At 44.3% G+C, this 72,089-nt stretch overlaps 1 pseudogene; it reads right to left on the bottom strand.

Moving 5' to 3' along the window:
* Window positions 1-40,352: 40,352 nt before the first annotated feature.
* On the bottom strand, window positions 40,353-71,665 carry LOC112630163 (annotated as a pseudogene).
* Between the last annotated feature and the right edge of the window lie 424 nt (window positions 71,666-72,089).

The following is a 72,089-nucleotide window of genomic DNA, read 5'->3' as shown; positions in this document are numbered from 1 at the left end:
CTCACCTCCAAAATGATGATGGCAAGCCCCCTCTCTAGACTGTTGAAGTTGGCATGGCAGGCAAGGCTTCCTGGTGCGTTACCTCAGCCCAACCTTCCCACACCCTCCCACTCCCCACCCCACTGGAACTGCCCCCTATGCCTCTGCCTTGCTTCAGTCACTTCCTTTCTTGTTTGCATTTCTCTCTGCTTTTCCTGCCTTCTGTCCTTTCGGTTTCACTTCCCTGGGAAGTTTCCAACACTCTGGATTTCCTGAGTGCCATTTCCCTGTGCTATGTGGCCACCCTGCCTACCTATCTCATAGTCCTTACTCTGATGCTTCAAAATTATTTCCACGCCTCCCTGCCTGCCTCGCGAGGTCCTCCAACGTGGGAAATTTGATTCCTTGTTTGCCATTTCCAAACTCACTGCCCGGCACATTGGACTCTAATGAAGGCGGAGGGGAATAGGATAGGAAGTGTTCAAGTCACAGGATTCTTGAGTTCTGGAAATCGAGACAATTTGTCCTTTTCATTGCCTATAACTCTGCAAAATCTGACCTCATTGAACTGAAAACTGCCCTTAAGGGCCCTGTGACACAAGCCATGGCAACTCGGCAGGAAGCCTTGTGTGCGCCCCACCTGCGGGCACCAGCTCTGCAGCTCCAGGTTTCAAAGGCTGAAAATCTGGGGGCTGTCTGTCCTACAGCCCCTGTCACGTGTGTGCACAATCGGCGGCCTCTCCAATACAAACAACCCAGGAAAGACAATACCAGTCTGTTCCAAAGACAGAGGAATTCTAAGCAGTTGCTACTTCCTGGATGACTGAGTCTTCTCTACCCTGACAGCATGGACAGTCTGAACAGAATTTATTCAAAACAGCTTTTCCCCCTAGTTTCAAATTAAGAGGCGCAATGTTACCTCTAACCAGTTTGCAATAGTGGTATCGGAAACAGGGAGGTTTGCAGCGGATATTTCAGTATTGCCACCTCCATGAAGTATGCAAATTCAAGGGTAAAAACCAGAAATGAGAGTGCAGGGAAGAATGCCAACTGCCTGCTCACTGTTTTCTGGGAGACCTGTAGGTATAATTTCTACCTCTGATCAGTGTCATTGTGCAAATGATTTTGCATGTACCATACAGACATTTATTTTTTTTAGCTTGACTATCAGGCGAAGGAGGAAAACACTATGGCCTTTTATAAGGGAAACTGTCTCCCTAAGGAAATAATTGAAGGCCTCAATTGCTCGAGTCTTTCAAAAGACAATGTACAAAGCACCCCTGAAAACACTGCGGGGAATAATTCTGTGTTCACTGGGGAACTGGCTAGATGATCTAATAGGTCTTTGCCCTCACTCTAATTTTGATGATTCATGTGTGACTTATTTAATTGTTATCTATTGCAGATATATAAAAGAATGCTTTTATTCTTTTTTTGAGAATCTAAATTCAAATCATCTTTAATATCACCAAGTTTCTACTCCCATCACCCTTCAGAACATTGACATATTAACTTTTTGACCTACCCCAAACCCTCCTGCTACTTCCCAGGATACAAAAAGCACATCTGCCGCACAGCTGGGTGCAACGAGGAGCCCCCACGCAATAGTGCATTGAAAACAGGTTTGGGAGAACTAAGGGTTAAGTGAAGTCCCCCAGGAATTCCAATCTGTTGCAGGCTGCTAATTCAGAAGCTGCCTGGGGCCTAGGTGTAACCACAGCTAGGAAAACAATGCCGAGCTGCCTTATCCTGAGCAGCATTTAGCATTTATCATGGTCAGAAAACCACCTGTTACTTGGGAGAGATTCAAAAGAATCCTGAGCCATAATTAAAGCAATAATGAATAAAAACATATTGCGAATTGCTACCCAAACCCCAGGCAGATGTGTTATTTAACTGTGGGCTTGATCTGCACTATTAATTTAGAATAAAAATAACAGACAACAAAACATATACAGAATCAAGACCCTGCCTGTGCCGGAGTTTTGTTTCTTTTCAAGTCCTTGGCAGTTGTGGTTAGCAACCCAAATGCAAGCAGAGCTGACTTTCTTGCAAACTGGTGTGGTGTCTGACAATACATTAGAACAGAGCTGGCAGCCAATCAGAGTCAAATGAATCACTGGATCCCTGTGCAGATCCATAAATGACAGTTGAAGGAGATGGGCTAGTGGCATGTGCCAGTTGGGTTTTCATTCTCCCACTTCTGAGGCCTTTTGACCCGGCTGAAGCCAAGAGCAGATTTTCTTCCCCAGGGGAATGCACACCTGAGTACTGGGATCCGGCCAGGAGATACTTCTGGTTGTTCCACTGGGAAACATCTGAAAACACAGTTCTCTGACTATCTGTAGAACTGCAGTTAAACACAGAAACTCGACCAGGCATGGTGGCTCACCCCTGTAATCCTAGCATTTTGGGAGGCTGAGGCCAGCAGAACACTTGAGCCCAGGAGTTCGAGACCAGCCTGAGCAATATGGCCAAACCCTGTGTCTACAAAAAAATATAAAACTTAGCCAGGCATGTTGGCACATGCCTGTAGTACCAGCTACCTGGGAGTCTAAGGTGGGAGGATGGCTTGAGCCCAGGAGGTCAAGGCTGCAGTGAGCCAAAATCCCACCACTGCATTCCAGTCTGGGCCAGCGAGACCCTATCTCAGAAACAAAACAAAACAAAACAACTCACAGGCAAGGAACAGTGGCAGGGAGAGGTCATCTTCTACTTAAATGTTCTGTTCTGTTTGGCAGTGAATAGTTTGTTACTAAGGCTCTGACTCCATCTCATTAAGCTCTTTCCAAATCTTCTGAGAGGAACATGCTCTTGAGAGGGTGAGGGGAAGGGCATGGGGCTGTGAACTGAAGAAGAGAGGGGCAAAGCAATTTTGTGGTACGCGGGTGTTCATAACTTTGTACTACACATTACCCTTAAAAGAATTCAGATTCAGTTGACAGATCTATGCAAATGTATGAGAAGTGGAAAAAGACAAGCTAGCATTTGTTTCAGAGGTTGAAAGCATCACTTTGATTTGCAATGATTTCCAATCTACCTCTTTTTCCACAAGGAAAAATTGCAAAGACAAGATCCCTAAATGTCACAAAAGAAAGCCTGCCAATGTTCTGTTGGCATATAGTTTAATTCTTGAACAATTACCCTGCCATATACATTTATTCTTAAATTTTATATATTGACACATTAAATTTTGAAACTGAAAGAAAAAATGACACATGTAAATACCCTCAAACTCAGAACTGACTTTAAAATTTGATCTATTACTATGTATGCATGAGTGTGTGTGTACTAAACCTATGACAAGTGCAAGTTGCTGGTTTATTGCAATTGACTTAATATCACTCTCAAAGACTGACTGTACATTCTCATTTCCTGAAAAAGTTTTGAGTAGATCTCTTCTGGGACAGGCTATCATGTATATTTAAGACATGATCTCTACAATAGTAAAAATACGTTGCGCTAATATGAATTCCTAGTTGAGAGTGGCCTTTGTGGCTGCAGGCATACTACCGCCCTGTAGTAGCTCCCCATTGCCATTCACATTCACTGCAGACTGTCCTTCAAGACTGCCCAAGTATGACCTCAAACACCTTTTCTGGATTCACCTTCCATTACTCAACAAACTTCAGATCAGCAATAGTGGACTCCTGGATGCTTTATAAAGCTTGCTTATCTTTTTCCTCTTTATGTTTTTGCTCACCCAATTTCCTCATCTTGAAATGACCTTCCAAACTATCCCCATCCCAGCTGAAGCCTGATCCCAAAGATCATTTTCTGAGTGCCATGACTATGCCTTATTCGTGGCTATATTCCCAGCAGCCAGCACAATATCTGGCAAGGGGTAAATACTCAATATGCATTGAATGAATGAATTTTCACAGCCTTTTCCAAAATTAGTTGTTTCAATTAAGTCTTTTCTGATCCTTTCCTCTACAGGACTCCAGAGCATGGTGCTGGAATTCTTTGGTGGGACCTTCCGTGTTCAATGTGGTATTACGATTACTTGTCTACTCCTCCTCCCAGCTCCTCTCCCATCCTGCCCATCCTAGCCTCCTCAACTTGCTATCTGCTAAAGCTATTAATTCATCCACCTTATACATGTACCTTACATGCATAAAAACAATAATATCATCATTTGAATAATGCAGAAACATTTACAAAGTACTTCACATTCATCATCTTATATCATTCCTACCAAATCAAATAGGAAGGCCACCATTTAATAGATAATAACAATAGGTAACATTTATGGAGGGCTTACTACCTGCATTAAATACACAGCCTTGTTTAACCCTCACAGTCCCATGAGGATAGCTGTTTTTTTCCTCCTTTTACAGAAGAAGAATCTGAGCTCAATGGGCTAAGTAAAAGATCAAAGGCACCCTGTTGGTAAGGGCCAGGGCTGTGGCAGGTGGGCTAGCTGGGTCTGGCTCCAGAGTCTATGCACCTAGTCATTGCACCCCACTGAAACTTAGAAAGCCTGTCTCAAAATCTCAGTGCTAGGGACAGCAGAATCAAGGCAGGAAGTCAGTTCTTTCTACTACATGCTACTCTTCTTCCTCTCTGGAAAGACTACTGAACAAAGAACTGGATTTAGTTTGAGAGCTGAATCTCAGTGCGTAGTATAGCAAAGTGGGAAGAGCACTGATTCTGGACCCAGATTTCCCAGCTTCAAAGTCCAGCTCTACCACTTACTAGCAGAGGGGCATTGTGCAAGCTGGTTAATTTCTCCAGCCCATAGCTTCCCCTGTGGAGGCAATAATAGTATCTACCACATAAGGATTTTGTGAGCACTAACTGACAATATATGAAAAGCTCACAGTGGTCAGGCACAGTGGCTAACGCCTACAATCCCAGCACTTTGGGAGGCCAAGACGGCAGATCACTTGAGGTCAGGAGTTCGAGATCAGCCTGGCCAACATGTCAAAATCCCCCCTCTAATGAAAATACAAAAATTAGTTGGGTATGGTGGCACACACCTGTAATCCCAGCTACTTGGGAGGCTGAGGCAGGAGAATTGTTTGAACCCTGGAAGCAGAGGTTGCAGTGAACCAATTCCACACCACTGCACTCCAGCCTATATGACACAGCAAGACTCTGTCTCAAAAAAAGAAAAAAAAAATGAAAAGTGCACAGAATAGTGCATGCTTTATGCACACTTGGAGCCTTGCCTCACTTAGAGAGGGTTCTGAAGCCAATGAACTGTCAAAAAAAACCCTTGTCTTTGCCTGTTTGGGTATCCAGACTCTGTATGCTAGCATCACCCCTAAACATTCCAGAGAATGATTTCACTCCATGCAGAACTGGGTCTCACATCTGAGGCCATCCTGGCCCCAGTATGATGACTTGGTGGTCTCACCTACTCAGCCTCACACGTGCGCACGAGAGCTGACCGGGATGGAGGGTAATGTTTCCTGCCATGGACACACATCTCCCAGTCTAATCCCACCCCAGGCCAACTCCCTCTCAGAATTCACTCTTGGCCCATTAGGAATACACTAACGACCATATAGATGCTCATTTTGTCATTATTTCACACATGGTCCTCCAGATGGGACTGACATTCTACACTATCTCATTTTCCATTTGTGTGCACTTAACCCAACTAAAAGGCCACCAGCGGTGCCTGTCTGTACCAGCTCCAAAGCCCCCTTATCTGTCTATCTCTCTACTCCCAGCTCTCTGCTTCTCTCTTTGTTTCCTTCTGTTTCTCTACCTCCGCCTTTCTCTCTGAGTGTCTCACTCCATCTCTCTTTCTCTGTTTTTCTGCATCTGAGGTTTTTCTCTCCCTTTTTTCTCTCTCTCCCTTTCTGTCTCTCTTTCACACACACACACAGACACACACACACACATACACTCATTCCCCAACATGACATGCTAACTGGGCTCCCAAGTGAGTTTGCCTCACCCCTACAGGCAGAAGTAAGTCGAGATGGGTTAGAGAGGACACACTTCACACCTGTCAATTAAGCTCAATTGCTTGTTGCGTGAAACTAGACCCGAAGCCCAGGGCAGGCCGACCTGGCTGGATGAGGCCAAGCCTCAGCTGTCCCTCCAAAGTGGGCTGAGGAAACAAATGCTCCCTCTGTTCTCAGTGGATGAGAGCATCTCTTGGAATGTCCGGGGAGCAGCTGTGGGCCCCTCCATAGGGTGGACAGAGGGGACTGTTCCCAGCAAGTTTATAGAACTATATGTACTGCAGTTGGTCAGCTATTTTTACAAAATTCCAATTACACAGAAGAAGGACAAACGCTGCATAAGGAGGAAATAGATGATGTCCCTGCTCTGATGTCGCTGGAGTATATCAGTAGCAAGTAAAGGTCTTGAACCTGGACTGGCCATAATAGGAAGGAAATATTACCCAAAACAAAGGTGCCTCTATTAATATATTACTTTCTACTTAAAAAGATCTGCCAATTGGAACAGAGCCCATCAAGAGTGAACCCTGGATGTTGCTGCAAGGCAAGGGTGGAAATATTTTTAAGAGTGGGCTGAGATCCAAGGCTTCATCTGTCATTTTCTTCACTTGACAATTATTTGCAGACTTACAGTGTTGAAAGCATGGGACTAGCCACAGGGGATGTCCCCCAGCCTCACAAAGCTTATGGTTTAGAGGAGAATAAGGACAAGTGAACAAGAGGTGATCCACTGCGTGCTGAGTGTGGGGAACATGGAAGTCCAGGGTGTTGAGCATGGGGGCCGGGGGTGGGTAATGTAGGTGTGCAGTCAGGAAGGGCCTCCTGAAGGAAGCAGCACAGAAGCTGAGGCCTGACTCATGGGTGCGGGCAGCTCAAAGAACTCAGGGAAACACAAGGAAAGGGAAGCAAACAACAAGCAAAGGGAGGGAAAGAGTGTTCCAGGCAGAAGGGACAGAACATGTAAAGGCCAGCGTGAGAGAGGCTGGCGAGGAGAGGGAAACCCCACGACAAACGATCTCATGGGCCACGTTAAGGAATTTGAGTCACATCCCAAGATCAATGGAAAGTTATTAGAGAACTTTAAGTAGAATGCAAGGGTACGATGTACTCAGAATTGCATTTCAGCAAGATGTCCCCGGCTGCTGTCGGAAGAAAAGAATGAAGGCAAGTGGGTGGCTGCTGTAGTAACCACAGTGGAGAGAATGAAGGAATCAAGAAGCATTTAGGAGGCAAATCATTAGGGTTTGGTGGTTAATTGTATGAAGGGCTGGCTAGAAGAAGGAATTGGAAGCTGGGCACAATGGCTCACACCTATAATCCCAGCATTTTAGGAGGCCAAGGCGGGTGGATCACCTGAGGTCAGTAGTTTGAGACCAGCCAGGCCAACATGGTGAAACCCCATCTACACTAAAAATACAAAAATTAGTGGGGCATGGTGGCACATGCCTGTAATCCCAGCTACTTGGGAGGCTGAGGCAGGAGAATCACTTGAACCCAGGAGACGGAGGTTGCAGTGAGCCGAGATCACAGCCTGGATGACAGAGTAAGACAGTCTTAAAAAGAAAAAAAAAAGAAAGGAAAAGAAAAAAAGAGGAATCAGGGTTTGGTTTGAATGGTGATGCCATTCCCTCCTGCAGGAACTTATGGAAGAAGAGCAGAGTGGTCAGGAGGTGATGAGTGCCACTTGGGGGGTATTGATGATGGACATCTATGTCACTCAGACTCTTGGGTTGCCCCATGGTCCATCCTCCTGGTGTTTACCTCCTTGGATAATCCCTTTTCCTTGAGTGTAGGCAGGACTTATGATTTCTTTATAATCAATAGAATGTAACTCCTATAATTATATTAAGTTATGTAAGACTTTTTCTTAGCCTGCTGAAACTAGAGGCTCTACTGAGAACTTTATGAAGCAAAAGCTGTATTGGAAAAGGCCACGGGGCAAGGGGCTGTGAGTACCCTCCAGAACCCGAAGATGGCCCCAGCTGACAGTCAGCAAAAGTCTGGGATCCTTGGTCATATAGGCACAAGGAAATTAATTCTACCAACAATCTGAGTGAGCTTGGAAGCAGATTCTTCCCTAGTCAAGCCTTCAGATGAGCACACAGCCCAACTGACACCTCAACTGCAGCCTCGTGAGAAGGGGCAGAGGATCCAGTCAAGCCATGTCTGGACTCCTGGCCCATGGACACCAGAAGATAATAGATATGTGCTGGTCTAAAATAATACAGCATCTAATTGGAGAGAGCCAACAAGCAATTGGATATTAGGTCTGGACCTCAAGACAGAGGTCAATCTTGGAGTTTATTGGCAATTATTAGCACAAGGATAGTAGCCAAAGTCATGGGAGAGCATGCAGTGACAAGGAGAAGGTCTAGGACAGAAACTAGAGGGCTCATCAACATGAGTAGATAAGAAGCCTCAAAAGATTCTGAGAAAGAATGCCCAGAGAAACAGGAGGAAAACTAGAAATACAGTCATATTCATAATAGCCAACATTTACTTAAAATGTTCCATGTGCCAAGTACTGTTCTAAATGGACAAGAGTTGTTAACTCATTTAATCATTACAGCCCCCCTCTGAGGTAAGTACTATTATGTTAGTACCCTTCCATTACAGATAAGGCAACTGAGGTACAGGGAGGATAAGTAACTTACCCGAGGTCAGGCAGCTAGTAAATGGCAACTCAGGTGGCTGCCTTAAAGCCCACATTCTTACCCACTTAAGCAAACTTGACTCCTTCTGTTATAGGAGCAGAAGCCCAGTGCAAACTGACTTAACCATAAGAGGGAATTTACTGGTTCACCATAACTAAAAAGATGAGGGGTGGAACGTACAACATATAATGTTTCAGGTACACTTGGGGAAATTGGTGCAATGCCATCCTTTCCTCTGCCCTTGCCATCTTCACCCTTGCCTCTCTCCATTTCTCAGATCAGCTTTCCTAGTGTTGCCTTTATTCTCAGACAAGCTCTATTGACAAAGACAACTCCTGGCACATCCAGCCTGACTTTATCTTCAAGGAAGAAGCCTTGCCTGTTGCTTACTTGCCTTACACCAATCGTAGGGGCCAGGGAGATGAGTTCCTTTTGTGTGTCCTCCAAATTCATATGTTGAAATGTAATATCTAATATGATGGTATTGGGAGGTAGGGCCTTTGGGAGGTGATTAGGTCACAAGGGTGGAGCCCTTATGAATGAGATTAGTGCCCTTATAAAAGAGACTCCAAAGAGCCACATTGGCCCTTCTTCCATATGAGAACACAGAAATACTGTTTATGAACCAGGAAGTGGGCCATTGCCAGATGCCAAATCTGCCAGCACCTTGGTCTTGATCGTCCCAGCCTCCAGAACTGTGTGAAATAAATTTATATTGTTTGTAAGTCACCCAATCTATAGTACTCTGTTATAGCAGCCTGAAAACTCTGGGACAACTCTCTCCCACCCCAATTTTAGACTCAGTTGAGAGATAAGTGTAAGAGGCAGGCAGAGTCCACAGAGTCCACATGTCAGATTTAAAGGTGATGGGGAGGGGAGCTATAGTGGAGACATGACTTACATGTTAAGAATAAAAGTTACCCAAGTCATAGGCCACACGGGACAACTGCCAGCAGGGGCACAGCCTGGGAACACAGGCTACCCAGCTAAGCTGGCCACGTGGCATCCTAATGTATTTTCTCATCATAATGCACCTTCTCTTCAGGCAGAAGAGTGGGAGAATGAAGCTGAGCCACACGTGCCTCCTCCTGAATTTACCTACCTCTTTACCCTCCTTCCCACACACTCCCCACCATCCCCTAGGGAATAATGGAGGCGGGGGGAATCCCAGATACGCTCTGATTAGAATGGCTTAAATTTTAAAACCTGACAATACCAAGCGCTGATGAGGACATGGAGCAACTGGAAGTCTTATCCATTGCTGATAAGAACACAAAATAGTAAAGTCACATTGAAAGACTCTTCTTATGAAGTTAAATGTACTTTACCATATAACCCAGCAATCCCATTCCTAAGTATTTACCCAAAAGCAATGAAAATCTATGTCCACACAAAGATCTGTAAGTGAACATTTATAAAAGTTGTATTCATAGTCACCAAAAACTGAAAACCATCCAATATCCCATCAACAGGTGAATGATTAAACAAACTCTAGTATCCACACAATGGAATACTACTCGGCAATAAAAAGAAAACATTACAGATACACACAACAATGTAGATGAATCTCAAAAGTATGGTGATAAGTGAAAGAAGCTAGTCTCAAAGGGCTATATGCTGGATGATGGCATCTGTATGACATTCTGGAAACGGCAAAATTATAGGAACAAAACTCAGATCACTCTTTGCCAGGGGCTGACAGTAGACGGAAAGATTAAATACAAGGGGGGATGAAGGGACCTTCCTGGGTGATAGAAGTATTAGATGGCTCATTAATAATAGCAATTACATGACTGTATGCATTTGTTAAAATTTATAGAATTGTCTATCTTAAAAGGATGAATATTATAATTTATAAGTTAAACTTTAATAAACCTAAAACAAAACAAAAACAAAATAGGAGTGTTATGGTAGTGCATTGGTTCTCAAACTTTAATGTGCATCAGAGTCACCTGAAGAGCTTGATAAAACAGATTGCTGAGCCTGTTTGGGAATCATTCTCATCAGTGAGTTTGGGTGAGGCCTGAGAACATTCATTTCTAGCACATTCCCAAGGAATGCTGACACCACTGGTGCAGGGGCCATGCTTTGGAAACCAGTGCTCTAGTGAAATCCCTCCACATGGAAACAATTAGCAAGAAACAAAGAGCAAGAAACAAGCATTCCTCCCTAACCAGGCATTTGAGCCAGTCCAGGGCAAGTGGTGGATTGGTGAGGGAGATCAGTGCTTTCATGGACGGTCCCACCAGTAAGGCAGGGGAAGTTTCCAAAAGGAAAAGGGGCTCATTTTCTAAAGGAGGAAGATCAGAAGATAAGTAGCTGTATTAGACTGGGTTCTCAGAGAAATAGTAACAATAGGATAGATACAGATGTAGATATAGATATATAGATATATAGAGAAAGAGAGGTTTACTGTAAGGAATGGGGTCATGTGATTATGGAAGCTGAAAAGTCCACGATCTGTAGTCGGCAAGCTGGAGACCCAACAGAGCCAATGTTGTAATTCCAGACAACGTCTGAGTCTGAAGGCAGAAGACAGATGTCCCAGCTTGAAGACAGGCACAGAAAGTGAATTCTCCCTTACTCGGCCTTTTATTCTGTGAAGGCCCTCAATGGATTGGAGGAGCCTCACCCACACTGGGGAGGACGACCTGCTTTACTCAGTGCACTGATTCCAAGGCTACTCTCACCCGGAAACACCCTCACAGACACACCCAGAAATAATGTTTAACCAAATGTCTGGGCACCCCATGGCCCAGTCAGGCTGACACATAAAATTAACCATCACCGTAGTGTACTGGAAAGAGGTCCTAATCCAGACCCCAAGAGAGGGTTCTTGGATCTCATGCGAGAAGGAATTCAAGGCAAGTCCATAGAGCAAAGTGAAAGCAAGTTTATTAAGAAAGTAAAGGAATGAAAAAGAATGGCTACTTCATAGGCAAAGCAGTGGCCTGGGCTGCTCAACTGAGCATACTTATAGTTATTTCCTGGTTATGTGCTAAACCAGGGGTGCATTATTCATGAGTTTTCTTGAAAAGGCATGGGCAACTCCCACAACTGAGGGTTCCTGCCCTTTTTAGACCACATAGGGTAACTTCCTGATGTCGCCATGGCATTTGTAAACTGTCATGGCACTGGTGGAAGTGTTTTTTGGCATGTTAATGTATTGTAACTAGCATATAATGAGCAATGAGGACAAACACAGGTCACTTTTTTCACCATCTTGGTTTTGATGGCTTTTGGCTGGCTTTTTACCACAATCTATTTTATCAGCAAGGTGTTTGTGACCTGTATCTTGTGCTAAGCTCGTGGCTCATCCTTTGACTTAGAATGCCTAACCTCCTGGGAATGCAGCCCAGTAGTCTCAGCCTCATTTTACCCAGCCCCTGTTCAAGATGGAGTCACTCTGGTTCAAATGCCTCTGACAGTAGCCCAAAACAATGCTGTCTTTGGAGAAGCATCAGAGAAGCCAAAAGAAGTTTTCTACAAGAAAGGAGTGGGAATGCTGTCAGATGCTCAGTTAGACCAAGGAGATAAGGACTCAGGTGCATTCACTACATCTAGCAGCAAGGAGGCAACTGTGACCTTGGAAAGACAAGATTTTAAAGGGTAACAGTGGTGGAGCCAGATTGCTGAGGAGTGGTGATGCAAGGTGGGAAGACAAATGCAGGAACTGACACAACCCATTCAGTAAGCATAGAAGACACATATGGGGAGGTAGGCACAAGGGTTTTGGTGGGGCATTGCATTTCCTTCTCAATATGAGAGACACTTAACTTAGGAAAGCAGTTAGTAGATAACAAAAGGTTGAAATTATAGGAGAAAAAGTATGGTCATGGAGTGAGGTCCCTGAGAAGGCAGGCAAGGAGTGCAAAGAAAGAAGATGGGGTGCAGATGTAGGTAGGTTTGTAAGTTTAGTGGAGGGAAATTGAGTGTGTTCTCATCTGCAGGCTTCTGTTTGTTCTGGGGAGGAAGTCCTAGGTCAATCAAGGGAGGCACTGAAACTCTGGATTGCAAAGTTAGTCTCTGGAGTCAGAGCTCAAATTTGCTGCATAATAGTGGACAAGTTTCTCCAGTGCTTGATCAATGTCTATGAAATGGGAATGTTATAGGGCCTTTTCAAATATAAAAGTTTTTCCAGCTGTGCCTGAAACATAGCAAATGCTCAGTGTTTGCTCACTGCCAGTGAAGAGTTTGAGGAGTGAAGAGAATATCTGAAGTACAGACTGTTAACAATAGAACTTCGAATAGGTCGCAGCTATCAGAGACAAACTCTACTAAAGGAAGGAGAACCTTTGTTAATCTAGTCAGCTGAGAGTCCAAGCAATCTGGGGAATATTACTAGCAACCCTCTTCAAATTCTCACAAGATAGTTAACCTCATTTGTAAAATTATGGGAGACAATGTGCATGCTGGGGAGGGATTAGAAAGTCCTAGATTCTACTACCCCCTGAGCTACCACCAGCTAGCAGAAGGTGAGTGATTTGTAGGCAAGGCCATTATTAAGGTCACCTGTAAAGTTGCATCAAAACCCAACAAGTCGGTGTTTCAGAGGTTCAGAAATTAGTCACCTTTTTACAATTGACACCATCAGATGGATTGATCGTGTAAAATACTCTGGATTAAAAGAGTGGGGGTAGTGGGACTTTAGCTAACCTGGAGAGACTGAAGGGGACTCCCCCACCCCCCAGCTCAGTTCATCAGCCACCGGCTAAGACTGCTGGGAGAATGACACTGCTTGCATTCTGCAAGGTAAGCAAAAAGATAACAGAGCTTTTTTTTTCCCCAAAAACATTCCATCTTCCTTTCTGTGTGCCAGGCTGAGTTTGCATTTCCAAGAGTTTTTCCCCCTTGAATTCTTTGGATAGGAGTACATAAAAGTGCTAACCCAGATGTGGTCCCAATTTAATCACAGGAAAAGCAGAACTGCTCCAGTTCTTTTGCTCCTTTTCCAAAAGGTGAGGCAGTTTCCAAGCTTCTGTTTTTCCCTGTATGGCCTTTTCCTTAGGAAGTCACCAAATGGTAGTTACCATGTTTCATCAGTTCTAAGGCACATGTATTCTTCACCTTTTAACATCTCGGATATGGAGATGCATTTTACAGTCCACGGCGCCTCAGCCTCGTGTAATAACAAGTTGGCCCATCTTACAATTAATGTCTTTGTTTTGATGGACTATGGAAATTGTCCTTCAGCAAATGCTTTGGTACAGGGACTTTTTGTTTTGCCTAACTTCACTCACAGCTCCATGCATTTGATACGATATCCTCTATTATGGCAGAACACAAGGATTAGACAGATGTAGTGACCCGCTGAAGGCCACATGGTTAGTAAGTAGCAAGTGGGATAGTGCAAAGTCATGCTGCCTCCTGAAATATTTTAGCTGGATCAGTATCATCAACCAACTATTGAACTACCAACCACCATGAAAAGCAGAGAGGAGATGAACAAGATTCACAGGGGGATTAGACCTTAAACTATATATCGCGGTAATGTATATCAAAATTTCAAAACCAGCTATGGGATGAAGCAACCATAGAATTGTTATACTTTCTGGGCCTCGGCATCCTCACCTACAAATGTGGTCACAAAAACAACAATGGCTACCACTTATTGAGGATCTCCCTGTAACGGGAACTGTGTCAAACATTTTGCCACATTTTCTTATTTAATTATCGTGATAGCTTTTAAAAGTAGATGTCATTGTTCTTGTTGGAAATGGTTGCTTAGAGTGTTTAGGTAACTCACCCAAGATTACAGATTAGAAGCAAGGGAGCTGGAATTCAGCCCTGCCTTTCTGGCACCAAGGAGTACCCAACCCTTGTCCTATTCAACCCCATCGGGAGAGGTAACTGAACCTGATGACCTCTGATGTCCTATCTCTAACAGGAAATGGTCCTGCTTTCACAAATAAGTACACAATGCCCCTATGGCTGGTGACTATGCACTATGATGAGGTGTTTAATTCTAATCTGGTTTTGTAAAGACTTCAAAAAGTTAAACATGGAATTACCATATGATCCAGCATTTCAACCTCTAAGTATATACCCCAAAGAATTAAATGCAAGGACTCAAACAGATACTTGTATACTAATGTTAATGGCAGCATTGTACATAGCCAAAAGATAGAAACAATATCATTGATAGAAATGTCCATAAACAGATGAACGCATAAATGTATAGAAATACAATGGAATGTTATTCAACCTTAAAAAGCAATGAAGTTCTGACACATGATATAATATGAACAAACCTTAAAAGCATTATGCTAAGTGAAATAAGCCAGTCACAAAAGGACAAATGTTTATGATTCCATTTATATAAGCCAACTAGACTAAGCAAAGTCATACATACAGATAGTAGAATAGAAGCTCCTAAGGACTGGGGATGGGAGAATGAGGAGTTCATGTCTAACATGCAGAGTTTCCATTTGGGATGATGGAAAATGTGTGGAAATGGATGGTGATGATAGTTGCACAACACTGTGAAAGTCCCTAATGCTACTGAAATGTACACTTAAAACTGGCTAAAATGGGCCAGGCCTGGTAGCTCACACCAGTAACCCTAGCAGTTTGGGAGGCTGAGGTGTGAGGACCACTTGAGCACAGGAGCTCAAGGCCAGACTGGGCAACATAGTGAAACCTCATCTCGACCAAAAAATTTTAAAATTAGCCAGGTGTGGTGGTGTAATACCTGCAGTTCCAGCTGCTCAGGAAGCTGAAGTGGGAGGGTGGCTTGAGCCCAAGGGATCGAGGTTGCAATGAGCCATGATCACGCCATTGTACTCCAGCCTGGGCGACAGAGCAAGACCCTGTCTCAAAAAAAAAAGAGTGGTGAGAGTGGGCATCCTTGTCTTGTTCTGATTCTGAAGGATAAAGCTTCCAGGTTTTGCCCATCCAGTATGATGTTGGCTGTGGGTTTGTCACAGACTGCTCTTATTTTGAGGTATATTCCTTCAATGTTTAGTTTGTTGAGAGTTTTTAACATGAAGGGATGTTGAATTTTATCAAAAGCCTTTTCTGCATCTATTGAGATGATCATGTGGCTTTTGTTTTTAGTTCTGCTTATGTGATGAATCACATGTATTGATATGTGTGTGTTGAACCAACTCTGCGTCCCAGGGATGAAGCCTACTTGATCATGGTAGATTAGCTTTTCGATGTGCTGCTGGATTTGGTTTGCTAGTATTTTGTTGAGGAGTTTTGCATCTTTGTTTATCAAGGATATTGGCCTGAAGTTTTCTTTTTGTGTCGTGTCTCTGTCAGGTTTTGGTATCAGGATGATGTTGGCTTCATAGAATGAGTTGGGGAGGAGTCCCTCCTTCTCAATTTTTTAGAATCATTTGAGCAGGAATGGTACCAGCTCTTCTTTATACATCTGGTAGAATTCAGTTGGGAATCCATCTGGTCCTGGGCTTTTTCAGATTGGTAGGTCTTTTGTTTTTTGTTTTTTGTTTTTTGTTTTTTAAGACAGAGCCTCACCCTGTCACCCAGGCTGGAGTGTAGTGGCACAATAGTGGCACGATCTTAGCTCACTGCACCCTCCGCCTCCCAGGTTCAAGCAATTCTCCTGCCTCAGCCTCCTGAGTAGCTGGGATTACAGACATGCACCACCATGCCTGGCTAATTTTTGTATTTTTAGTAGAGACAGAGTTTCACCATGTTGGCCAGGCTGGTCTTGAACTCCCGACCTTAGGTGACCCACCTGCCTCAGCCTCCCATAGTGTTGGGATTACAGGCATGAGTCACTGTGCCTGGCCTGGTAGGCTTTTTATTACTGATTCAATTTCAGAACACATTATTGGCCTGTTCAGGGATTCAATTTCTTCCTGCATGTTCTCACTTGTAAGTGGGAGCTAAATATTGAGTCCACATGGACACAAAAAAGGGAACAGCAGGCACAGGGCCTACTTGATGGTAAAGGGTGGGAGGAGGGTGAGGACTGAAAAACTACCTATCATGTACTACTATGCTGGATGATGAAATAATCTGCACACAAATCCCTGTGACACACAATGTACCTGTGTAACAAACCTGCACATGTACCCCTGAACCTAAACTAAAAGTTTAAAAAATATTAATGAATGAATTAATTAAAATTCTATTTTAAAAATTAGCAAAAGAAAACTAGGTTTTATGGACACAAAGATGGAAACAACAGACACGGAGGACTTCTTGAGGCTGGCAGGTGACAGAGTGTGTGTGTGGGAAGGCAACATACTCAGTACTATGCTCACTACCTTGGTGGTGGGATCATTCGTACACCAAGCCTGGTAATTTACCCACATAACAAACCTGCACATGTACCTTATGAACCTAAAATGAAAGAAAAAAATGGTTAAAATAGTGACTTTTATGTTATGTACATTTTACCACAATTTTTAAAAATTGCTCCCGAAAAGTGACTTGGGACGAATTGTGCTACCCCAAATTAAAAAAAAAAAAAGAAAGAAAGAAAAACTTTGAGACTTGCATAAAGGTAGAAATAAGGAATTATGTTCTGGGAGTATGTTCTGGAGAAGCAGGTAAGGGCAAGAGGGGGAAAATTGCATATTCCGAGAAGAGGGAAGAAACAGAAAAGGCGGAGGACGTGAGTTCTGCTAGACAATCCTGGGCACAGACCCAGAGTGTCTCTGAGCAGATGGCAAGTTTGGTCTTGACAGCAAGGAACGGCTGAGGGATTCTATGTCATTGAGAAATAAACCATCTAGCTCAGGACTCAGGGGAATGACTTTAAAAACACACACACACTAGCCCTTCCACATATCAAACAATACTGTATCCTTCCTCAGACCTATAAACAAACATCTGTGCATCCTAATGGTAATTGCAATAAGGAAGCAGTTGACTTAGAAAGTCACTAGTTGGCCTTCAGGAGACATTCACGCAACCTAAGATGTTAATTCCCATCAGACTCCGAATAGAGAGTGTGGTGCTGCTCATGATAAATGTGTGCTGACGGGCAGTTCCTGTGTTGCAGGAAGTGTTTCCCAGGAGGGCTGTGGTGGAACAGTGGGAAGCCATGAAGGACCAGCTCACGCCACACCTGCCTCCTGTTGAAACAAGCAGCACACAGATCTGGTGCTTTCACATTGTTTTTACAAAGAAAGGAATAAACTACTATGTTCAGAGAATCAGGAAGGACTCTAGTACTCACCCCGTCTCAACTCTTGTTTGTGTGGGCGTTGTGGGCAGAGATGAGAAGGGAGATGAGACAATGCATGTCTCACCTGGGTATTGTGGAGGCTGCGGAAGAGTCTGCACTGGTTTCAAGATTTATCAGAAAAACAAACAAAGGAAAGTATTCTCTGAAACAGTAGCAAAAGTCCCAACTCCGGATCAGAGGACGATCATCTCATGTAATAACTCCAGTCTATTTCCGTCAGCCTGTGTGAGTCTAAGAACCAACCCAGCTACATCCATGCAGTCAGGGGGTTTCACCTGCCCAGTGTGGGCAGATGGGGGCCGGGGGTTGGGGCCTGGTCATGGCCTTGGCAGCTCACTCTGTCTTTCTGTGTCTCAACTTCTTATGCTAAAATGAAGAGGTAGAAATAAGTAGTTTCTAATGTGCAATGCCTCTAGTTACTCTGCATTGACAAAATTTAATAATAAGGGTGATGTAACACAGACCAGTAAAATTAATAAAATAGAAACAAATTTAATGACCCTAATTCTACCACCCTAACATAAATACTTTAGTTTTATATTTACCTGTCTTTATTCTGCAGGATAAACAAAGCATAGCTGGTTCTGAAAAACACTAAAATGTTTCTCTGTTTTTTCTTTCTTTTTTTTTTCTAAGACAGGGTGTTGCCATATAACCCAGGCTAGAGTGAAGTGACGTAATCCTGGCTCACTGCAGCCTCAACCTCCCAGGGTGAAGCATTTCTTCTTTTCAGAAAAAAAACAAATTAAAAAATTATTAATACATTTTAGTTTTTTTCGTGGTTAAGCCCCTGTACCTTCTAAACTCCAAGGATCTATTCTGCACTATGGTGACTCTTGATGTGTCTGGTATGGGCCGAATTGTGTCCCCCCAAAATTTATATGTTAATGTCCTGACCCCAGTACTTCAAAATGTGACTGCATTTGGTGATAAAGTTTTTAAAAGAGGTGACTAAGTTAATCGTATTAATAGGGCCACTATAGTAGGCAGTAATCCAATGTGGTTGATGTCCCTAAGGAAGGAGGAGATTGGGACACAGACAGATGTGTACACAGGAAGACCATGTAAGGACACAGGGAGAAGACAGTCATGTGCAAGCCAAAGGAGAGAGGCCCTGGAGAAGCCAACCGTGCTGACGCCTTGATCTCTGACTTCCAGCCTCCAGCACTGTGAGAAAATAACTTTCTGTTGTTTAAGCCACCTAGTCTCCGCTACTTTGTTACGGCAGCCCCAGCAAACTAACCCAGTGAGATATGATTGTCTTTCTTTTTTTTTTTTTTTTTTTTTTTTGTTTTGGTTGAGACAGAGTCTTCACTTTGTCGCCCAGGCTGGAGTGCAGTGGCCGGATCTCAGCTCACTGCAAGCTCTGCCTCCCGGGTTCACGCCATTCTCCTGCCTCAGCCTCCCGAGTAGCTGGGACTACAGGCGCCCGCCACCTTGCCTGGCTAGGTTTTTGTATTTTTTGTGTGTGTGTGTAGAGACGGGGTTTCACCATGTTAGCCAGGATGGTCTCGATCTCCTGACCTCATGATCCGCCCGTCTTGGCCTCCCAAAGTGCTAGGATTACAGGCTTGAGCCACCACGCCCGGTCATGATTGTCTTTCTGGGTAAACTATACCAATCACACTAACAGTCATTGACCACAGAAGTGTCTTGTGACCAAGACCTTCCATATAATACCAAGGCACACACCTACACACACATACACACACACACACACACACACACACACACAAGCTGAGCTGTTTTACTAGGTACACACCTATTAAATTGTAACATAAATGTGTTTTGCAACAATTTTTTTTGATCCTGTAACAGAACTAGGGTCTTGCAAAGTAACCACATCCTCTGCCTTCAGCTGCTTCTCCCTTCCTGCCAGCCAGCCACACTCACTAGATACTTTGAGAGGAGCCAGGGACAAGGGGTTAAGTGGACTGTGTCCTTCCAGCCCAGCCTGCCTCTTGAATTCTCTCTGAGAAGGTCTGGCCAACAGTCTATCTACTTCTCCAAAACAGAGACCAGAAACACCCCTCACACTTTCTTCAGGAAGGGTGTAAGCATCTCCAGGGATCAGATGGCTCATTTCTACAGCCCTAAGATGACAAATGTTCCAGGGACTCACCAGCAGTAGCCAGAGCAGCCCCTTTACCTTCCAGGAATGGGGAGGGGGGCTTCCCAGCAGCACTAAGGTTTGCTTTCGGATTCAAATCACCAGCTTCCCCGGCAGAGACCTGGGTATAGAGAGTGGCAGCTGCACAGAGACTCATCTGCGTCATGACCCATACAGCTTTCAACAGGGACAAAGAGAACAGGGGGAGCCAGGCAGTCTTACTTTAGGGAAACATGTCACAAGGCTCTTCAATTTGGAGTTGGTATTGCCAAGAACCCCCAAGAGTTGAGAAGGTAAACAATGCACCTTCCCTATATCATTCTGAGGAGAGCATGGAGGCTGAAAGGAGCGTGGCCCTGGCTGCTCATTTTAGCTACAGCCCAGCACCAGGGATGACCTCCAAAAGGTGGGCAGTATGGAGAAGCACTGGACCACAGCATGCTGAGAAGCACCTGCTGCATGACCAACAGGATGGGGCATGAACACCCCTGAGGATTTCTGGTCTACTAAACAACCAGCAAGAACAGCTAGGACAATTGCTGAAAGGCACAGCAACTGTAATGAATGTAACAACCGGCTGCTGCTGCTGCTGCTGCTGCTGCTGCTGCTGCTGCTGCTGCGGTTACAACCTAGTTTCAGCATTTGCCTCAGCCAGATAACTCATCCTCTTTCTCATGGGGAACTCTCCCCTGACCACTATTACCTCCTCTCATTAAAAATCAGCCTCTGCATTATCACTTCCTTTGCACTGTCACTGAGGCCACAAAAATGTAAGGGAGAGAGTGACACCCCGCCTAGCCCTGCCCATGGGTACTTTGTCCTACCTCCCCAATGACATCATGTTTTTGCAGAGTTAGGGAAGAATGAGCCAGGCTTCCCACTGAGACTCTCCAACAAGCCAGGGCTGACCTAAGGAAGTGTGTAACAGGAAAAACGTCCGCCAAAGCCATCAGAGGAATGCTAACCTTTTATTTGTTCAGCGACGATTTTAGCGACCACAACTTCAGAAGAAGGCATTGACAAGACAAAGGCAAGTGGCTCTATCTCTATGTGCAGCTTTCCACACACATCTTCCCACTTACTCATAAGTATGTGAAATATTAATACCCACATTCAACAGAGGAGGTCCTTTCCATCAGGCCTTTGCCCAGTGTCAATTTCTCAGGGAAGCTTGCCCTGGTTATGCTATCTATCAACACTGGTCAAGTGCGATGGCTCATGCCTGTAATCCCAACGCTTTGGGAGGCCAGGGCAGGAGGACTGCTTGAGCCCAGGAGTTCAAGAACAGCATGGGCAATAGAGAGACCTCATCTTTACAAAAACAACAACAACAAATTTAATAGCTGGGTACAGTCTCATGTGCCTGTAGTCCCAGCTACTCAGAGGGCTGAGGAAGTAGGATCACTTGTACCTGAGAGGTTGAGGCTGTAGTGAAATATGATGGCACCAATGCACTACAGTCTGAGTGACAGAGTGAGATCTTGTTTCAAAACAAAAACAGAAACAAAATATCCATACCAACCCCTACGTAAACACATCTGACCCTGGGTATCACCTTAGCAGTTTATCACTCTGATATGCCATCTTACTTCCCTTATTGTCTGTCTCCCAGGATAAAATATATAATGTCTACAATTACATATTCCAAAAGCTCCATGAAGTCAGGACGATGTCTGTTTTACCCAGTGTTGTATCCCCAGCAGCTGGAATAGCGCCTAGCATGTAGTAAAGGCTCATACAGGTGTGTCGTGTGAATAAATAGGGAACTGAGGCTCCTAAGGTTGAATCCAGCAATGCAAGCTATAAAAAGGCAGAACTCAAATTTGCCAATACCAAATTTTCCCCAGGCACTGGTGGAAGTGGAGAAACTGCTGCATTCACTGGCATCATGGGAGACAGAGAGACCATCAAACAAAAGTAGGTACAATAGGACCCAAGGGGAACAAACACAAGTTGTTTGCATTTCTTTGAGAAAGGCTAGAAAAGCAAAGGCAAGTGGTAGGACTCATGAGAAAATACGAAAGTGACAGCTGATTCCAGGCTGGTGAAGGAAGGAAAATATAGGAAGATGAGGCAATATGAAAATAGGAACAGAGCTCTGGGGTGGAGGAACCTACTCCATCCCTAGGGCTTTCTTTAACAGCAGATAGAAAAATGAAGAATTCATATACTATGCTTGCTTCACGAAGAGTCAGGAAAAGAAAGGGAACAACAACATAAGAGTCTAGGTAGGGCATAGTGGCTCATGCCTGTAATCCCAGCACTTTGGGAGGCCAAAACAGGCGGATTGACTGAGCTCAAGAGTTCGAGATCAGCCTGGGAAACATGGCAAAACCCTGTCTCTACAAAAAAAAAAAAAAAAAAAAGTACAAAAATTAACCGGTGTATGTGGCGCATGACTGTAGTCCCAGCTACTTGAGGGGCTGAGGTGGGGGGATCACTTGAGTCTGGGAGGTTGAGGTTTCAGTGAGCCGAATTCGCACCACTGCACTCCAGCCTGGGTGACACAGTAAGACCCCATCTCTAAACGTTTTGTTTGTTTGTTTGTTTTTAAAGTCTAAACTTTGTAACTACCCAAGCGACCTCTGAGGGTTGAGGTGGGGGTAGGACTGGGAGGGGCTGGGATGAGAAAGTTGTGGAAGGAGCAGATGGTATCCTAAACCAGGATGGGGAGGGGAGGAAAAGAAGGGAAGCTTGTTTCGGAGTGGCCCAAAGGAGAGGCAAGGAGACTAGGTAGAGACTGCACACTTAGGACTAGCCAGGTGGAGTCTACGAGAGCACTCGGCGCCTCTCTGGAACAGAAGCAACACAGATAGACAGACTGAGCTAGGGCCCAACAATCAAGGGAGGTTATGACAGATGTCAGAGATGGCCATTCCCAGAAGCTATGCCTGGAATGTCCCTTTTTCCAATCAGGAATTCTAAGGAGGGACAAGTAGCCCAGAGAAGCTCCCCTTGGAGTGTGAGTCCTGGACCTAACTGATGCAAAGAATCCTATGGGCTTGCACTGTTGTGGGTACCACCCCATCCCCGGGCACTCAGAACTCCATACTGGAGGAAGATGCCTTGTTAGGAAAATACCTCAGGGGAGACGATGGTCATGGGAATACATGATGACAGATTGGGAATAATGACCTGAAAATGAAAGATGGGGACCAGGTGGTACACTGACCAGGCCAGGCCAGCTTGCCAGCAGATCCAGTGCTGGTGTTTGGGCACCTGACAATCTTTGCTGGAAAGGAACTCCTGATTATCACTTCCTTTGGTCTAAGTGGTCTCAGAACCAAGATGTGGGCATGGCTTTCCCAGAGAGAGGTACCAGACCCTGCCCCAGTGTGAAATGACCTCAAGGGAGCCTCAACTTCCTACCCCCCCAGCCTGCAGTCCTCTCGGCTTAAGTAACCACTGAACCAAAAATCATCTTATACAGGTGAAATGATAGGATGGCTGGGAATTGCTTTATAATTCTCCAGCAAACCAAACAAACTGTGTGGGGGCGGGGGGGATAGAAGGAACAGAGTGGGGAGGTGTTGTACATATTGAAGGTGGGAGAGGGTATAAGGAGATTTATTGGACCAGTGGATGGCAAAGTGCCCTTTCCAAACCAGAAGCAGCACCACCTGGGGGCTCTAACAAGTTGCAAATTCTCAGGAGGGAGCTGACCCCAGATCTACTTAAAAATACACAACAAAAACCTCTAGGGCTAGGGCCCAGCAATCTGTGTTTTAACAAGCCCTCCAGAGGATTTCGCTCAGCGGTCCGGATGCTTGCTCAAATTTGAGACCCACTGCACAATACCTTTCTCTCTCCTTTTGTGCCTCTGCTCTGATTTCCATAATAAAGGGTTTAAAAAACCATCCCTATGGGCATTTTTGTTGTCAAGTTGTTTATTTCTTACATCACTTGTCTTCAATTGCTATTTAACTATTGTTTTGATCTTTTCCTGGAGCCAGAACAGAAAAGCCAGAAAGCAGAAACCACTGCGTCTTTCTCCTGCCGCCCACCCCCCACCCCGCCCCCTACACCAGCCCAGTTTGCAAATACAAACTTCCTGTAAGAGACGCCCCCGGCCGGCGCACACACAACTCACACCTGAAGGCCGTGTCTGCAAAGGGGCCCGGGAACGACTCCCAGGGTGACGTGCAGGCCGCATTTCGGAGCTGCCCCACTTTCCCCGGCCTTCACCGGGTGCCCTCAGCGCACGCCGGGGTCCTGGCCCCAGGCGCGCCCGCCTCCCGCAGTCCCAGAGTCCGGGCCCAGGTGGCACTGCCACTCGTCGATCCTGTGTGGGCACCCGGGCCTCGCGAGAGACGACCCCTCTAGGACTGACTTTCGAAATGCAGCTCGAGATACGGGTCCCTTGATCTTTTCCGTTCTCCCTTTCAGAAGTTCTTTAAAAAGACGAGGAAGGAGGCGAGGAGAGTTGGAGGTCGAGTCACAGGGTGGGGCCCTCCAGGCACTGTCGCCTCCTCCCCGCTGTTTCGGGTCCTGGATGAGGGTGCGGAGCTCGGGAGACCTGGGCGGTCGCAGGAGGTGAAGGGTTAAGAAGCGGGGGGCCACCCCCCTCCCTCCGCGTATCCAGTGCCCCTTCCTCCTCCTCCTCTCCCTGTTCCTCCCCCCACCCCCCTTGTGTGCTGTAAAACAATCCCTTTGTTTCCTCTTTAAGACGTTAGCCTCAGGGGCCATTATAGGAAAGAAAGGTAGCCAGGCCCTTTTATCTGCAAGAATCCATTAAGCGTGGCCTCTGTGCAGCAGGCCGCTCGGTTATGGGCTGCTCCGCGAGGGGTTCCAAAGTGGGAGAACCCCTCCCAAGGGAGGAACCAGACGCACCTGTATCCCATCTCACTACCTCCCCCTCGGGAACTGGAATCCAGAGGGAGTGGAACGCTGGCAGCTTTCAAACGAGAGTGAATATAGAGCCGCGGTGGGTCTCTGGCAGAACCCCAGTTTCACACCTTCCTACCCTCGCGCCGTCTCTTCCCGCACACCCGGGAAAGGGGGTAAACTTTCGACGGCAAGATGGGAAAAGACCCTACCCTTCGTTTCCTCAGCGGGTCTTGGTGCGGGGCTGCCACCGTGCGCGGGAGAGGGGACGCAAGCAGCTGCTGGTCCGGGCGACCAGACGCGCACGTGTCTGCCGGTCCCACCGCTTGTGGGTCGGTCCGAGGGTAGGCGAGGACGCCGCTGTCCCGCAGCCCCGCACGCATTTGATTGTGGTACTGAGCGACAGCTACGAAGTTTGCCACTGGGGGACCGAAAGAGGGCCTTTTACGTTTCTTAGGAAGCTGTGATGCAAAATGCCTGCTGAAAGCACTGGAGGTTTCATGTGTCTCATCAGAAAGTAATCTAACACCAATTCATTATTTATATCCTCCCCCAAGAACCAGTCGTCCCAAATGCCCACTCTGCCCGTGCGCTCTGTCTCACCTAGCCGCCCAGTCACAACAACAAACACCGCCCGCAGGCCCAAAACACAGGCTCAGGGACTGCGGCTCCGTATTCTGGATTTGGGGACCAGGCGCAGGAGGAGGGGAGAAGGCGTGGCAGCCTGGCCCGGGCCGGGCAAGGGCCAGTGTGATACCTGTATCAAGTTTAGTGGGAGGAATCTTTTCTTTTTTAAATTGCCAATAATTCGGATTGTTGAGAGTAACGGTGGCAGGAAAGCAACAAAAGAAAACTCTTTCTTTAAATTCTCTGTTGTATCCAGGTCAAAGACACAATATCAAGTCAGTGTCTCTTGCTTGAAATCTCTGTGGAATGACCTTCTTTGGATCTTCTGCTCTTTCACCATGAATATAAATATTTTCTCCACTTACCATATGTTACCCACGCACTTCCACAGACCCCACCACCACCGCCCTGCTGGGCTCCTTGCAAAAGGAAAGTCCGCCCTGCTCTCTCCTCTCAGCCGGGAGGGCAGGGGGAGGAGGGAGCAGTGTTGTTCAAGGGACAATGTCACTTTCCTCTTCATCAAGATTCTTTGTCAATTGCTGGGGAAATAATTGACCTCAAGCTACTTCAGTCACAACCAATAGAAAAATGGAACGGTGATGTGTCCAGCTGTTAAGGGGAGGCAGGCTGGAAAACAAAGGTGGCAAGGAAGGGAGCTGACATGAAAAATATGTAAAGCTTCAAGTGCAAATTCTTGGGAAACAGTGGAATTTCATTTTAAAATAAAACCAAAAACCGGAATTGTGTTCATTTGTCATATATCCAAGGTTGCGGTTCTTGATTTGTGCCTTTGGATAGCTTAAAAGGAGAATCCCAGCACAGAAGCCCTTTCATACAGCTGCAGTCTTTTCAGTTCTCTGACCCTTTCCTTAACTTACACAATGGCACTTTTTCCAACACCCTTCACTCAGTTAGCAGCCAAAATGATTCAGCTCCATCTGATTCAGGGGCCCAGGGAATAATTTGGTAGTTCTTTGAGTATTGTTTGGCATTTGTTGTTTTTGGTTTAGTTTTGAGTTTTTTATTCTGTTTTGTTTTTGTTGTTGTTGTTTATTTGTTAGTTTGTTTTGTAAGTAGCAGGAGAAAGCAGCCTGAAAGAGAAAAGGAAAAGTAGGAGGGGTGAGAGGGATAACCAGAGAAAAAGTCAAGAAGAAATTCAGCAATTGCCTTTCCTTGCTTCCCTTAAAGAGATGATGGTTAGGAGTGGTTTGTTAAAACAAATCTCATATTTCAGCCCACAAGATGTCCCATTTATGAAGCTGATCCTGTTCCGGGTTGGACCAATCAGACAAAAATCAATAAGGACATTCAATGCCACCAATGTGGTAAGAAGCAAGAACAATATCAAACAGCAACTCAGCAAGGCCTCAAACATGAGCTCTTAGCCTGAACTGTGTCTTCTCCAAAGAGGAGAAAAGAGGACTTGGGGTAGTGGAGGGGAGGGGGCAGTGGCAATCCAGATGCTACAAAAACAGCCTGATATCTTCCATGGTACACATTTACCTTCCAGTGTGTGACTAAACCAGTGTAGTGGATGTGTGAGTGCTGATGAGCAGCCACCGTGGAAGAACCAAGGCCCCTGCCTTTTCCAGGCCCAGCACTGAAACACAAAAGGTGAAGAAGAAGAATATTAATACGGCAGAAACCCCTGTCACCTGGCAAAAGAGCTCATCAGACTCACAAATATATTTTTGACAGCTTATATCTTCTCCATGGAGTTGTAGGGAGTGGTGAGTGAGTGATAAGGCCATCCTTAAAAGCAAGCAGAAGAGCACACAGAAAGTAAATGCTATCAGTACAGATGCTCAGTGACAAATATTTGGTATCATTGCAAAAATTTCCCCAAGAGCATGATGCATTTTTCTCTAACAGAATTTTAAAAATTTTTGTCTGCTCTAAGATGTCCCCAGGTAAATGCGATAATGGGTACTATAGTCGGAATGCTTGTGTCCTCCCCAGATTCTGTGGAAATCTTATATCCCAAAGCCATTGTAGTAGGAGGTGGGACCTTCAATAGATAATTAGGTCATGAGATTAGGACCCTTATAAAAGAGGCCTGAAAGAGACTCCTCGCCCCTTCCATGTGATGATGCAGCTAGAAGACACCATCTATGAACCAGGAACCAGGGCCTCACCAGACATTGAAGCTGCCTGCACCTTGATCTTGGAGTTCCTAGTCTCCAGAACTGTGAGCAATAAATGTATGTTGTTGATAAGCCCCTCAGTCTATGGGATTTGGTTATAGCAGGATGACCAGACTAAGACAGTCAGTGTATTTCCAAATTTCTCCAACCTCTCACAAGTGCTTTCCAGATCTTCTCCAAGGCTTATTCATGTCATAGAACAATCAGCAGCTATACTTTACTTCTCTCAGAATTACGAACTCCAACCAGTTGAGTGGTATTTATTTAAGGAAAGACTTCGCTGCTTAAGGAACTCTCTAGTGTTCATCACTGTTTAGAGCTGCTTAACCTGTTTCAATGAATAGAGAGATTTTTACATATAACATACTTGAAAACAGCTGGACTAGTTGTATTCTAGCTGCATCTAGAACGTCACCTAATGGTTCACCTAATGGAACTTCACCTAACGGAACTTCACCTAATAGAAGTTCACCTAATGGTTCAAAGATGAAGCTGTTGAGTTACTGTCTAGTGATGGCAATGGATTTGCATTGAACTCTCTATGTTCTCTTTCAGTCTTCCTTATGACCCCTGGCACTTGTTTTCAAGGTGGGAAACCAGGATTGGGGTAAAATCTGTGGATATAGTAGTAAGGCTAATTGGCTCCTGTGAAAATGAAACATATGGCTTGGCCTCATTAGCCTTGCATTAAATCTAACATCTCAAAGTGCAGTTAAATGGACATAGTTCTTACCTGGAACATATTTGTAATTTGGTAGAATCCAATATGTTCTCACCAAATATTGCCCCATCCTGAGATGTTCTGGGTGAAACAGAGGAAATTAAAATAAGTTGACAATTGATATTCTAAATTAATGAAAATCAAATGCTTTCAAATTATGTTTTTCATTCTGCAAATAATTTAGGTTTAAACATCTTAAAACACATTTTTGTTATGTATAAATTATGATTATATTAGTAAAAATTTTTAAAAATGCCTAGAAGAAAAGCTGAAAAGAAATCAAATTGTTTATGTTTTTATTTAGATGGCAAGATTATGAGTAAATGATTTTTTCTCATCTTAATTTTCCAAGATGTTGTTGAGTGGTTACAATTACTTGCCAATGGAATAAAATATATGATCATTCCATAAATATTGGTTAATGTTTATGCATAGGAATCTCTCAAAAAAAGTGACTTGACAAGTACAATTTCTGTTTTCTGAAAAAGCAGTGACTTGAACAAGCATAAGAAGAAGTAACAAGAGGAAAGGAGCAGTCATGAGTGCTTCCTACCATCTGTCGGGCATGTCACAGCGTTATCTCATTTAATTCCCTCTGCTGGTAAAGGAGACACTGATTTTACAGAGCAGGGAATTGAAGCTCTGAGCGTGCATGTAAGTTGCTCAAGATCTCACTGGTAAAGGGGCCACTCACACTCAGTGTTTTATGCTTTCCTCCTGCTACATGAAAGACGTAGCAACAGAAACATTTAATAGGTTAGACAAATAAATAAGTGTAACATCCTGTCTTACCAAAAATTGCTGTATAGAACTGGTCTGACCACACCCCTTACACAGAATCCCCCGCCCTGCCTTACACACACACACTGCTATCACGGATTGGACCAGAATGGTCACCTGACCCAAAGCTGCTGAACCATTAACTTCTCAGTGACCAATCAGATCCTCTCTTCTCAATAATTTACATAAGGAGATGTATAAATTTTGGTAAAGTCTAGAGTAAGCTTTTCAATTCAGATCTTAGGCCAGTTGGGGGAGTAGAAAGGATTGGCTCTGTAGAGAGCAAAGATAACAGAGGATGGAGGCCTCATAGATAAGCAGAGAAGACGTGCCTACAAAGCAGGGAGAGAAGCAGAAACGGAGGAACAAGAGGCCACATGGTCCTCCTGTGTAGTTCAGAAGAGCTTTTCCCATTCTCACAGCTTCCCTGTGAGCAATGTTTCCCATGGAGGTATTTGAACAATACCACATTTTGTTTGAACTAGCTTGAGTGAATTTCTTCTCTTACAATAAAAATATCTCAAACTACAGAAGCAAGGTGCAGTGGCTCATGCCTGTAATCCCAGCACTTGGGGAGGCCAAGGTGGGAGGCTGGCTTGAGCCCAGGAGTTAGAGACCAGCCAGGGTAACATAGTGGGACCCCTGTTTCTACAAAATTTTTTTTAAAAGATTAGCCAGGCATGGTGGTGTGCATCTGTAGTTCCAGCTACTTGGGAGGCTTGCGGTGGGAGGATAGCTTGAGCCTGGGAAGTCAAGGCTGCAGTGAGCTATGATTGTACCAGTGCACTCCAGCTTGAATGACAGAGTGAGAACTTGTCTCAAAGAAAGAAAGAAAGAAAGAAAGAAAGAAAGAAAGAAAGAAAGAAAGAAAGAAAGAAAGAAAGAAAGAAAGAAAGAGAAAAGGAAGGAAGGAAGGAAGGACGGAAGGAAGGAAGGAAGGAAGGAAGGAAGGAAGGAAGGAAGGAAGGAAGGAAGGAAGGAAGGAAGGAAGGAAGATCTCAAACTACAGAAGCAAGAAACACACACTTCGTCAGAATCTCAAGTTACAAGTCTCTGCCTGGCTTTGCCAATGATGATCAGTGCTCCCAAACACATATCCATGTGGATATCTCTCAGGAACCTCAGACTCAGTATTCACTGAGTGAACCTATCCATTTCCCTCCACATGCTCCCAGTGTTTCCAAACTCAATGAATGCCACTAATATCCTCCCAGGTTTCTGACCTGTGAGTTCCCCTCAACCTTTCCTTATTAGCTTCCTATATCCAACCTATCTCAAATTCACTCAAATACTGACCCCATCCTTCTGCTTCTCTGCCCCACCCCAATGCAGGCTCCACCACCTACTATGTTGCAGGCAGCAGCCTCCTTGCTGGTTTCCCTGCCGTGGTCTTGCTGCTCTCCAACAGCCAATACTCAAGTCTGGTCAGTGTACACACACACACACACACACACACACACACGTGCTTGTGTGCGCAGCAGCATTTAAAACCCTCCCATGGCTTTCCTTTTAGGGTAAAATCAAAACTCATGTGCATGGTCTCCAGGGCCCTGTTCATTGTAACCTCTTCAGTCCTGTGTCTCAGCATCCTGCCCACACTCTGCCCAGGCTGAACTGCTTTCAGTTCCTCAAACTTGTCACGCTTCTCTGCCTGAAGGACTTTTGTGTACCCTGTGCCTCTCAATGTGGAACTCCTCCCCTACTTAGCGGCTCTTACTCTTCTCTTGTGCCTCAGCTTAGATTTCATGCCCTCCACATAGTCTTACCTGATCTTCTGAACTTCAGGTTAAGTATCCCTAGTATGTGGCCCTGTGACTTTCTGTGCCTGACCACCCAGAGTACTTGCCAATCTTCATTGTAATTACTTGATTGTATTGTCTCCCTGGTTTGACTGTAAACTCCCTGCAGGCAGGGCATTGCTCTGTTATATCTCCAATGCTGAGCCCCTCCGGTGATCAGAGAAGAGAAAGTGGAACCTGGGGGCCTGGTTATATAGCAACTAGAGCATCACAGCCATGAGGTGCTCAGGATCTAGGTGTGTATGATGGTCTTGGAAAAGAAATAGCTGTAAGAAGGACACAGTAAGAACAAAGAGGCTTTGGACCAGATTCTCAATAGATGAGGACAGTGGTAGAGAAGAAAAGTATTCAGGAGAAGATGGAACCAGTATGACTCCAAGACATTTGGAAGTTGAGAGAGGATTTCTGGTTTAGCAGGAAGATGATAATTTGGTTTTGTGAGAGTCTGATTGGGTTTGTGATGGCACAAGAAGTCCAAGTGACACTTAGAGTGGCAGGACTCCAGCTGCAGAGAAGCAAGGGCCAGAGATGACAATTTGGAGGTAACTTGTCTGGAGGTGATGGTGGAGGAATGAATGAAGGAGCTTCTACAGTGTGAGCCAAATATAGGGCCAACAGGAACTTTCCAGTTAAGTCAAGCAGAGCAGAGACGAAGATGGAAGGAGGACTTCAAGGAATGAGTGAGAAAGCAGAGACTAGAGTCCATCCCCAGAGCATACTATGAAGTTACCAAGGCCAAGAGAGGAGAGAGATTAAGGAGAAGCTAGCTTGCAAGATTCAGTGCTGATTGTTGTAATGGCCAGCATGTATTTGAGCCCTTTGCATGAGCAAGGCATATTTTGAGGAACTCTTCATCAATGACCTTGTTTAATTTTCACAGCAAGTCTACGAGATGGGTGCCACTATTATTCTCACTCTACAAATGAGTTACCTGAGGCTCCAAGAAAGCCTACAGCTTACAGAGGTCAGATGGCCAGAAAGCAGCAGAGCTAAGACTCAGACCCATTGTCTTGGAACTCAGAGCTGGAACTTGGGAGATCAAGGGAAAGATGGAATGGCGGGATCGGGAAGGGGAATATCAGTTTTCTGTGACTCTAGATAGCTTGATGAAACAAAGCAGAAATCTCTACTGTAGAAGAAAATTGAAGTTGAAAAAGATAGGAAGCCTAACTTCTCTTCTGATGAGTGGAGCCAGGAGGGGGCGACAGTTAGAGGCCAGGAGAAAAGGAGGCCCAAGGCCTCTAGACCCATGTCCCTGCCTCTGCCCAGCAGCTGCCTCCTGCCCAAAAGAGTGAGCTACGGTGGCTTCTCCAGAGACTTCTCTGCTTCCTGACTGTAAACAGCCCCAGGGTTGCCATTCTGGGTGCTTTTCAACAGGCCAAGGGGCCATTGAGAGCCCGCAGTGCAGAGATGAACAGCTAGCTTCCAATCAACTTCCCAGGGGCCCGTGTGTAAAGTTCCCTGCAGCTCTGGCAGGAGACAGAGGCCCTGAGAGGAACAGGAGGTAGACAGACCCACCCATTTAGAGACCCTACTAGGGGGCCTGCCTGAGGCAAACAGCTGGGGTGTCCACAGCACTCCATTTTAAAAGAGGCCAGAAACAGTCAATCTTAGCGCGTGAGTTTACTTACACCTGACAACAATTCTTCCCCCAACATGGAGACCTGGGGATGAAGGCGGAAGAGTCATCCCACCCCCACCTCAGCCCCTAGTTCCTCTTCTTTCTGCTGCCTCATTTACTCTTCCTTTATTTCTTCCTCTCCCTCATATTTCTTCCCAAGGACTGGAAAACCCTTGTCCATCAAGAACCTAAGTTTAGGAAAAAGAGAAGCAGGGACCCGGCGCGGTGGCTCACGCCTGTAATCCCAGTACTTTGGGAGGCCGAGGCAGGCAGATCATTTGAAGTCAGGAGTTCCAGACCAGCCTGGCCAATATGATGAAACCCCTCTCTACCAAAAATACAAAAAAATTAGCAGGGCATGGTGGCATGCGTCTGTAATCCTAGCTACTTGGAAGGCTGAGGTAGGAGAATCACTTGAACCTGGGAGGCGGAGGTTGCACTGAGCCGAGCTGGCGCCACTGCACTCCAGCCTGGGTGACAGAGTGAGACTCTGTCTAAAGAAAAAAAGAAAGGAAAAAAAGAGAGAGAAGCATGAAGGGAGGAGAGAGAACCTCTTTTCCCAGGAACCCCAAGTTGACTTGGTCCTTTTTGGGGGAGAAGAATAAAATCTGTGGACTCACTACCCAGGCCAGGGAGTGTGAGTGAAGAGCCGCAGGCCTCCACAAAGACATGTGGAGGAGATTTGAGGACTGAATTTCAGGCCTCTGGGACATACAGGCACAAGGAGCATCAAAGGAAGAGGAGAAAGGAAGCCATGCCCACGTCAGAGGGGACTGTTCCAGTTGGCACAAAACTTACCTGAGAGAAATACTGGTCCTCCATTGGATGGATCACGGATCTCTCACCTCAAATCTTTGTAACCCCAGCCCCTCCCACCAGTCTGCCAGCTCCCAAGACACACTCCTTTGCACCTCCCTCCCACACATCAGACACCATTTATTTGTCTGCTGCTTCTGCTGGTTTCAATAAATATGGCTGGCTTTAAAGTCAAGGCAAAGGAGATTTACATATAAAAGGGATGGGGTCTGAACTTTCAGCTGAGTTGCTGGCTTTGCAACTGGACCTGAGTCACGTAGATGCTGGTTATGTGCAGCCCACAGTAATGTCAGCACCCCTGGGGTTGTGCAAATCACCAACTCTGGTAAGCACAGAGGAGTTGGTGGGTGAAGGGACTCTGAACCCCTTCTCCATTCTATTTCTCCCCATCCCGGTGACAGGGGCCTCCACGCGGCTCATCTCAGCCTCAGGCCTTTATGTGGATCTCTGCCTGGACCATTTCTTCCAAGGGGCACCATGGTTGGCTCAAATATCAACTCCTCTGAGAAACCTCTGTATTCTCTTTTATTATCTTCGTGGCACTTATCCCTATCCAAAAGTTATTTTTAAAATTAATTCCTAGTCCCCACTGCCACCCCATAAAAGTTCCATGAGAGTATGGCCTTGGGGTACCCTATTCTCACCTGCATCTGGGGCACATAGGAGAGCACCTGGCTTTTATCAAGGCTGCTCTGTAGAAGTGTATCAAATTGAATTCACTGAAATGGAAGCTTCAACCCACAAAAAGCAGCCAAATGTTTAAAATGATTGTTTATCAGCAATTAAAATTTAGTTTCAGGTCATTATTTTTGCCCATCTCTCAAAACAATAGCCAATCTTCTCCCTAATCGGTTGCCTCTTTCATCTCGCCAGATCCTACATTTGGAATGTCGAGAATATCTGTAGACTCCTGACAGTTAAAGGAAACCTATGGCTTTAAAAAGACGGTCATCACTGAAGATTGCATTAAACACGCTGTAAAAGGAAAATCTCCAAAGGAGATAAAGGGCCTCAGGGGTGGGTGGTGCCTGCCCAGCTGCCCCACCCCTGCAGGGAAACCTGCCCGCAGCCTCCTTAACCCTTCCGTGGCCCACACCTCAGGAAGATGCTGGGAAAGATCAGAAGAATCCAAGCACTACTTACTGACTGGAAGAAAACAGCAAAAAAGAAAAAAAAAAAAAAAAGACCGATTCCAGTGTTGCTCCCCACCCCCATCCTTTCTTCTTCCAAAGAGCCTTCTGTTCAGAGAAATTAAAGGACTCTGATAGCAGATCACAAATTCAGGACAGAAAAGCTCCACTATGTAGCCAGAGACTGTATTGTGGGTAACCAGACGTTGGGCACTTTTTTTGCTTATGAACTTTTGGACACCATTCGAATAAAAGACTATTTGTTCCTGGACAAACACTCACCAGCAAAGAAGCTTTTAAGAGGAGGGGATATTTTTGTTTTGCATTTTCTCTTTGTGGAAAAAAAAAAATGAGAGAGTGAAAGAGATTGAGAGACAGAGACCAAGAGACACTTGCTCTACTTACTTTTCACATAAAAGAACTTAGACTAATTTGTTTACTATTGCTGGGGATTCATGTTTACAAGTTCCTGCAGCATTGTGGTAAAAGAAATGCTATTTTTAAAAAGTAAAAACCCACACAAGCCTCCATATTCAGGGTTCTTCTTCCCCTTCCTGCCTTCCTCACTCCCCACTTTCATTTCACAGATGGCCACAAACACATGAGCCAAGTCGAAGCTCAGGGGGCCCTTGTCTTTCTCTCCCAGACCCCTTTGAGACTCCCCTGTGAAAGGGTCATACCTGAACTTGGAAGGTAATCTCTAGTTCAAGTTCAGTGGAATTCTACTTGCCACAAAAGTCACACCCCACCTGTGCTCCTTTTCAGCAAACCAAACTCCTGGCAGTCCTAAATACACACCCTAGATTTATTTTCCTTATATCCAGGGACCATTTCTGAAATCAAGCTAGCAAGATGTTGAATAATGTCCTTTTTACAAGAGGGTGTGCCATAACTGGGTCACTAACTGTGTGACTAATCACGGGTGCCTGTAACCACAGCGACTGTGGCTTCAACCTGACGTGGTCATTTGTAAACCACAAAATGACCCAGCCATCTGCAGGGGCTGCTGGCTCTGGAGTTTGCGGCTCTTCCCATGCCTGTCCCCTCCTCACCCACGGGAGCAATGGGAGCAGCCCCTGGCTGAAACCACCCTCCCCTTGCCTCTGCACTGGCAGCATCTGGGAGGGAGCTACTCACTTCAAACCTCTTCTTACTCAAGTCTTTACAGGCCTGTGTTGCAGAGACAACCGCAGCAGGCATTTGCAACAGTTGCTCTCTGGCCTGAGTTCCATTTAGCAACACTAAGTCCAAAGGAGAAAAAGAAGGGGTCTAGAATAAATTTCTTTTCAAGAAAAAAGCAAAACAAAACTGGAAAGGTGGCCTGAGAAAAACTTCCCCCAGCTAATTTAGGGCTCTTTGTTGTGCCTAACATTTATTCATTGCACTAAAAGTTGATAAAATCCATAAAGTTTTCCCCAATCACTAAAGCAACTTTAGGAATTTTCAACACGGGAGTATCCTTTTGCCCAAGGGTCCCCAAATGTATCCTAAGTTAGGAGCACTAAGGCTGCAGTGCCTCAATGCAGGTCCCTCCCAGGGATCAGCCCAGATTGGGAAATGCAAGAACAATCAACCCCTTACCCTCTGGAGACCCAGGTTCATTTTGGGGCGTCCTGCAGCGCTTCAAGAATAATCTTGGCCAGGCGCAGGGGCTCACGCCTGTAATCCCAGCACTTTGGGAGGCCGAGGCTGGTGGATCACCTGAGGTCTGGAGTTTGAAACCAGCCAGGCCAATATGGCGAAACCCCGTCTCTACTAAAAATACAAAAATCAACCGGGTGCCAGTGGTGGGCGCCTGTAATCCCAGCTACTCAGGAGGCTGAGGCAGGAGAATCGCTTGAACCTGGGAGGTGGAGGTTGCAGCGAGCCAAGATTGCGCCATTGCACTCCAGCCTGGGTGAAAGAGAGAGCCTATGTAAAAAAAAAAAAAAAAAAAAAAAAAAAAAAAAATTAGAAAGAAAGAAAGAAAGAAAAGAAAAAGAAAGAAGAAACATCTTAGGGCCAAGGGGCTTATTTGTAATTGAGGAGGATGATTGGTGGTAGTGGTAAGGAAGATCTGCTCCCACTGCCTCTCAGCATGAACCCTCCACCCCATCTCTCTGAAAATGGCCTTACTTTTTTCTTCATGGTCTGGGTAAAATTGGTGGAAGGTACACAAAGGACTAAGCAACCTCTCTTTCAGCCCCACCCCCTTACCTGTGTTCACCCATTCCCTTAATCTTCAATCCCATTTTTTTTCTCCTTATCACATTAATTCAGTAGGGCAACTGCTTCTGTCCTGGGGAGGGAAAGAGTTTTCTCCAAAAGGACAGACGGAAGCAACAAATGGGAAGGAAACTGACAACGCTTGTGAAATCCCAAACCGGATTGGTAAGAACGCATCATAAATTATGGATCCCTCGAGCCGCCTCCGGCCTGTCACTGCGTGGTCTGTCTCCACGGCGCTGCCCGGCGCGGGCGACACTTGTCCATGAGCGCAGGTCTCTCGGGCCTCAAATGTCCCCGCCCGGCCCGGCCGCAGCGGTGGCCCAACTTAGGGCCGCGGGGGGCTCTGGGCGCTCAGCCGGGAGGGACGCGCCAGCGGCGGGGACGACCCCCCCAGCCAGCAGAGCACAGGCTCACCATTGTTCCGGAAGACCCCCGCGGGAACACCCTGAGCTGGCCTGGGCGCTCCGATCCGAGGCGCCAAGGCCGAAGAAGGGAATGCGAAAGGCGCCGGGGGCGGGCGGGTGGAGAGGGTGCGGGACGTGCCCGCCACCCCCCGGCGCGCAGGTCCCCCGGCCTTGGTGGGCGGTGTGGCGGGACCCCGGGCAGCGTGCGACATCTGCGCGAGAGCACGGGGGCGGGAGGGGACGTCGTCACACTCAGGACGCCCATCTGGACCGACTTTCCTCCCGTGCCAGAAGCGAGGAGGGAGAAGTCAAGGTTAAACGCTGCGGCGGGGCTGCAGGCGGGCACTGGCGGGGGCACACAAAGCCGCGGGCCCCTCCACTCGCGCCCAGCTCGGAGCACGCCGCCCCCGGCCCGCCAAGAGCCCCGCGCAGGCTACCGTGGCCCCACCTTGCCCTTTGTCTTTCCTCCGGAGCAGATGTGCTGTGACCCCTGTAGCATTCTGGCTGTCAAGATTAAAGGAGCCTCCACTCTGTTTCGAAACTGCAACTCTTGCTCCCCAGACCTCATCAACCCCACCTCTTGCTTTTGTTTTTGTTTTGTGTTTTTGGCCACAAGTCAACCACTCATCATAAGGTGGGCAAACCCCTCGGTCCACATTTAAATTTGTTTGTGTGACAAATTGGCCTGCCGTTCCACCCTCTTAGCTACTGTAACCAGCACCAGAGAAACAATGAATTACAAGATTAAAGTTACGGAAAAACGGCTCATCCTGCAGATGTTGTCTGCTGAAGGCTGCTCTATGGACAAATATGTAAAGGGTCGTGTGTGTGTGTGTGTGTGTATGTGTGTGTGCGTAAAGCCAACAGCCTCACATTTGTTCTTTGGTAATTTGTCTTCAATATGCCTCCCCCCCACCCCCATGATGAAAGGTCAATTATCAGACTCAAAAATAAGCAACCTTATCTGGCAAGCCTGTACTCCCAGAAATGAATGGGAGAGCTGGGGTTTCTCATGGGGCAGAGAAAAGGGAACTCCAAATCAAGCTGAATTGTGTGTGAGTCAGACTCTGGAGAAAATCGTGGGTAAAGGAAATGTGGGGGGCGGTTTCCTGGATTTCTGTTGCAGGAAGAAACCACCGAAGGGAGGGAGGGCTGTTAGGGGAAGAAGTGAGGGAGGGGTGGAGGAGGAGAGCGTGGGCCGGGAAGGGAGGGAGAAGAGCCTCCTTAAGGCCGAGGGAGAGGGGCGGGGTGGATCGGTAGGAAGGCTGGGGCTTTCTTTGTTTAGTTGGTGTGGACTGGGGCTGGGCTCAGTGAATGTGCCTAAGTGTGCACCGCGCGGTCAGCTGCCCGGCGAGGTAACAGCTGGCACCTGTGCGCGAAGTGCAGCCTGCATTAGCAGCATCATTATTCAGCATTAGAGCATTACAAAGATAATTACTGCGAGTTAGAAAAGCAGAGGACAGAGGGAATTGAAACCCCAGACCCCTTGGCTTATCAAACTCCCAGGTTACAAGTGTAATTTCAAGCAGCTTTGGGAAAGGCACCTCTCGCAGAGCTGTGAGTCTGCCACGCTAAAGGGAACGTTCGGAAGACCCCACAGCTGGAGCCAGTGGCCCAAGAGCTCTTCTCCAGGTTTCATCCTGGCTCAAGGATCAAATTGGGGTCATAGATAGGATGCTGAAGGTCATCACACTAACATTTTCTGGTCTCCAAAGCAGTTCTACTCAGACTATCAGAACCATCCTTTTTAAATCTAGAATGAAATGGGTCAAATGGAGTAGAGTAGGTACTTTGGTCTTTGAGTAACAATGATAGCCTCAACAATTAACAACTGTCCAGCTCTTTTTGTGTCAGACTGAATGGAAACACATTTATGAATTATTTCCCTCAATCCTCACAGTAACCTTAAAAGGAGGGCATGATTATTACAGCCATTCGATAGATGGGAAAAATGAGGCTTTGAGAAGAGTCAGCAAAGTTCTTCAGCATTTTGCTCCCACATTTACTCAGTGTTTTTTCTTGGTCTAGAGCAGTGATTCCCAACCTTTTCAGCACCAGGGACCATTTTGTGAAAAACAAATTTTCCACAGATGCTGGGGGATGGTTTTGGGATGATTCAAGTGCATTACATTTATTGTGCATTTTATACCTATTATTATTACACTGTAATATATAAGGAAATAATTATACAACTCACCATAATGTAGACTCAGCAAGAGCCCTAAGTTTGTTTTCCTGCGACTAAATGGTCCCATCTGAGGGTGATGGGAGACAGTGACAGATTTTCAGGCATTAGATTTTCATAAGGAGCATGCAACCCAGATACCTCACATGCACAACTCACAACAGGGTTTGCACTTCTATAAGAATCTAGTGCCAACACTGATCTGACAGGAGGTGGGGCTCAGGTGGTAATGGGAGCAATGGGGAGCAGCTACAAAAGCCAATCCTGGTCCATGGCCCAGGGGTTGGGAACCCCTGGTCTAGAGAAGACTCAGGCCTACTGTGCCTCCGATTTCCCACTGGTCAGACAGGAATACCATCCTGCCCTACTGCCTAGAGGTTGAGAAGCACATGCCTTTGGTTTTGGATAGCCAGTAAATCCCTTTCTCAAAACCTGAAATTTGCATGAATGCCAGCTCTCCAAACACACATTCTCTCTGCATGTATCCTTGGTTGGGTCAGAAGTAAATCTCACAAAAGTGAGTACTGTACTGTATTGTGATTTCTGGAAAACAAAGTATTTTTAAGAAGTGCCTTCTTTTATAGATTGGTATACTAATTAGTGAAAAGTGTTTCACAAACTGGCTCGGCAAAAAGTTTGCACTTAGCACGTGCAGCTAACTATGTGGGCCATAATAAGGTGAAGAACTTGGGAATAAAAATTAACTTGAGTTTCATCTAGGCCAGTAAACTCATTTGCCATCTCCTGACTCAGACACAGTAGGCTTGAGTCTTCTCCAAACCCGGGGTTCCCTAATCCCCAGGTCACAGACTGGGAATTTTTTCTAACAACTTTTTTTCTGACATTGTAGTGAATGAAATCAGAGGGGACATTTAATTTCTGGTGTACACATTGAGTTTATACCATCAGATTATGATACCTAGGAAGTACTATTATTAATAATATAGATCATAACTATTAATAGAAATGACTAACATGAACTGGGAAATGATGACGGGTCAGTTATGACACCAAATGCTATACATTCATTATCTCATTTAATCCTCACAATGGAAGCCCTGGCTTCTACTCCTTCCCTAGTCCCCTCTCCACCCTCTAGCTAGGAAGCTCTTTTTTTTTTTTTTCCAGGAACACGTGAACTTTATTGAATGCCATTGTAGAAACGTGTGTGAGGATAAAGGGCTGATACAGGGCAAGGAATGGAAGGTGGAGTGCGTGGGAGACAGGTCATGGTCAGAGCTCCTGGCCTGGATGCTGCTTCCTGTTCTATCGATAGACTTGGAAGATCAACACTGGGATGATGATAAACAGAATGATCATGAGGATGTCCAGAACCAGGGCCCAGATGTTCAGGCACTTGGCAGTGGAGGCATAGGCCTGGGCCCTGATCAGGTCACCAACCATCTTCCTATCCCTAGACTTCATGGAGTAGGCGAATGCTATGAAGCCCAGGCAGCAGGAGTTCATAAAGAGGGTGTTAAACAGGGACCGGATGACATGGTCGGGCACAGAGGTCTCGCTGCAGATGTGGATCATGGTGGATGTTGAGGCAGGAGGGTTGTAGGGCACCCCCAGCACAGCTACCTCTTACTCCTCCTTGAGCATCTCACAGTTGCGGGGTGGCCAGCGTTTGCAGGAGTGAAGAAGGTTTGGACTGTGTGGTTCACAGTGTCCAGCAAAGACCAGCTGTCAGGAGCTCTTTTAAAAATGTGAATGAGGCCCGGCAAGGTGGCTGACACCTATAATCCCAGCACTTTGGGAGGCCGAGGTCGGGAGATCGAAACCATCCTGGCTAACATGGTGAAACCCCTTCTCTATTGAAAAAAAAAAAAAAAATTAGCCGGTAGTGGTGGGCACCTGCAATCCCAGCTACTCTGGAGACTGAGGCAGGAGAATCACTTGAACCCAGGAAGTGGAGGTTGCAGTGAGCCAAGATTACACCACTGCACCCCAGCCAGGGTACAGAGTAAGACTCTGTCTCAAAAAAAAAAAAAAAAAAATTGTGAATGAGGTCAAGTCCTGCCCTTGTGTTAAAGGCTTCCAGTGGTTTCCCACTGAACTCAGGAAAATTCCAACTGCTTCTCTGGGCCTACAAGCCAGTGCCACCTGGACCTGCCTACTGCCAGTGGACTCTATCAGCCCACAGCACATGCCTCCACCTGCTTGGGCTTCTGGGCCTTTGCACGCACCCCTTCCTCTGCCTGCAATACCTAGCTCTTACCTGGCTAATTTTTAAAAAAATTCTTCCATTTAAATGTCTCCACCTCTGGGAGGCCTTCCCTCAAATCAATCAAATCACCCTCATAACCTGTTCTTTTTCTTCTTAGCTTAACACCATGTAAAATTATCTTTATCATTGTTGTTATTATTATTATTATTGTGCGTCCTTACATCTCCATTTTTCTCCCTGATCCCTAAGAGCCAGAAAGTCAGGGATAGGCATTGCTCTCCATGTATCTTTAATGCATAACACTTTTGGACCATGCAACAATGTTTGCTAAATTAATCGAGAAGCACCCTCAGAGTTAGATATTATTATTATTATTATTATTATTATTATTATTTTGAGATGGAGTCTCGCTCTGTCACTGAGGCTGAAGTGCAGTGGCATGGTCTTGGCTCACCGCAACCTCCACCTCCCAAGTTCAAGCAATTCTCCTGCCTCAGCCTCCCAAGTAGCTGTGATTACAGGCACGTGCCACCACATCTGGCTAATTTTTTATATTTTTGGTAGAGACAGGATTTTACCATGTTGTTCTCGAACTCCTGACCTCAAGGGATCTGCCTGCCTCAGCCTCCCAAAGTGCTGGGATTACTGGCGTGAGCCACCGTGCCCGGTCGTAGATACTATTATTATTCCCACTTTATAAATGGGGAAACCGAGACAGGAGAAGGTTAAATAACTTGTTAAAAGTTATACAACTGGACCTGGATGGGCATGTGACTATCTCAGATTGCTACCATTGAATGAAACCAAAAACAAAATGATAAACTCACATGATCTTGAAAAATAATGTTAAAATCAAATTAGACTCTGTAGAAAATGAAGTTACCTTGTGGACAATTTAAATTATTTACATAAGGGAAATATCTCCAAATACATCAGAGATTAACACATCAGCTTGCACATTTATTCCAGCCACACGGGTTAACATTAGCATATTCTGTGACTTCAGATGCAATGTTTCCTACTATTTCTGATTTCTTAAAAGGTTTTGAAGTATTTGAGCACTTGGACTGTTCTCTTCAAACTGTATGGGCAGGTGGGCATTCCGTCCAGTCATTTCTGCCCTCACCTAAAGGAACAAGCAGAATGTGGTTTTATTGCACAAGAGTAAAAGCCAATGCCACCACAAACCCAGTGACCTTCTAGCTACTTTCTAAATCTTTAAATAACTTAGAAACAGCCCTCACCCAAGGGAAGGGTGGAATTTAAATTAAAGAGAAGGGGCTGATTTTATGCTTACATTGCTGAAGTCCCTTCAAAATCAAGTGTCCCTGGTTTCTCCAGACAGGAAGTAGACAGTTTTTTTGTAACAAGGAAAACACCATGGGTCTTATCTCTGTGTTGCTTTCACAGCTTAGATAAACCTGTGTGCCCTACAGAGGAAATGCAACAGGGTTCCACCAAGAACCTGTATGCTGCGGGAGAAGCTCCCTCCAGGGAACTGAAGTCTTCCGTTTCCTTCCAGCGGGAACCATAGCTGCTCTGTAGGAAAATACAGGAATTTGATTGACATAGAACAAAAACCAACAACCCTGAGGGGTAAGGGGATTTTCCTGAAATAGATGAGTTTCCCTGGTTTCACATGATACTGTGTATGGTTTATACTTCATGTACCACAGAAGGCTGAAAATGGTCATTTCCTGGCCCCTCCGGTGGTGGTTTTCCAGCCAGGAAAGCATTCTGACTAACCAATCAATGCAATTTTTTTTTTTTTTTTTTACTTTGAATCTTCATGCTACTGAAAAAAAGCCGACTTGTCCTTGCAGGGGTTGGGGGAGAGGGTGGGGCTTCAGAGAAGCAACCTCGAGTTGGTCTTGTTATCAATCATCTCCGCCTATTGTGAGAGTTTGAACAGGCAAAACCTACCCACACACACTGGCGTGATATGCATTTTCGGTGTGTTACTTAAAGCATAAATGAGACGTCATCTGCTTTTCCATCAGATTAGGTTTGGTTTTTAAATATAAATATTCAGACCAAACTGAGATTTTTAGAACTTTGTAACACACAAACTTGATTGTGAAAATATAGACAAGAAAGATTAAACGTATTTTTAGTGTTTTTAAGTACAAAACTCTGTTTTCACTGGTTTGCTTACCCTTTCATATGTTCAAATGTATATACGTGAGCACCAGTGTGTATATTGAGGGAGGGGAGCTTTCGAATCTTGAGACCTCTACACAACGTTTATTTGCTGTTACACTTAAACGAGGTTGAAGTTCAACAAAGGCAGGCAAAGCAGGCCTTCAGTTTGCTTTGGTTTCATAGACACATCGATCATTTCTTCTGCTTTGTGTGGTCGTTGTCAAAATTGTCTGTACATGGAGGCACCAGCAGGGCCAATTCGGCCCTTCAGGAAGGGCCCCCTGACATGCAGAAACTCTTGGTATACTAGATGCAATCAACTGTCTGCAGAAATGATAGACTCTGGGTAATAGTCACTGAATGCATGGCTTAGAGAAATTTAAGAACCCCAGGCCCAATGGGTGGTGAGCATACATTTCTAGGAAGGCAATATCATGTCACCAAATGGGTCCTTGGGCTGGTCACAGTGAATGAAAAGAACCAATCTCAAGAAAGACTCTTCCAAATTGGAATGATAAACATGGGGACTTTTAGAAAGATAATTTAATCCAGAAATTGTCACTCTCTCCCTAATACTGTTGGGGAGAAGAGGGGGAGGAGGATGGCCTGACCAATGGCTAAAATTATTATGCACCCTGAGATGGACCTCCCTGCAATGGAGAAGGATACAGGAGGCTCTTATGGACAGACACCAGCAGCCAGCAGTGTTACACATATTCTTGACCATTTGGCTGGTATATTTTGCACTAAATATGCATGAACTGGACTTATGTTTCACATGTCAGTTTCTTGTGATTTTGATTAAGCAACAGGCAGTCCTAAGCCAAACACCTCCAGGTAGCCTAACAAATCACTTCTTGCCCTGAGAAGCCAGGACCAGACTAGAGACTCACTTTGGTAGTGCCCCTGGGACACCAGTCTGACCAGCCAAGTGGCCCCCTAGATGACCTCTCTTGCTTCTCTCTAATTCAAACAAACAAGCAAACAAGCACACTGAAATGAAACCTCAGGACATCACAAGAACCCATGAGGAATCCTTGTTAACGATCATTTCTTTACAACGCTCATACCAGAGTTGCAACTCGAACATCTGATGTTTTTTTAACACGATTCATTACTATTCATCAAAAGACAGTTATTTTTCAATACAATTTTGAAAAGATACACCCCTAAGTCGAAGTTTCTTTTTTTTTTTTTTTTTTTTTTTTGAGACGGAGTCTCACTCTGTCGCCCAGGCTGGAGTGCAGTGGCCAGATCTCAGCTCACTGCAAGCTCTGCCTCCCGGGTTTACACCATTCTCCTGCCTCAGCCTCCGAGTAGTAGCTGGGATTACAGGCGCCCGCCACCTCGCCCGGCTAGTTTTTTGTATTTTTTAGTAGAGATGGGGTTTCAAGTCGAAGTTTCTAAGGATTTTTTTCCTCCAGGAATAAATGTTTGAGAAAGAATCTTCCTGAATAGACATACATATTTTTAATAGAGCAAGAAGCCTGGAATATGTTCCAAGAAAATTAAAGGAAATGCCATGCTTATCATTATAAGGTATGCTCAATGTGGGGAGTAAGACCTCTTAGGAAGTAGAAGAAGGAATAAATGAATGAGTGAATAGGGTACCTCTCAGTGAGGGAATGAGCGATGACCGCTCCCACTGTTTTCTGGGGAGATATCTGTTCTCAGGACTTTTTTCACTGCTGGAAGGAAAGTTGAGTGAGGTGATTATGCCAAGCAGCCTGGAGACAATTAACCCAGGTTTCCAGAGAACATCCTGGTCCTGTCTAGGCTGGTGCTTGCCTCAAAGGCTTCCTCATCAGCATAGAGTTACTCAGGTGATCCTTCAATTTCCCTGAAGGTGTTAGATGAGTAATGTAAAAATCTAGAAGAATTGAGCTCATAATGTGATAAGTAACAAAACTTTGCAAGCCTATTAGAGGGGAAAATTGGAAAGGTTGCAGCCAATTATTAATAAGACAGATGAACATGAGCTGTCTAGAAAGCACTTGGACTCTGGGACACATTGCCAATGCAGAAATGCACAGAGCAGAGGGGGGCACCTGGCAGCCCCAGACAAACCCAGCCAGGAGGAGTGTTTTGATCATTCATGTTAAGTGAAATAACATAAAATCAAGTTTTTTTGTTTTTTGATTTTTACGTTTAGAAAAATTTGCATTTTCACCTCTATCTCACACATATATGAATGAAATTCATTTTTAGTTTGAGTCTATTAACCCAGGTCAGAAAGAGAAGGATAAAGTGATTGACCTCATCTAAAACACCAAAAAGTTTTTCTTTTAGGAAAATGAAATCACCACACTTCCATTGCAGAGGGTCAGGAGCCCTGGGTGCAATATTTAAGGACGCCTTCACTTTCTAGCTCCTGCAAATGCAGTGTTGGCGCTTGGAGTGAGGGTCTCCTTAAATTTTATGCTAGCCTCGTCCTAGTTCTGACTACCAGTAATCACAGTTGGGAGGGAGGAAGACAGCATGGTAGATAAAATGAAGACTCCTTTATTAAAATCAAATTAAAGAACTGTTGGGCTTCCCATTTCTATTAAATTTTAGAACTCAAATTACAAAGCTCCTAAATTTCAATTACACTGAAGTAGTCACGAATCTACGCCATGGCCCTGTGTAAGACTATGCTTTTAGAAGGTTCTCTTACTAGTCCCGCCTGCAGTTTAATAAGATTGTTTCTTGCTACCTTTGAGACCCATCTGCCATACTGTGCGCTCCCTGTAGGTGTGGAAGAGCTGAGCAACGTCTTTTTTAATCTTTGTTTTTCTTTTTTTGGGGGACAGAGTTTCACTCTTGTTGTCCAGGCTGGAGTGCAATGGCTTGATCTCGGCTCACTGCAACCTCCGCCTCCCAGGTTCAAGCGATTCTCCTGCCTCAGCCTCCTGAGTACCAGGGATTACAGGCACCCGCCACCATGCCTGGCTAACTTCTTTTTTTTTTCTGTATTTTTAGTAGAGACAGGGTTTCACTTTGTTGGCCCGGCTGATCTCAAACTCCTAACTTCAGATGATCAGCCTGCCTCTGCCTCCCAAAGTGCTAGGATTACAGGCATGAGCCACTGTGCCTGGCCAACCTTTGTTTTTCTAAAAGCGTCTCGTGGCCACCTTTTACCTTTTCTTACCCTTTTTCGTTTTTTCTTATCCAACTCATCTTCCTTCAGTCATTGAGGTTGTTGGTTTCTAGAGTTTTCATCCAGCTGTGCATCCACCAGTGGTATCATCTAGAGTATGAAAAAGCACATTGCATCTACTCTATAAAGATCTTTCTTTCAGCAAGTGTTATGTTAGGTTTATATAGCATAGACAGAGATAATGAAGGCTGGTCCTTTAGGACAAATACCAAATGTGTTCTTTAGGCCATGAAGCTCTGATTGTTGTACTCTGAGCAAAGCCACCAATGGTCGTACCTTCTATGTGAGTGCCTTAATTTATAACATGAGATGTGGCTCTATCATCCTGCTCAATCATCCAAGGCAAAGGCATCGGACCTGAAGGAAGCAATCTGGAGGCTTGTTGGTGGCTGTGAGCTGGCTTCCCATGACCCTGCTGATTGATAGGGACACTCTGTCCTAGATGCTAACAGACCCAATTAGATACACTTCCAGGGAACTCAATGTCAGGCCGTAAAAGAGGAACAACAGCAGAGTAAGCAGAAATAGGAGGAGGCTCAGAAGAGGAAGTAAACAGGAGGCTTGAGGGCATGAAAATTGGGAGGCAGTAAAAGGCAGAGCTAGTCCAGTGAGGAGGTAGAGAAAAGGAGGCGAGAGAGACTGCATGGTAGTGACTGCAGACATGGAGGCAGGAGAAGTGGGAATGGAGAGGATCTGAGAAGCTGACATAGGTTGCTTTTGCCTGTGAGCATCCATTGCCATTTCTTCGGCCACAGCAGCCTGGGACTTCTTGAGTCCCCCACCCCATCCCGCTCTCAGGCCTTTTGTTTTTTCAGGAAGTGGATTGAACCCAGCACAGCTCCCTGCTCCAGGCCCAGGACTGGCCAATGAGAGCATCACACACACTTTCGTGGCCTGGCCTGGTGCTGGGATTAGCATATGACCCAAACCAAGGCAGCAACAGCCAGTGGAACTGGCTTCCAAAATGCCCACAGTAACTCTCTGCAAAGCAACACTCTCTTTGCTGCAGTGGGCAAGCTAAAATTGCCAGGAGCTGACATATGGAGAAAGTGGGTCCCAAAGTAAAGTCAACCCAGAGAAAAGCAGAGCTGAGTGATGGAAAGAGAAAGGCTGAGTCACAAAGGGGGACTACCTCTAGATGGCTCAGACACAAGAGGTGCTATCAAGGGATGCCGGTGGAATGAATATCGCCTGGCACTTGCTTCTGAGGACAACAACATAACTGGATACAGCAAGGAAGGAATCAGCCACCTTTGTTCCTAGCATATGTATATAATTCCAAAACAATGCCTGCTGAAAGACGGACGCTCAGAACACAGGTGCTGCTTAGCCATTGATGGTTATTTTTATGAGAACATGATACATTTATTATCACCCAGTAGTGTCATATCTCACACTCTCAGAGAACAGTCACAAATTTCCAAAATTACCCTTGAAAACCCCTTAGAAGGCTGCCACTTTGCAAACTGGGGATTCTCCAAAGTCCAAGACATCCAGATTCTCCTCACTGCTGGGCAGATCACTGCTTCTTGAGCAAATCACCAATTGGAGTTGTTGGTCTCCATGTCGAGGCTTGTAGAGAAACCACCTCTTTCAATGCTAGGGTCACTCAGTTCACACCGTGGGAGGCCCTCGGGAACAGAGACCCATGGCGCAGATGACAGACTTCCAACTCCCAGCTTAGCCTTCTTCATGGGGTGTAGTTCACTGAGCAGCACCCAAATATTAACTTCCAGGAAAATCTATCTGGAAAGGAACCTCACACTTGGATTGTCTCTCCCCCAGCATGTTAAGCAAGAAAGTGGCATTTTTCGAAGGTAAACTTTGTGGTAATTCTAAAACAGTTACTGGATTCTTCAAAGTGTAAGAGTGTAGCAACGCAAAGGTTTGGCTTTCCCAAAAAAACTGTAATCGTTGATGATAAAACCAATACACGTACCATTTCCTCCCTGACCACCTCTGACCTTATTAAGTGAACATCTTTGTGAGAGCTCTGCCTAGGGGAAACAATGTGGCTAAAATTCTTACCACCAGGACACACGAGGTAAAGGTATTGATTGTGTCCTCCCAGAACCAAAGATTTAGCTTAAAGGAAGAAGCTTGATTCAGTTAGCACACACATTACATTCTGAATGCAGAATAGATGAAGATTGGTCATGATTTGAGAGAGCACAGGAGGACCTACAAAAATTGAGACCACAGAGTATTGGCAGGGCTTGGAGGTGGAAGGAAGGAGCTTGGAATGAAGAGTGAAAGTCACTGAAGGCAAATATTCCAATTGACTGGATCCACACCTGGCACCTGGGAGGATTAAGGGGGTGGGGCAATGAGTAGAACCAAAGAATATTCCCCTTTTTTTTTTTTTTTTTCTGAGACAGGGTCTTGCTCTGTTGCCCAGGCTGGAGTGCAGTGGCATGATCACAGGTCACTGCAGCCTCAACCTCACGGGTTCAAGGATCCTCCTGCCTTAGCATCCCAAGTAGCCGGGACTGCAGGTATATGCCACCATGCCCTGGCTGATTTTTTGTTTTTTTTTTTTTTAAAGAAACAGGGTCTTGCCTTGCTCCCCAAGCCGGCCTTGCAATCCTGTGCTCAAGCAATTCTCCTTCCTTGGCCTCCCAAAGTGCTGAGATTACAGGAATGAGATACCACCCTCGGCCCCAAGGAACATTCTTGACAGGCCAGAAATAATAGTCCAGAAGGCATGGGACCCTATTATTTATTGGCTCCTGGTCTCTCTCTACTCCTCCTCCCTGCAAAATATAGCAGACTAATATAATTCTTAAGAGTTCGGGTCTAAGTCAGGTAAACGTAGATTCAAATCCTGACTCTGTCTCCTGGTAGCTGCATGCCTCGAAGCAAGTTATTTCACTTATCTTTGCTTCAATTTCCTCATCCTGCCAATGAAGGTGATAATAATTCTTCATATCTCAGAGATTGTCTTGAGGAATATAAGAAATAATGGCACATAGAAAGTGTTTGGTAAATATTCGCTGCTGTAGTATTTTTACCGTCCTTAATTATTTATGCAGTGTCTGTGATAATTTACATGTGTATAGATTATTGAGAAGCCACCATTCTCCTCTGGGCATGCCAAGGCTGTATGGAATGCATAGGATGTCACTTTGATCGTATACGTGTTTACAGTCAGCAGAAATTAATTCACATACTAGATTTGTCTTTTACCGCGGGCTTCTGGGTCTTGCTTAGGAAAGACCTTGAGCAAAGGAAGAAAGAAGCTTCAATGTCAATAAGTGAATTTTAATCTTCATCAGAGTGGGCTCTTATTCAAATGAAGTCAAATGACATGTGAGACTTCTTGGACCAGCCTCCCTTGATAGGCAGGTGGAAGCTTTGGTTTTTACATTCCAGGAGTGAGTTTGTAAGGAACTAGTCTTTTCAAAGACCCCAAAATCACACCAGGAGGAAAACATCTGGAATATCTTCATAACAGCCTCCCTCACACACACACTTGTTGAGAAGTGGTTACTCATCTTTAGAATTTCATATTTCTCTTTGAGGATGAATTTTCCCAATGTTGGCCCCAATAGGGAACTTGCTCTTGTTTTAGAAGAATCAAGAGACATCTTTTGATAAGAATACTACATAGATTGTCTGCTGAATATGTTTTCTGCTGAATACCCGATTAATGGTGGTTTGCTCTGATCTGGGTTTTGCATAAGGAGATTTAGATCCATGAAATCATCTGCTTATCTTTTAGAAAGTAAACCGGTTAAGAAAGTAGGCTCTGGTAATAGGTAATATTCATTACCGTTTCAAACAACTCTTTTTTTTTTTTTCTGTTTCATCACAGTCATAATTAATTTCATGGCTCAGGTACACGAAGAGATTTAAAGCGATGTTTATAAAATGAATTAGCCTCTCCCTCATCTTATTTAGAGTTCTCCATTGTGAATATACTCAAATTGTAATGGAGAGGCAATTTATGAGAAAGCTCTCTGGTGTCCTTGATTCTGTATCCTCTAGAGGATTTATTATTTCAGCTCTCCTCCCTTGGGGCCAGAAGACAGACCATGTGGCTAAAAGACAGCAGCTTTGATGCTTTTCATTAAAAAAGAATTGTTCTGGAAACATCCCATTTGGGATATTTTGATGAGGCTGAACAGTGGGAGTTTGGAGACGAGAAATGGGGTACATCTATAACTCATTGGTACCGATGCAGGTTTAACAGGAATGAGGTTGCAAATTTAGGTGTATGAGGCCGTGTGCAATCCTGCACAGCCCTGGAATGGGGCTGGGGAGACCTAGTTCTAGTTCTGCTTCTTCCCCTATCTCGCCCTTGACCCTGGCAAAATCACATATTCCCCTGGTCTCCTACTTTCTTAGCAGTAAATGAGGGAGGTTGAAACAGATGAGTTCTAAGGTTTTTTCCAGCCCTAAAATTCCATGATTCTGGGTACAATTGTAAAAGTATCTGTTTGGCTACTTCTTATTTCCACATATTTTGGGGTTTGGGTGGTTGATTACATATATACTCATCTTTGAAATTATTTCTCTTTGCTTATATTGACCCATATCATGATTTTTAAAAATATGGTTAAGCTAATCCTTTGAGCTGTGTCCAATAGGCAGCCACTGACTATTTACATTTAAACTTGTCCTGCCGTTACACTGGCTGCATTTCAGGTGCTCCACGGCACATGTGGCTAGTGACAACTGTACAGAAGAGCACAGACACAGAAAATTTCTGTCATCACAGAAATTTCTCCTGGAGAGCACTGTGATGAGGAGGAAACCCATTTCTAAATAAGAGACTGGCTCAGGGGTACAAGACTGGCTTCCTTCCCAGAGGATATTCTTCATTCTAATCCCAGGTTGATAAATCATGATCTCTAAAGCCAGTCCCATAAGCAAACACTCAAATTGTTGGCAGAATTTAAGGCATCCCAAAGGCCTGTTTACAAATACCATCCCGCACACCGCCCGTGTTGCCCACTCTCTCTCTCCCTCACCTCCCCCTCCTTTCTCTCCTCCCTCCACCTGTCATGTCCAGGTAGTGCCAGGGCCACATCCAGTATCCCTGATACAACAGCTCAGAGAGGCAGCAGCTGGAGAGGACAGAACATAGCATTTTCCCTCCATTCAAATGTGCCATTAGTGACAGGGCACAGTATCGTTTGTTTGTGTGTTTGTTGCTGTTTTGTTTAATGAAATATTACTGTGAAATATTACTACTAATGAAATATTACTGTGAAATATTACTTTTCGGTCTTTGACCAGAGGAGGCCCCTGTGTGGGTTGGTGAAAAAAGGAAAGTTGGCTGTCACACGAGTGATGAGCATAAGCAGCTCTTTGTGCCTTTTGAGTTGGATTTGAAAAGAAATAACTTAATTTTCCCATCTTCCATGGCTCTTAAACAGAGACTTCAGAGAGAGTTTTTGGCAGTATGTTTAGGCAATAACTTCTGGTTTCAGTGATTGGGCAAACACCATATTCTGCCCCTCCTGAGCCAAAGCCTGGCAAGTGTCCTAGGTGAGCTGAGTGTTGCCTAGTCCCTGCTGCTCCCATCACCCTATGCTGCTCAACTGAGTTGAGGAAGCAGAAGCTTCACTCTGCAGCTTCATTTCAACTTTCCTGCTGGTCACTGTGGCCTACAGCTTCCCCGTGTCTTTGTTTCTGTCCCATTAAGGGAAAGAAAGTGGCTTTCAGGGTACAGTTCTGCAGGCAGGACAGTCTAAGGTCAAGGGGATGTGTCTGGTAAGAACCTTCTTGCTGTAGGGACTCTCTGAAGAGTCCAGAGGCTGTGCAGGGCATCACATGGGGAAGGGGCTAAATCTCTGTTTTTTGGTTTTAACTTTCTACTTTGAGTTAATTTTAGATGCAAAGATGAGTTGCCCAAATAGTACAAAGTGTTCCTGTATGCTCCTCATACAGCTTCCCCTTTGTTAACCCTGAAGTAACCATAATATAATTATAAAATGAAGAAACTTGTATGATTCTGTTAGTCAAATTGTAGACTTTCATTTGGATTTCACCAGTTTTTTCATTAAGGTCCTTTTTCTGTTCCAGGACCGAATCCAGTGTCCCACCTTGCATGTAGGTGTCATGTCTCCTGCTCCCCGCCCATCTGTGATAGTTGCTCAGCTCAGTCTTTACTTGTCTTTTGAAAAATGCTGCTCAGGTATTGTGTAAAATGCTCCTCAGTTTGGCTGTGCCTGATGTTTTCTCATGACCAGACAAAGGTGATACATTATTGGGAAGATATTACAGAGGGGATGTGGTCTTCTCAGTGTATCATATTATGAGGTACCTGATGCCAATATGTCTTATGACTGTTGATGTTAACCTTGGTCCCTTGGTCAGGGTGAAGTCTGCCAGGTTCCTCCATAGTAACATTATTACTTCTCCCTTTGTAATAAGAAAGGAAGGGGGGAGCAAATGAGATAATCTGAGGCTATGTAAAGGTCCTGTTTCTTTTCAGACTTTCTCTCACTAATTTTATCGTCCCTCAGTACTAAAATTGCCTGCAGCAATATGAATATCTGAGTTGTTCTACACTATTGGTTTAGTAACAACCATGGGGCATTAAGAAAAAAAGCACTATGCTTTTTCTATATATAAATATATATATGTATATATACACACACACACACATATATATTTGTGTATATATACGTCTATTTTATATATATATTTTATATATATATATATATTTTTTTTTTTTTTTGAGACAGAGTCTCGCTCTGTTGCCCAGGCTAGAATGCAGTGGTGCAATCTTGGCTCACTGCATGTAGGAACCTCTGCCTCCCTGGCTCAAGGGGTCCTCCTGCTTCAGCCTCCCAACTAGCTGGTATTACAGGCACATGCCACCATCCTCAGCTAATTTTTGTAATTTTAGTAGAGATGGGGTTTTGCCATGTTGGCCAGGCTGGTCTCGAACTCCTGACCTCAGGTGATCTATCCACCTTGACTCCCAAAATGCTGGGATTACAGGAGTGAGCCACCGCGCCTGGCCAAAAGCACTATATTAAATATGTTTATCAATTATAAGGCCCACCTTGATTTCAGAAATATTAAAATATGAAAAAAGGAGAGACTTTTCTGAATGGTTGAAATTCAGCCAGTTTGCTGATGCTAAAAGTCTGTGAGGCTCCCAGCCGTGGAACTAGTGCCCCCGCGGTTCTCAGGCCCCTCAGTCTACACCGCATTCTGATATAACCCTTTTATGGAAGCAACTGGGTACAGTGGATAAAACAGAATGATAGTTCTCCACAGGTGTCTTTTGAAACACACATTTCAAGAAATGAGAACTCACGACCAACAAACATGCAGGTTCTGAGAGTTTGTGTCATCTCCAGCTTGTAGAGATTCTCAACGCACATTAAACACTCTTACATTCCCTGAGGCATTTGGCAGTAAAAAAGCATGTTCAACTTTCTTTAGCTTAGAGTCCAAACCTGGTTCTTGGCAGGACCCCTTTTTTCATGTGCAAACATTGGCCAGCAGGGACTGTGTGCCAGCAACGTGTTTGAGGAGCCCCAGAGGAGTGTGCGGGTCTGGAGTCAGATATCAGGAGTCTGGCTCCTGCTCAGCTCTTAGTCATGAAATCGTGCTCCCCATCGGCTCCCCTTCTTTGCTTTCCTTCCAAGACTCACTGATGTTTGGGTCCTGCTGCTAGTATTCCACTGACATGCTCAAAAAAGGAGCTGAGTGCCCCACTGCAACTCCTGATTCTTGTAACTCCTTTTCCTTCCCCCTCCTCTCTTTTATTTATAAAAATGTATTCTCTCCTGCTTTTCCTCTACCTCTCCACCCACTTCTCCAGTCCTTTCCTATTCAAAAATTTAGTGTTGCTGGTCCTGGGAGTTCGCAGTTCTGTCCATTATCCCTAGCCAACCTGGTTGACTCTCAGGCCTGCAACCGCCCATCTTGTGCCTACGAATCCCAAATCTGTATGTCCAGGCCAGACCACTGGTCTGTAGATCCAACTTTCCAACCCAAATGCCTTTCAAATGCCCCAAACTCTGAAAGTCCATAACCAAACAGCATGTTTTCTTCCTGCACCTGTCACTTCTTCCTGTATTTCAACCTCAGTCAATGGCTTTCCAGCTCAGACATTCAAACCAGAAACATTAGGGTTATCTTTAATTCTTCCCTTTCCTTTGTACTTCATATTCGTTTTATCACTAATATTAATAAATAGTGCTTCCAAAATACTCTCAGTCCAATCCCATCCATCGTCATGACCTTCATGTTTCTTCTGACCCTTGTAATCTCTCGCCATTGGCAACAACTCACTTAACTTTCCTCCTGATCGTGGCCTCCTCCCACTTAAAACCATCTTCCAAGCTTCTCTTTCTAAAACAGAAGTTTTGTATTTTTTTCTTGCTTGCTTAATTGTCTTTACTGGTTCCCCTTAGAAGATAAATATCCAGCCTAGTTTTCAAGATCTTGAAATCTATTCTCTATATCCCCCTTTAGCTAGGTTATTCTACTAACTTTGGACTATTCGACATTCCCTGACTATGTCATCAACTTTAATAAATATTTATACTCTAGAATTCTCTCCTTACATGTCCCTCATCCTACGCCTCACTTTTCTTTAATGGGCCCTTATTTAGCCTTCAAGACCCAATGCAAATATCATTCGTTCTACTAAGTCTTCCTTAGTTATCCAAGTTGAAATGAATGATTTCCTCCTCTGCGCTCTCAGGCCCTCATACTTATTTAGATGAGTTTCTCACATAAGACCCTAAACTTTATAATCTTAGGGATTTTATTTTATTCATCTATCTATTCCCAAGGCAATAGGTACTCAATGGTAATTTTTTAAATTGTTGATGTATCCCGTGACATGGTGTAGTATATGTGAATCAAAGTTTTGGACAATCCTCTTCCCAGTTTTAGGGAATTCCCACCTCACAAGTTTTTTGAAAAACAGAGCCCAGTTCCCATTATCAGAGCTGAAAATGCCAGGTTTCCTTGGCCGCCCTGATTGCTAGGGCAAAGGGATGACTCAGCTCCACCACGAAATTCACGTGCCCTGCACTAGGAGTCAGAGTGTGGCACAAAGAGGTGGCACCACAAGAAGTTCTCTCTGGTGCAGTAATGGTTGTAGCAAGTCAAGATCCCAGGAGAACAGATCCAGTAGTGTTGGTTCTTGTGTCTCATGAACAAGGTGTCAGGTGTGGGAGAAAAGAGCCATAATCTTCATTGGATACGTTCTGTGATCTGATTTGGGGGAATTATTCCTTGTTCTCTCACACTTCTAGAAATTCTCTGAGATTCATGGTATCTTGTTTAATGAGTTTCTTTTCTGTTTAAATGGACAGTAAGTTCCTGCTGCTTAAAACTAAAAATGCCCACAGATGGGGAAATTGGAACCAGAAGTGGTTATCAGAAACAGACCTTATGGTAATGAGGAGAATCTGGGCTCGGTTATCATGCTTAGTTGGTACAGACAGCAGGAAAAAAAATGCTGGATGTGATTCTGTCAGATCTTATGGCATGGTGGCAAAACGGTTCATCATGACCTGTCATCCTTCAAATAAAATGCCCTTTCCCTAACAGCAAGCTTCAGTGGGGACAGGGGTCCCTGCCTACAGTGCTATGAAGGTTATGAGGAATTCAAGATCTAAGAGTGGGGTGGTTGTCTCTACAGAGGGGGACAACCTAAAGAAAATACTCAAATATCTAAATTCTTGACTCAAAGCATCGTCTTTAAACTTGGAGTTGTTATAGCAAACTCTTATTTCGTACAGCCTTAGATATGAGGAGGTCAAAAACTAAACTCAAAGTTGGATACTGTATGCTTATGGATTCACAGCTTTCCTAGTCTCTTATGCAAAATGTAGCACATTGGTTAGGAATGAGTAAAAGCCTGTGACTGAAATGGGGACTTGCGGGGATCCAGTGGACTTCAGAGTGTGAGGATCCCCTGGCTCCCCTTGAGTTCTCCATGCAGACCAGGGAAGTCCATCGTCTCTTTTGCAACAAAGCTATTGCTATCTTGTGGAAGAACCTCCCCAACTACTTCAACTGGGCAAAAATTATCCTTATGACCCACATCTACAACTTTCTTAGACATCTAATTAGCTTTTTAACTAGAGTCAGGCCCCAGAATATTCTGGAAGGCCAAGTAGAATACCAAATCTTAGCCCCCAAGAAATTGCACACCAAAGAAGTAATTTAGTTTAACACAAATCTGACAAATACATATGAAGATGTATTCTGAAGGGCCACATCAAGGTGGGAAGTATACACTTGTAGATTGAACTGAATTTCATGGGTATAGGTATATTTTCCAGAGAGTCTGGATTCTTTGAGCTAGCCCAGACAGCTGGGAACAGATTCAGTTGTTTACTTGTTTGGTCAACAGAAACCTGTACTCAATGATAGTCCCTGCTGAATGAGATTGAGATGCCAGGCATTACCTGGTAAAATATAGTTGAAGGACTCCAAAGATGTGGGGGTTGGAGAGTGAGAAAGGATGGGAGCAGATTTATCATGAGCAAGTAAGTGAAACACATTCCCTCAAACCTTACCACATCTCCAAAGAGGGTCCCAAGAAAACATTCCCTTCACCAAAGCATTGAGGGATGCATGGATCAGGTGAAGACTAATGTTATTTATGGCATCATGGTTCCCATTTTCTACAGGATAGATTGCTGATGCTCTTAGTAAACACCACCTCCTGGAGACCCAGAACACCACTGTGGTCCTCTCATCAAAGAGGGAGCTTTTGGGGAGTGAGGTAAGAAATAGAGTTTTGACCAAAGCCCTCTCCCAGGAGATTCAGTGGAATCCTGAACCCTTTCCCCACTGACTGCACGTGTCATCTCAGTAATCAGTCCAGTCCTCACTTTAACTCTCCCTTAGAGGTGAAGTAAAGGCTACAATGGTGGAAGAACTGAATGGAAGTCCTTGACACATGCTCTCCCTAGCAAATAATAAGTAAAAAACTATGTTCTGTCCTTGGGGGAACCGCAGAGATAAGTTCTTTTACCGAAGACTTTAAAGATGGAGGGGCTATACCATACAGAAATCAGCCAGAGCCAGTTTCTGTTGCTTCGGACTAAGGATGTTCATTGATAAAGGAACTGGAAACAGAAGTAGTGATAAGCAACAGAGCTCAGGGTGATGCAAAAGATAAAAGGGTTCTGGAGAAGGAATGGCAGTGGATTATCATAAGGCTAATAAAATGGTTGCTCTAATTGCCACCACTGTCCCAGATGTGGTCTTTCTCTACTGAAATAAACCAACTCAGCCCCTGGTATTTTCCATGCAAGTACTGATCTCAAAAATGCTTTTTTCCCATCCTAATAATTACAAAACATCAGAAGAAGATTGTTTTTGGCAGGCTGGACACCAGAAACTTTTCATCCTCTTGCTTTAGGGCTCTGTGCTAAAGGAAAATTGATCATTTTGCTTTCCCAAAAGACATCACATTGGTCTACTACATTGATAACATCAGTATGATAGGACTCAGAGAGCAGAAAATAGCAGGTGCCATAGATTTCTTGGTAAGATAGCATAAGCCAGAGGTATCCCATGAAAATGAAATGAAGAACACATCAGTAAACTTTCTGGGAGATCCATGGGGGCACCGAAGGCATATCTTCTGAAAAGTAAAGAACTAATTGTCTCACCTTGCAGCCCGTAAGAAAGAAGTACAATACTTTGTGAACCTTTTTCGAGTTTGGAGGCAACATATGCCACATTTGGCTGTGCTTTCTCCTCCATGCACCAGGTAATTGAAAGGCTACTAGCTTTAAGGAGGGCCCCACCAGTCTCCAACTGGACAAGTCTGTGGCAGAAAGATCTCTTCCATTTGAGCCTTAAGACTGGATCCAAGGGTGTTCAAAGTGCAGGTTGCAAATGAGGCAACTATATGAAGACTCTGCCAGGCCCCTAGGTTTTAGGAGTAAAGCCACAACCACTTGGCAAGAATTATTTTTCTGTTGAGAAAAGATTGCTACTGGACCCTGATGGATGCTGCAAATTTAATCATAGAAAACCAGGTGAACCTGAGCTCTGCATTATGAAGTAGGTTTTATCTCATCCTTCCAGCCAAAATTCAGGCATTCCCCAAAGCACCATCACTTAGGCTGTGCAGATCCTGAAGGCATAAGAAAATTGTATGGGCAGATGGCTCGCACACGTAGGTACATTGCCTACTATGTTATGACCCTTCCCTCATCCTATACCTAAGCCTCATGGAGAATCCTCCTGATCAGTTGACTGAAAATGGAAAAACAAATCTGTGTGTATATGACTTTGCACAGTGTGTAGGTGTTTGCTGGGAGTAGACTGCTAAAGAGTGACACTGACTCTTGAAAAACAGTAAAGAAAGGCAATCATCCCAGCATAACTAATTGGTTCTTCTCATTCTGTATTTTACCAAGAAGGAGATAGGAGTTGAGGTCAGGCTGTGTGGACAGTGATTAATTGTTTGACCACCTAGTAAAAACTTAGTAAAGAGCAAGACTTAAGAGTTGGTGACCAGATCAGGGAAAGAATATAGACTGACCTCTGAGAACAGGCACCAATAATGCCATGATAAGACTCACCAAAATTCCTTCCAGTGAAGAAGGCGCTCTTTAATAAGGTGGACATGACCATCCTCTCGGGATATCAGTCAGCCACTATCCCCAGAAACCCAGTGCCACCCAATAGGTACATGACGTGAGAGGCCATGGAGGGAGGAAGCTATGCAAGGGCTCAGAGACAAGCATGGGCCCTCACCTGGCTGCACATCCCACTTGCCTACTTCAGTGACAAACCCTGAATGTCAATGTGGCACCAAAATCAGGAGCAGCAGCTTGCCTTCGGTAGCCTGTTGATTACACTGAATCTTTTCCATAACTGTAGAGGTAGCAATTTGTCATCACTGGAATAAAGACTTATTATGAACCTGGATTGCATTGACATTCCTTCCTAACAAGCTTCTTCCTTCATGGCCCACATGGCCTTCATGAACACCTTATTAATCATGATGGTATCTCATACTCACATAGAATTGCTTTTCACTAAAGCACTTTTTTTTTTTTTTTTGAGAAGGAGTCTCACTTTGTCGCCCAGGCTGGAGTGCAGTGGTGCAATCTCTGCTCACTGCAAGCTCTACCTCCCAGGTTCAAACAATACTTTTGCCTCAGGCTCCCGAGTAGCTGGGACTACAGGTGCATGCCAACCTGCCTGGCTTATTGTTTGCATTTTTAGTAGAGACAGGGTTTCACCATGTTAGTCAGGCTGGTCTCGATCTCCTGACCTCAGGTGATCAGCTCTCCTCGGCCTCCCAAAGTGCTGGGATTACAGGCGTGAGCCACCACACCTGGCCTAAAGCAGTTATTTTTGAGTGAAAGAAGACAGGCAACGGGTTGAAGTCTATGGGATTCTCCAAGCTTGCCTTGTAGCCCACATCTCAGAAGTAGCTGCCCTTGTAGAACAGCAGCATAACCAAATGAAGACTCAGTTCTAGAAACAGCAAATGTTGGGGGAAATCCTTGCTCTTAAACTAAATGATATTGCCAGTGAATCATCATTTTTGACCTGCATAAATGGTGAGTTCATACCACTCGATGTAACAGTTTGGGACATACAGAAAGTGGGAACCAGTGATCCACACGCAGTGGATCCTTCCTGTGAATAGGGATGGTTGGAGGAGTAGTAAAGCCTCACAACCACTTGCAGCTATTTTGTTTTCTGACCTTCTAGTTCTGGGCTTTATTAGAGGTCTTCATAAATAAGGGAAGAATATAAGAAATAAGGCGAGGCAGCAATGGTTCCATTGTAAATTTGAAGCTGAGACTCACACCTGGACATTTCAAAGTCCTCTTGCCACTGGATTGAAAAAACAGTGTAGGCCGAGGCAGGTGGATCACCTGAGGCCAGGAGTTGGAGACCAGCCTGGTCAACATGGTGAAAACCCGTCTCTACTAAAAATACAAAAATTAGCCAGGCATGGTGGTAAGTGCCTGTAGTCCCAGTTACTCAGGAGGCTGAGGCAGGAGAATTGCTTGATCCCAGGAGGCAGAGGGCTGCAGTAAGCTGAGATCACACCACTGCACTCCAGCATGAGACCCTGTCTAAAAAAAAAGAAAGAAAGAAGGAAGGAAAGAAAGAGAAAGAAAGAAAGAAAGAAAGCAAGAAAGCAAGAAAGAAAGAAAGAAAGGAAGGAAGGAAGGAAGGAAGGAAGGAAGGAAGGAAGGAAGGAAGGAAGGAAGGAAGGAAGGAAGGAAGGAAGGGAGGGAAAGGAAAGGAAGAAAGAAAGAAAGAAAGAAAGAAAGAAAGAAAGAAAGAAAGAAAGAAAGAAAGAAAGAAAGAAAGAAAGAAAGGAAGAGAGAGAGAGAGAAAGAAAGAAAGAAAAAAAGAAGAAAGAAAGAAAAACAAAAAAGGAAGTGTGGTGTGTGAGGGATGGGGGATAATATGGGTTTTGACAGAAGTAATCCATCTACTAAGAAAGAATAAATGGAGTTCTGCTCTGCAGTGGACAATAGGTGCATAGATGGGGTCAGGGGGATTCCCTGGGGTGCCCCAGAGAACTGCAAGGTTCTTGCAACCTGGAGTTGGTGAGTTTTGCTAGGTTTCCTCTTCCTGCATAAATGAACCAACTCTCTTTCTACGTAAGTGAACCAGAGTTGGTTGCCATAACTTGTATCTAAGAACTCTGCCACACTGGGCTATGCCAGGTCATAGCTGTAAAATGGAGGTAAGAAAATTGACCACGGATAGGCTGATGGTTAAGGACATGGATTTATGTATCAGAGAGTTCTTGATTTGAGTCCTTTCTCTGCCACTGTCTAGTGGCATCATAGGGAAGTTACCTGACATTTCGAAGCCTGTTTTCTCATCTATAAAATAGGAATGATGATAACATCCATATCATAGGCTTTTGTAGGGATTAAATGAGATAATCCATATAAAATATGCATAGCAAGGATTAATAGTGTTAGCTATTATAATCTATGTTTTATTTGAATTGATATGAGTCTTAACAAAAAAATACCCAACATTATACAATGCTACTTATTATCTAGGCTGTATCTGCCCCTTTCTTTTTTCTTCCACACCATCCTTGTTCTTGATGATTAACTACAGTTCACCCTTGCGAAGGTGGGAAGAAGGGCATTTTGTGTGCTGGTGGAAGAACTGGGGTGAGAGAAAGCATACCCGAGTGTTAGTACCTGCCTCTCACCAGCTGGGTGGGCTGAAGAGAGTTGGTTCTTTCTCATAACTTGAATAGGTTGGATTCCTCCAGCTTTTTGCAGCTCCAGCATGTGAGGGCATAAGGGCAAGGCTGTGCTTCTGCTGGACCAACACATCTCTGTGGTATGTCCCGTGATGGGGAAGTTGATAGGTGACAGATAAAATAAAAAATTATTCAGATCCCAACTTTCCCCAGCACCAGACCCAATGACATTTCCCCCCAGATATTTCAGTCAAAAGGATTAGACCTTTCCGAGTTAAGACCTTAATGAGTTAAGACATAGCAAATACTTAGAACAACTTTAGGGTAACCATATAAGTATAAACCATGATACTACACACTTCTTAGATGTGTAAAGCTCAAAAAAATGTTCCAAGTTATTATTTGTTTCCTTTAAAAAAACAGGAAGTGAAACTGACTTGGAAAAAATAACCCAACCTTTATAGAATAGGCAAGATCTGAGTAATTTACTGAGTAAACAAATAACCTAGGAAAGGAAAAGATCTAGTAACCCTCAGAATGTTGAATGAGGGATAATTACTTGGGATATGATGTCATTACTTTACACATTTTATCTTTAATTCTGATTAAGGTTTTCTGAATTTTATTCCCCTAACTAAATTTATTCTTCTAACTAAGTGTATTTTAAAGTGTTGACTAAACAAAGCATTCTAGAGAAAGGCCCAGCAGGGAGTATACATTTAATAATGCACAGTGACTACATCCTTGTAAATTACAACTCTCCTATTCTTGTCTTTCTCACAGGTATGCTGAAATGACAGAGAGTGATCATTAAGTATTTTTCAAATGTTATTATACTTAACAAAAAAAGTAGCGATGTCTTGAATGACAGGCTCTTAATTTAGGTAATGAAGCTTTCACAGGATTATGGGAAAAATATTTTCTTTCTTTTTCGTTTTTTTTTTTTTTTTTTTTAGATGGAGTCTTGCTCTGTTGCCCAGGCTAAAGTGCAGTGGCGTGTTCTTGGTTTGCTGCAAGCTCCACCTCCTGGGTTCACCCCGTTCTCCTGCTTCAGCCTCCCGGGTAGCTGGGACTACAGGCGCCAGCCATCACGCCCCACTAATTTTTTGTATTTTTAGTAGAGACATGGTTTCACTGTGTTAGCCAGGATGGTCTTGATCTCCTGAGCTCATGATCCGCCCACCTCGGCCTCCCAAAGTGCTGGGATTACAGATGTGAGCCACCACGCCCGGCTGGGAAAAATGTTTTCTAAAGCAATAAAACTGGCATGGTTTCAGAAAATATTATCATCTATTTAGAAAAAAGAAGGATCAACAACACACCATTAGAACTAATCAAGAGTTTAGAAAGTTTGTCAGTGTGATCAACCTACTAAAATGAATAACAGTTTTTATGCCAGAAAATACCCAACAAGAAATTTAAAAATAAGATCCTTCATTCATAATGGTACCAAAATCTATGAACTGGCCAAGAATCCTGAATTTATCTGTGGAGAAAAGTAAATTTGATTAAAAACGTAAAAGATGATCTGAAAAAATGGGGAGCTATTCCATGCCCTTAGATGGCTAACTTGTTACTGTAAGGATGCAAATGTTTTTAAATTAATCCATGATTTCAATACTATCATAATCATGACTAGGCAGTAAATTTTTGAGGAACTCAAATTTATATTACCATGAATATGGAAGAATAAAACACCTAAATCCATCTTGAAAATAGTCTATCAGGTATTTCACACTATAAAATAAAGCATAGCATAAAGCCACAGTAATAAAAAAGGTGTGATATTGATGCAAGAACAAAGAAACTAATAGAATATTACACACACACACAGGAACTTAATATATAATAATAGTGGCACTACAAACCATTAAGGGGCAGAAGTTTTAGTAGCTGATAATGGAAAAATTTTCTCACTATGGAGAAAAGATTGCATGTTGACGTGATAACAAAGACGAAGGTGACACCAGATAGATGAAAACCTGAACGCGAAAGGTGAAACTATAAAGTCAAGAAAACCTAGGATAAGTCTTTTCTGATAGAGGGCCGGAGACTGACTTCCTAAATAAAACCAACTTGGAAAACAGTAACACCAATAGAAAAATGGCAAAGGGGCTGAACAGGCAGTTTATAAAGATGAAATCAGAAGGTTAACAAACATGAAGAGATACACAAAACTCACTGGTAATGAGAGAAATGCAAAACACAACCATGGGACGTAGATCTGGCAACAAGAAGGTAAGTGATTGGAAATGTTGGTGAGAAAGTGGAGACAGAAAAGTTCATATGCGCCTGGTGAGGTAGATTGACCAGCACAGCCTTTCTGGAGAGCAAACAGTCGTTTCCCAGCTATAATCACCACAGGCACGCATCAATGATCCTTCAGTGCAATTTCATTTCTGGGCACAAATCCTAAGAAAGTTTGCACATGGCTGGGCACGGTGGCTCACGCCTGTAATCCCAGCACTTTGGGAGGCCGAAGCGGGCAGATCACCTGAGGTCAGGAGTTCGAGACCAGCCTGGCCAACCTGGTGAAGCCCCATCTCTACTAAAAACACAAAAATTAGCCAGGCATTGTCATGGGTGCCTGTAATCCCAGCTCCTTGGGAGGCTAAGGCAGGAGAATCGCTTGAATCTGAGAGGCAGAGGTTGCAGTGAGCCGAGGTCGCACCATTGCACTCCAGCCTAGGCAACAGAGCGAGACTCCATCTCAAAAAAAAAAAAGAAAAAGAAAAGAAAAAGAAAGAAAGAAAGTTTGCACACAAGTTCATAAAAAGACATGAAATGTGAATGCTCTTTGCAGCATTCTTTGTAGTGGTAAGGAGCTGGGGCCAACCTAATGCCTGCCACAGGGAAAGTGGGCCTAAAATGTGGTGGACACAGGCGCTGTGCAGTAGGCTGAACAAGGATCCCCAGAGATGCCCTGCCCTAACTCCTAGAACCTGTGAATGTTACTTTATATGGCAAAAGCTACTTTACAGATGTGATAAAATTAAGAATCTTGAGATGGGGAGATTATCCTGGGTCACCCAGGTGGCCTGATGTAATCACACCAGTCTATAAAAAGTTCTCGGGAGGAGTCGGGAGAAGGCAGGGTGATGGTTGAAGCAGAGATTGGAGCAACAGGCTTTGAAGATGGAGGAAGGGGTGACAGCCAAAGAATACAAGGGGCCACTAGAAATGGAAAAAGGCAAGGAAGCAGATTCTTCTTTTAGAACTTTCAGAAGGAATCACTTGCCGATACCTTAACTATACCTTAGTAAAATAAATTTCAGACTTCTCCAAAACTGTAAGATAATACATTTGCATTGTTTTCAGTCATTAACTTTGTGATAATTTGTCATAGTAACAATAGTAAACTAAGACATGCTGAGTTCATGCAAGAGTTAGAAGCAATGTAGTATATACACATAGAAACACAAATTAATCTTAAAAATGTCAATGTTACAAGAAAAAAGTTTTTTAAAAATCAGATGTGTGAGTTGGAAAACTCAATTATTTTTAAGATGTCATTCTGCCCAAATTGATACATAGATTCAACATAATCTCAAGCAAACTCTCAGGAGGATTTTTTGCAGAAATTGACAAGTTGATTTTAACATTTATATGGCAATACAGAGGAACTGGAATAGCTAAAACAACTTTGAAAAAGAAGAATAAAGTTGGAGGACTTACATAACTTGACTTGTCCTAAAGCTACAGTAATCAAGATAGTGTGGTATTTGGCATCAACATAGATTAATAGATCAAGGGAATGAACTCTAAAGTCCAGATGCAACACCAAAAATATGATTCATGGAAGAACAAATTGATAAAATGTGCTTTATCAAAACTCAAAACTTCTGCTTTTCAAAAGACTTTAAAGGGAGTGAAAAGAAGCCACACAGTAGGAGAAGATAGTTGCAAATTAAAGTGTATATATGATAAAGCACTTGTATCCAGATGATAAAAATAACTCCCAAAACTTGATAATGAGAAAACAAGCAGTCTGCCCTACAAACTGGCAAAAGATTTTGAACAGACACATCACCAAGAAGACAGATGAATGGCAAATAAACACATGAAAAGATACTCAACTTCATTAATCATTAGATAAATATAAATTAGAACCATTGTAAGATGCCATGGGCCAGGTGCAGTTGCTCGTGCCTGTAATCCCAGTGCTTTGGGAAGCTGAGGCAGGAAGATTGCTTGAGCTCAGGAGTTTAAGACCAGCCTAGGCAACATAGCAAGCTCCTACCTCTGAAAAAAAAAAGAAGAAGAAAAAGAAGAAGGAGGAGGAGGAGGAGGAGGGAAAGAAAGAAAAAGAGAAAGAAAGAAAGAAAGAAAAAGAAAGAAAGAAAGAAAGAAAGAAAGAAAGAAAGAAAGAAAGAAAGAAAGAAAGAAAGAAAGAAAGAAAGAAAGGAAGGAAGGAAGGAAGGAAGAGAAAGAAGAAGAAAGAAAGAAGAAAGAGAAAAAGAAAGAAAGAAAGAAAGAAAGAAAGAAAGAAAGAAAGAAAGAAAGAAAGAAAGAAAGAAAGAAAGAATGAAAAAGAGGGCAGGGCAGGGCAGGGCAGGGAAGGGAAGGGAAGGAAAGGGAAGGGAACGAAGGGAAGGGAAGGGAAGGGAAGGGAAGGGAAGGGAAGGGAAGGGAAAGTTAGCATGCACCTCTAGTCCAAGGTATTGGGAAGGCTGAGGCAGGAGGATCGCTTGAGCCCAGGAGGCTGAGGCTGCAGTGAGCTGTGTTCGTGCCACTGCACTCCAGCCTGGGTGACAAAGCAAGACTCTGACTGAAAAAAAAAAAAAAGAAAAGAAAAAGAAAAAAGAAAAGAAAGAAAAAAGCCACTATGTGCTTTTTAGAATGTCTAAAATTAAAAGAACTGCCTATACCAACTGCTGACAAGTATGTGGAGAAACTAAAACATAAACGTTTCTGATAGGAAAGTATAAGGCTACAACCGCTTTGGCAGAAAAGTTTGACAATTTCTTAAAAAGTTAAACATAGGTTAGGCACAGTGGCTCACACCTGTAATCCCAGCACTTTGGGAAGCCAAAGTGGGCAGATCACCTGAGGTCAGGAGTTCAAGACCAGCCTGGCCAATGTGGTGAAACCTCATCTCTACAAAAATACAAAAATTAGCTGGACATGATGACAGGTGCCTGTAATCCCAGTTACTCGGGAGGCTGAGGCAGGAGAATCACTTGAACCTGGGAGGCAGAGGTTGCAGTGAGCCAAGATCGTGCCATTGCACTCCAGCCTGGGCGACAAAGCGAGACTCCATCTCAAAAAAAAAAAAAAAAAAAAAAAGGTTACACATAAACCTACCATGTAATCCAGACATTCCACTTTCATACATTTATCTAAAAGAAACAAAAGCATATGTCTATTAAAATACTTGTACATGGCCATTCATGGTGGTCTTATTTATAAGAGCTGGAAATCAGACATAACCCAAATGTCCATCCACAGGCGACTAGATAAATAAATGGGTATATTCATACAATGGAATACTCCTCAGCCACAAAAAGAAGTGAACTAATGATGCATACAACATGAATGAATCTCAAGAACAATTATGCTTTGTGAAAGAAGTCAGATAAAAAGTATCATATACCATATAATTCCATTTATGTAAAATTCTTGAAAATACAAACTAACCCACTGAAAGCAGATTAGTGGTTGCCTGGCTATAAGGGGTAGGGGAGGGTAGAGGGTAACAGTAACAGAAACATGAGGAAACCTTAGTGGGAGACAGGTATGTTCGTTATCTTGATTGTTGTGATGCTTCACAGGTGTCAAAAGTTATCTAAACCGATCGGTATAATGTATGCCAATTAGACTTCAACAGAGTGTTAAGATGAACTTGCACAAGTTTAAAAAATAGAATGAGATACGTAACAAGATACCATTTACATAATTAAATATATATATGTATATACACACACATACAAACACTACACATTTTGAAAAAATACTAGCAAATATAAATGCATACATATGTAATGAACACACTAGAAATCTGGCTTCTGGGTGGCTGGGTGGGTGGGTGCTGAGGAACAACACCTGGGGTAAGAGAGAAGAAAGAAACAAAGGAAACAGGAGAGAGATGTCATGCGTGCAGACCAATGATGAGCGAGGAGCACAATGAACTAAACTCTGTATGAACAAAAAAAAATTTTCTCTTTATTACAAAAAAAAGTTTCCTAGGTCAACAGGATGCATTTTTGCCTCACTTTAAAAGGGAACTTTTCTGAGATTTTAATGAAGCTGATGCAATAATTTTGTCTCCAAAGAAAGGCAGCTTCCATTTTAGTGCTTTTGGAGATAAGCTTGTGGCTTGTATATACCATATCTCTGAAAATCCTGTTAGAAATTCTGCTAGCGGCAAAATGCTGCAATTCAGTAAGGGCATAATTAGCTTGATGTTTATAAAGCTCCATCATACCTTCTATGTAGGCCCATTGCACAGATGTTTAAGTACCATCAAGCTGTGTTTTCATATGTACAGCTAATAATTCCTAGCTGTGGTTTCCCTTTAAATAAAGCCAAGACTAGCCAGAAGATGCGCTTACCAGAGGTGTCCCCATGCAAAACATAATTTACTTTTAGTTTATTGCAGAAAAATGTAGGTGGGGGGCAGTTAGAAAATAATTAAAAGTGTGTGCTTCCTTATAACATGCTATCTTACTAACTGAACTTGTAACCTGACATAAATACATTGCATACTGTAACCTGTTTCTCCTGATTATTAACCTTGAGCGTGGCAACCTATAAATCATGCCTGAAACAGCTGGCGCTCAGCATTGCCCCAAAGGTACATGATTACGATCGTTTTATATATATCTTGGTATGCAGACATGAAAAATTCATTGAAGAGACTGGTATTGTAAGACTTATTGTAATGAATTTTCTCAAAAACATAGATCATGCTTAAAATAGGTGTCTGCTTATTATAATGCAGCCATTTATATCTTCTTGAATTACCTTGCCCATAGCTCAGCCATTTTCTTAAAGTCAAACATGATGATACCTAAATAGATTTACTGCAGTCACTTTGCACTGCTTAAAAGTAGAAGTTTGCCTTTTTTCCCTCTTTTTGTTAATACTTAGAGAATCTAAGGGTACAGATTTTTTTTAAAGGGGGGAATTATCTGGAAGACATTCCCTAAAGTCATCCCTATTTACTTGAGTTTGTCAACCATGAACACATAGGGTAGAAAAAAACCCCAAAATATTATGTTTCTCACAACTCACCAAAATGTTGCCCTACTCCTTGCAAAGAATGGCTCATCATATCAACAATTATTAGAATGATAAAATGTTAGAGCCAAAAGGGTCCCCAAGTGTCACTGAGGCCCTCACTGTGCAAATGGAGCAACCCCAGGGAACTGGTGACTTTCAAACAAGGTCGCACATCTGGAAAGGAGGAGGTCCCTGATGTGGCCCCAGATCTCAGGTTTGTAATACTGATAGCTGGGAGAGTGTTTATTAGGTGCGGTTCAGGGCTCAGTGCCTGATGCATGTGAACTGGTGGAATCCTCACTGCAGCCTTCTGAAATGGGCTCTAGCATCCATCCCCACCACCATCCGCCTCGTCCTCATTATTGCGACCAGTCATCTGGGGAAACAGGTCCAGAGAAATGACGTGGCTCGCCTGTGGCACACAACCTGCCGTTGGCTGAGCAGGACTCAACCAGACTTCCGTCAGCCTGAGCCCATCTAGTGGATCACAGCACAGCGCTGAGTGAACGGCCGCACCACCGGAACTGCTTTCACTTCACCTGATGGTTTCTTTTTCGTTTTCTGATGGGGTTGGCCAGGCTTGTAAACTGTTGCTATATGAGTTCATGAAAGACACAGTTTATTAGTTTGCTGGGGCTGCCATAACCAGGTACCACAGACTGGGTGGCTGAAACAACAGACATCTCTTTTCTCACCGTTCTGGAGGCTGGAAGTCCAAGATCAAGAGGTCAGTAGGGTTGGCTTCTTGGGGGCCTCTCTCCTGGGCTTGTAGATGGCCGCCTTCTTCCCGTGCCCTCAGGAGGTCTTCCCTCCGTCTCTGCCTGTGTCCTAATCTCCTCTTCTTATAGACACCAGTCAGGTTGGAGCAGGACCCATCCATACGAACTCATTTTCCATTAATCCCCTCTTAAAGGCTCTGTCTCTAAATGCAGTCCCATCCTGAGGCGCTGGGGCTCTGGTTTCAGCGCGTTCATCTGGGGAGGACACAGTCCACTCCCTCACACATGTGCCTTCTTCTGGTGAGAACCCTACTTACAAAAACACCAATTAGAAATAAACAGCCTCAGTCGCTGTACATGTATAGATCTTCATTCTTTACCTGACGCGAGCTGTTAAAACCGGCAGCACCTCACTTGCTGTGCCCTTTAAAACTGAGTTTGGGAAGGAAGAGCTAGTTTCCCGCAGAGGCGCTCCATGCCCACCGTGCAGCCCCATCCATCGCGCACCTGTGCCCAGCGCGGCCACAGTCCGCGCTTTCCACCCACCGCGGGACCCAGAGGCGTCACTGCTGTGTGGAGCCCTGGCCTTCACGACTGAACAGCATAGCATCAAATGATATTTATAAAATAAGAGGGCAGAAATTCAGACTCCCCAAAGGTGGGCACCTTATGCAGAAACCCTTTTTCCTTTCACCTTTGCTTCCTCCTGGGAAGGAGGAAAGCTGAGGACAGCTCTCCAGGGCCCGTTGTGTTTTGTTTGATTTTTTGACTGAAGGGTGAGTAACAACAAGAGCGTGGTCCTGAGTGTGCTGGGGCTGAGGGCATGGCAGCCATGGGCACTGTTTGCCATCTGGCAGGGGCGGGCACACCTTGGCCACCCAGGAACCTGTGTTAGCTTGGCAGGGATGCCAGTCAGGCCCTATGGCCAGCTTCCAGAAGCCAGACAGGGAGAAAGGACTAATTTCTGTCTTCTGGCTTTGTGTGAGGGCCTAGGGGAGGGACCTCAAGGTAGTTCAGATTGCCTAGAAATTCTATCAGCCTCTATACTCATGAATGAGGAAAAGAATTCATTCCACTAAAAACAAACACACACTCACAAAGCACTGGACAGATACAATGGGGACAACACTCTCTGTGGTACTGTCACCATTCAGGGACAGCACGCACAATAGTTGACATTGTGAACGTGTTTATTTTGTACCAGTCTAAGTAGTTTTACAGGCATTATCTCATTCAGTCTTCAAAACTGGCCTGCACGGAAGGTGGTATTACCATCCCCACTTGGTGCAGAAGAAAAAGGAGGCTGTCCCAACTGCTGGCTGTCACACAAGCGGGAAAAGAGTCCCCTGGGCAGGAGGCATTTTGCAGGGAATGTTCCATTTGCCTGTGGTTTCTCCTCTTCAGGGATTGGTTTTTCATCAGTTTTCCATTTCTGAAGTGGCGTTAAAAGTAATCTCCAATCACTCAAAGCTGCTTTTCTGGCTCTCTTATTACCCTCTCACAAAGGACGTCACAGGTGCTTTGAGGCCCAAACGAAATTTAGGGACCCTCTTTCTAGAAAAATACACGCACACATAACTATGCATCCAAATTCAGGGGATTTAGGGCCATCCACATCCCCTCCCACAAAGCCCATCCACGGACCCAGGTTAAGAACCCTTGTTTTACAGCAGGATTTTTCAAAGTGCAGGCAACTAACAACTACTGCATCATTAAGTCAGTTTAGAGGGGAATGATCTCTTATTTACTTATTCTAATGAAATAGAATACAACAGAAAATATCAGAATGTATTGGAATAAGAGTATTGGGAAGCTTTAAAAACAATTTTCATCAAAATCTGGAAGTGTACGAGGCCCCAGGGCTACTTGTATTGCTCACTGGTGTTTGAGAACTGACTTTCTAGAAGCCTTACCTCTTCCCACGCACTCCAAGCTCAAGTCTGCACTGCTGTCTTCAGCCAAGAACTGCCTGTGTTTCAGGACAGGCAGAAGCCTCATTTCTATAGAACACTCCTTATAAGCCAAAACCACTCCGGCCATTTGCTCAGTGTTTTTAGGCTTCACTCTCCTGTACCACTTCTTTAGAATTTGTCAAATGATGCGAAGTTTTTAAAGTGATCATTTATTGAGTGCCAGTTCAGTGCCAGACGCTAAGAACTTTGCATATTCAGGATTTCTTTTCCTTTTTTATTTTTTCAAGACAGAGTCTTGCTCTGTTGCTCAGGCTGGAGTGCAGTGGCACGATCTCAGCTCACTGCAGCCTCCACCTCCCCGGTTCAAGCAATTCTTCCACCTTAGCCTCCCAGGTAGTTAGGATTACAAGTGTCTGCCACCATGCCTGGCTAATTTTTTGTATTTTTAGTAGAGATGGGGTTTCATCAAGTTGGCCAAGCTGGTCTCAAACTCCTGACCTCAGGTGATCCATCTGCCTCAGCTTCCCAAAGTGCTGGGATTACAGGTGTGA

This window comes from Theropithecus gelada, chromosome 8, assembly GCF_003255815.1.
Source record: "Theropithecus gelada isolate Dixy chromosome 8, Tgel_1.0, whole genome shotgun sequence".
In the NCBI taxonomy this organism is placed as follows: domain Eukaryota; kingdom Metazoa; phylum Chordata; class Mammalia; order Primates; family Cercopithecidae; genus Theropithecus; species Theropithecus gelada.
This window is presented reverse-complemented; position numbering and strand designations above follow the sequence as displayed.